This window comes from Trichosurus vulpecula, chromosome 1 (genome assembly GCF_011100635.1).
Source record: "Trichosurus vulpecula isolate mTriVul1 chromosome 1, mTriVul1.pri, whole genome shotgun sequence".
Classification (NCBI taxonomy): domain Eukaryota; kingdom Metazoa; phylum Chordata; class Mammalia; order Diprotodontia; family Phalangeridae; genus Trichosurus; species Trichosurus vulpecula.
Window position 1 is genome coordinate 326,687,274 of NC_050573.1, and position 72,089 is coordinate 326,759,362.

Below are 72,089 nucleotides of genomic sequence, written 5' to 3' on the forward strand. Positions count from 1 at the left end.
TGTTCAAAAAAACTTTATAGCAATTCATAATTATTCCATAGAAGCTAGGTTGTCCTTTTGACTGTAACAGATAGTTTTACATTATACATACGTATGTTATACGTATGTATATCTGCTGAAAATGATTTGGATTCTTCTAGCATTTCTGGGCAATAGACAGAAAAAGACAGGATATAAGTTTGTAGATGGAACCTTGGAGTTAGTTCATTCAATCTAACTCCTTCATTTCACACACACACAGAAAGGAAACATTGATTTGCATATGGTCAAATAGGTTGCAAATTAGAGTCAGGATTTGAATCCAGATCTTCTGACTACAAATATAGTGTTCTTCCCATTATATTAAGATGGCAAAGAGTTAAAAGGAACATGCTTAAATAATCATTGTACTATCTTTGCAATTTTTGGAAGAAAAACAGACATTAGCATCACCCTAGACAACAGTGTAAAATGCTTCATATTTTTCCTATGAGAAATTTGTCCTTTTGGAGCATTTATTAAAAACATTATTTTAAAAATAGTGATACTGTTCATTGCAATCAATGATGCAGTCATATAGTCGCTAAAACATTCCCACCCTAAAGAGTATTTTTATGTTAATCTAAATTAACTACATATGTATGTAATAGTTACATATAGTTATATAGATATCTATAAGCAAGAGTATAATTAACTGGTATATTCAATTGAAGAGCTGTCCTACTTCCATGGTCATGGCAAAATTTTAAAAGAGCTGAAGCAATACAGCTGTGTATGCGAAGACAGCAGTAGGAATTGATTAATTAGCAGCTGATTTCAGTTACGGATAATCTTAGAATTATCAGCTGATTCAGGTTACTCATCAGTTTAAAATGTGAAAGCAGAAAATTACAAGTCCTCCTTTTGCAAATGAGGAAACTGAGGCCCAGCTCTATGTCCAAGGTCAAAATAACTCTGACTAGTGGCTAAGGTTACTGGCAAAGCGTAAATCAGGACTCAGGTTACTTGAATTTCAGTTAAGTGACTTTGCCACTACATTAAAATAATCCTCAGATTGCAGATGTCTAAGACAAGCCCACTAGCTGTTAAGCTCAGGTGCTATCACTTTCTTAGCTTGGGTTCTTCACACTATGCAACAGGACTAATTTAACAATTCACATGAGAACTACTTGCTTGCATAAAGATTTTAGTTAAAGCAATATGAAATGAATGCTGAGGGGGGAAACCCACACAGACGCAGGTTATTTTTCGAGTAAAGGGTTAAATTACTTTTCACAACTAAATAATGTTTCAGAGGCACGCTGTGTGTTTTTGAGGGAGGGGATGACAAAAAGGGAATCCTCAATACCAATTGGCTAGACTCTATCAGCTGCAGTTGAGCTCAAGCTGCTGCTAAAGAGCAGTATTGATCTGAAGGGTAAATGTGTAGGGAGCCACAGAGAGGGATCCAGTCATTTCTGAGAAGAGAGGCAGCCTCTTCCAGTAAGAAAGTCGTTTCTACCTGGCTGCTTTGCCTCTGAGAGCCTTTTGTGAATGAAGAGGGAAACGCTACAGGGCAGTTTGTTGTCACAATGATTTAAAGAAAGAGAGAGAGGTATCACCTCAGTACAAGCTCCCGTTGCATCCTGCTGCTGCTTCTGCTGCTGCTGCTGTGACTGTTCCTGCTGCGCTGCTGCAATTTCTGCTGTCAGGTAAGGGCTTCGTTTTTTTGAATGCGATTTCATCTTGTGTGATTGCTTCAGGGTCCAAGAACAGAAATGCATTCGCGATTAATAAAAGGATGCGCAGTGTGCTCAGAAGCTGAATAAGCATCCACGCAAATGAGGCATCTGAATTAGAGGTTTGGGTTTTGTTTTGCTTTGGGAAACTTCAGTAAGTTCTAAATAAGTCGCCAGTCTTCGGAGGTAGATGTTAAAGAAAACGAGGAAAATGGAAGTAGGACTGGCAAGGTGCTGAAACCCCAGAGTTGTTTTGTTGTTTTTAATCAGAAGTCTTAAAGTATTCAGGCATAAATGAGTTCTTAGAGAAGAATCAATCACATATGCTCGATGTTGGAAGGTACGACTGGTCTTTGCTTTCTAATAGGTTTATTGACGCCTAATTTATCAACTTCCTTGAAATTAGAGTTTGTTTTTTTTTTTTTAAAGATCTTTCATAACAACTTTCGGAAACTCGTGCCATATATTTTTGCCCACTAAGAGTAAATAAAGCATGTTGATTATTTTTTTAAAAAAGAGCATTTTGATTTAAAAAAACCCCACTAACTTTAAAACAACTTATATATTTAGCTCTCTCATCATCAAATACACTGTCACCTCAATTTCTTAGCAAGGGATTAACTCAGCACTGGTATGAAATACCTCAGTATAGGCTCTGGTTTTGAAATTATCTAGTGTAAATGAAGCATGCATACCCAAAATAACATTGTGATTTAGGATGTTCTTTCAGATCACTGTTAAAGCATACCTTTAACGTATGAGGATAATCATTTTTTAAATGCTGTACTGTACTATGCAGATGAAACAATAGCCTTATAACTTCAGTTTTTCAGATTGCTCTGTGACTCATAGACCCATAAGATATGGACTCCAAGGAGATACAGTTGACAGACTTGGGGCTCATTTTTGTGATTATTTCTGGTCTTATTTTGGCTATTAGGTCCATTCATAAGCCATTGATACCAATCTTCTTTTCCTCTTTACCTCCTCCCCCCAAGAAGAAATGACTGTACTCTGGGTCTGGTTAGAAACTCAGAGCAATAGAAGGTTGTTTTGTTTTTGCTTTTTTTTGGGGGGGGGGGTGCAAGAGTTTCTAGCTTTAAACTCTCATGTAGATGACAAAAGCACTGCAGCTTAAGCATACTAAGCAGGTATTATGTCATTGTATATTGCATTACACACAGGCAGTTTTAAGATTTAAAAAAGAGAGAGTGAATCTCAGAAATTCAAGTTAGTCTATCATTCATAAACTGACCAGAGCCATTTGTGTTTTCTGTCTATTAACATTTCAGTTGGAATTGCAGTGAGCACATTTTAGTGGGAAAGGTTTCCAGGATTCTTACAGAATGTCTCCTCAGAACGTAAAGCCAGATGGTTACTCTACCAAAGTCATAAGCAGTTAATTGCCAAATTGATTTGGAGCACTCAGGAGCATATCAACACACAAAGTAGCAGCTTATATCTTAACTGATGTCAGGCTGTTCAGTAGCAACATCAAAGTGTTTCTTAAGGATCTAGTATGAGGAGCAGGTTCTAAGAAGGAAACACTGGATGTTAATTTGAAAATTGGAGTCTGGAACAGTTACTTCTCTTAATTTACATCTCTCACTGCAAAGGTATCTTTCTGCCCAAAGTTAATTTGCTGAAGAATGATCCTGCCATTTGCCTCTCCCGTCAAGACAAAACAACACTGCTTTTTGTTAGAACCCATCTTCCCCCTCCTCTATCCCCCCTCCCCCATTTTGTTACAACTGTAACAGCTAGGGAATTTCTGCTCTCCTACTGTTTGTATTCTGTTCACAAGCATTAGGAGTAACTTTGTCCGCCAAGAATGTGAGTTTCCTGCTGGACTATCACTCACTCAGTTGCATTCACCCAGAGATAGTTTTTTCTCAGCATGAGAGAGCTAGACTATAGCAGGTCATATGTTTCTATTAAGTGGGGTAAATAATAATCATGATTAGTTTCCTACCCTAACGGATGGGGGAAAAAAACCACACGTTGGAAACTGGTTCCTGGAGTATCAAATTAGGACACATATTGCTTATTTCTGTAGTTTCAGGTTCTTTATATGAATTTATGGACAAGCACATATTAAGTTTACTGTGAAACCTGTATCCCTTCATGACATCTATTCAAATAAAATAAACTTGAGTACACCTATTACACCATTTTAGCTTGCACCTGGGACTTTTCACATGCTTTGTACAGCATATTTCCTGACTCTAAATGGCAAATCTTTTCTGGTTTGTTTTTTTTTTTGATGGTAAGGAAAACACGGAGCAGTTATTTCCTCCTTGTGACAAACACTGACTAATCCCTGGTGATGAAATAGATTTATATAGAGTCTCATTAGATGGTTCTTTTATGATGATGATGGGGGAAGGGGTTGTCTTTGTACATCACATTATCAGTTAAACACATATCAAAAACTCCTTAACATCAGAAAGGTCTTTGAGGGCAAAAATGACTGTTTCTAAAGATGTTAACTAGGCTTACCTGGCAATGCCTTAATAAGTGTGTACACATACTTGGGAAATGGAACAACCTATGTGTCTTAAGAGTTTTTTAATGAAATAGTTCTCTCAGGGGAGAAAGCATAAACAAATATCTAGAGGGGCCCACCTTCTAAATTAAGATGCCACTACATGTTATTTCTTGATCAACTGATGTTTTTGTTGCTTTCTAAGTGACATGGGAAAATACAACATGAATTTAGCATGAAGACCATCTAGAAAATAATATTTTTCCTAAAATGTGAATATGAGACTTAGTTATTGTGGCATTCTTGGAGGGGGAACAAGTGATAAAGATTTATGAAACTCTCTCTGAATTAATAAAAGCACAATTTTATTTCTAGGACTGAAAAGAATTTCATTTAAAGAAAACTTACAAAGTTTGGTGCGTAAGCACAATGTGAATTTACTTTGTCATTTTTTTTGGTGGGAACTTTATTACTTTTCTGATCTAAGACAAATGTCCAATTTGCACTTCTGTGACTTTGAAAAGAATTACCACTCTTAGCTTTAAGATTACTTTATTTGATTTTTTTTCTCTTTAGAAAATACACATTATTTTCTGACTGCCTTGTTAACAGGGTCAAAACAGCTAAATTACTATTGTAATAGAATAGTTGTGTGTGTGTGTGTGTGTGTGTGTGTGTGTGTGTGTGAGTACGAGTTTGTATTGAGTGCTGACAGTGTAGAATACCAATACTGACTCAGTTAAAGCTCCATTTTGAACATTATCAATTACAGTTTGCTAATATGGGAAAAAATATACTTTTAGAAGAGGCACAAATAAAACAAATGAATAGGTGACTATCACTAACTGTAAAAGAACCTAGATCAATGGCATAATAACAGTGTGTGCCTGCATAAGTATATTTATGTTTTATTGAATTTTCAATTATATTGCATCTATTTAATGTATATAATAAACAATTGATAGACTGTCAGGAGTATACATTTTCTATTATTAGAAATGTAGTTTTATTCAGCATTTTAGCACTCCCTGTGGTTTCATTGCTCTTAGAACAAGGGCATAAATTAAAACTAGAGTATGCATCTATTCCATTTAATTTTCATATGAATTTTATTGTGTTGTCACTGTTTTGAGTTTGTAAGGTATTGCTTTGTGTGGAATTTACATTATCTTAAATATGAAAATTGTTTCAATTCCAGTTTATTTTTAAAGTGACTATAACACATCTCCATCTTCTATACACATGTGAATAGACATAGACTTAAATAGCATGTGGGTGTATATATATATGTATATACATATATTTCAAATATGTGTGAAACTCATTTTTAGAGATCTGTGATCTTTTTAAAACTAGTAATCTCTCAAACCCATAAAGGAAGAAAGCGATAAATATTGAGAACACAAAAATGGTAGATACTAATTCAAAGTGGGATGTTGAAAGGATAATGCTCCATTGAACCTTAAAAGATAGTGATGCCATAGTGTGTAACAGTATTCCTGTACCCTATATAAAACAACTCTGTTTCTCAACCTGCAAGAATGGTGTATGCTCACTGGTGCCCCCTAAAGATATCAAGCTCCACTCTCCATGTTATTTTTAAGAGGAAGATTACAAGGGATTTCCTTTCTCCCTTCCCAATATATGCCTTGCTTTCTTGTGAAAGTACATTGACTTATTAGGTTATTGAAAAGGAATTTACTATAAAACATTACAGTGGAACAATGGTGAAGACAAGGGATACAGTAACATGAAAAAGTTAACCATTCACTGTTTTACAATGGTTCTTTATCATTTATCCTGGTTCTTAACACCAGTTATATTTACTCCATTCCCCTAAGTACCCTCTCACCTAAAATTATTTTGCCCAGTCTTGGCTTTGGTATTCAGTTCTTATGACTTTGCTAAGGATTAGTGGACTAGAATTCTATCCTCACTTCTCTAGAATTTTGTTTCATCAGTACTAAATATGTGGGTAATCTATGGGCTGGGCTGGTACCTCCTTTTGCTGTTGTCCATATTGGATTACTTTACCTTCAAACCAAAGGTAGGGAAAACCAATTATGCTTCTCAATTTCTAGTGACCAAGAATTCTTTTTTTCCACCCTATTTGGGTCCCAAAGCTGCTGCTTCTCAACTGTCAAGCCCTAGTGTCTCCCATATCCAATCTTTTTTTTTCTTCCCCTGTTCCAGGGCCTTTAGAAACTGCTCTCCTTCTAGTCTTTCACTTTCTCTTTGTTTGAGCACACTCAACAAGCTAATTCAGCCCTTGATGGAAGTATTGCATTTTCTACCTATGCTATATGGGAGTTGTAGTATGAGGCCATCCTATGTCTTTATTCCATGGTTGCACTTTGTAGATTAATGAATGTCTAGGTGGGCCTGACCCAAGATCTATAGTAATGACTGAGCTAATGTGACAGATACACAGAAGAGATAATAGAAATTGAATATCTTTACCCTGAACACACATCTCTAACTTACGGTCACAAGTTTTTGGCCCTGCTTGAAGCCACTCCCCTGTGGTTTTTCCTGAAACTACATATCATTATACTAATTACAATAGAAATATTATATGAATACATATAGCCCTGGTTTCAAATACCAGCTCAGCTGCTAACTGTGAGATAATAGGCAATTCACCTTAGCTTTTTGAGTTAGTGCATCTGTTAGCTACTTGAGAAGCAGCTAGGTGGGGCAGTAGATATAATACCGGCTTTGCAGTCAGGAAGAGCTGAACAGATACTACCAGCTTATGACTCAACCTCTGCCTCAGTTTCCTCAACTGTAAAATGGTGATGATTATATCTACTTTGCAGAATTGTTGTGAGGATCATGTGAGGTAAAATTGTAAATCCTGCCATATAGTTTGCTATGAAATGAGAACGGCACTTCCCTGTGGTCCCTTTGCTATAAGAGCTATAATGGTATTATAAACATATTTTCAACATTATGATTGAACAGGGCCATTTCCCTATAGCGTATCATGTAACCACTGGCCTCATGATTGCACACTTCAAAGATCCTTGTTTCCACTTGTATTTCTTCTCTTTCCACCCATGGGAATCATTATCTGTGTCCCCTCTTAGAATTCTTATATTGAATGGATGGATAAATGAATGAAAAAAAATTTCTTAACCATTATATGCTAAGCACAGTGAATACAAATGCGAAAGGTTACCAATGTAAATGCAAATACCGTCCTTAACCTTAAAGAGTTTACATTATAACTGGGGGAGACACCATTTACTGGGTAGTCATTGCTACGTTGGGATACTTTGGTTCAGAAAGATGTAGGGATGGGGGGTGGAGCCAAAGGGGAGCAGACTGTCACACCCTTTCCAGTAACAATGGCCATATTGATTCAATTATGACTTCCGGATAGGATGTTAAGGAGAGGTAGGAGAATGGTGAGCTCATGGGAGTAAGTTGGCCAGCGAAATGGTCCAGGTGTAATACAAAGCTTACTGGCCCTTACTAGACATTATCTTCCAAGTGAGGCACTCAGTAATCAGGACTGCCCAGATGTCATTTCCATCTTGTAGTCTTCCCTGATTGTCTCTAGGGTCATTTGTGCTCTCTCTTTTTCTTGAAGTATCTTTTGTTTTTACTTATCTATGTTTGTGTTGTGTCCTCCTAGTAGAACTTAAGCCCTTAAACCTAGGAATTATTTGGTTTGTATCTTTGTTTCCCTAGATCTTAACAGCAAAGTACCTAATAATACTAATAATAATACTAATAAAGTATCTAATAATAATAATAATAATAAATAGTAAGTACCTAATAAATGAGTTAAACTGAATTGCTTTAGTAAGCCATCTTCATGAATTGCTGTAGAAGGAGGGAAAAAATATCATCTGATTTCTGACTCTCTAAGGATGATACCATCCTTCCTGAATTTAAGTAGTTATTTTTCCAGTAAAAGAAATACATCCATCACTAGATTCAGAGACTTTCTTGCTTCATAGGAGTTGCCAGAACTTGACTTGCATTGGCCTAACCCCTGTATGAGTTTGAATATGTTTGTATGTATACATGCACATATATGTTCTATTTTTTGTTCAGAACCTGTGATTTTGATGATATAGGAAATTCCCTGTTCTGGAACATCCCTCGAGCAATATGTAATTTAGTTATTTGTAATTAAGGGCCTGTAGTGAGTTGCCTGGGATACTCAGAGGTTAAGCAGCTCTCCTATGATCACATAGCTGATAGTTGTCAGAAGCAGTCCTTGAACTGAGCTCTTCATCATTACAAGGCCAGTATCCTATCCACTACCCTATGCTGCCTCTTCAGGTAGGTACATAAACACACGTGTATATAAGTACTTATATGAAGGGTATCATGTAATAATTGATGCTGTGAAATTGGAGAAAGGAAGAACTAAGGTTAAGTCTTGACACTATCTGTAAATGGCAAAATCACTTAATGAGCCTCAGTGAGACCGGCTATAAGACAATGGTCTCCTTACTTCATGGCTTCTACCAACACTCTTCGTTGGATAGTCTCTGTAATACAGTAGGGCAGTGATTGGTATCACCCCCATCCCCACACAGACACAAAGTGTTCAATGATTTTTTTTAATAAAGCAAACATAATTACTTTTATAGTACTCAGGTATTACTTTTATATTAGCAAAAAGGGCTTTGTACTTTTAAGAGAGAAAGTATTTCAAAAGATCATTTCTTCTTTCTCATTCCTTTAAATTTCTATTCTGTGTAAAGTTAATAACATGCATAATCATTAATATAGTAGCACATGTACACAATTCACAAGAAAGTAAATATATATATATATATATATATATATATAGGCTACATGCTTCAAGTCATTTTTGTTTGTTTTTATTGATAGGAGTTCCCAATAAAAAAAAATTAGACACTTACTTTAAGACTATAAACCGCTTGCATTCTGTATCAGTGGAAAGAGTTCCTACACTGGGAGTTTCTGCACTGATGATATCATAGTTGCCTAACCTACTGATGTGTGAGTAATTGAAAACAGCCCCAGGCACTTTCTAGCTGTGTGACCCTGGGCAAGTCACTTCACATCTGACTGCCTCTATTATTGCCTGGCCCATAACAGCTGCTTAATATGTATGTGTTATCATATGAACATACATTTAAACCTAGACTGGACCTTAGAGATTGTCTAGCCCAACTCCCTTATTTTATTGAAGAGGAAACAGACTGGGTGATATTAGGTGACTTACCCGAGGTTATACATATAATAGCAGAACCTCAAAACGATCCCAGGGCCACCAAAACTAAACTAGAATATTTGGTATTGCAACATGCTACCTACTTCTCCCACTGTGAAGTCTATGGACTCCTCCAAATAATGTTTTAAATTACATTAAAAAAAACTACATTGGATTGCAAAGGAAACCAACTATATTGGATCAGTTATTAAAATATTAAAAAAGTTCAAAAACATCTGGCTGAGAATCCTGATACTGAGAGCAGTATTTCTAAGGAATACTCTGATGATTTTTTTCTAATTTTAATTTTGCTTTAGAAGTATATAAATCTGTAGAATTGTTATGTTACCACAAATTCAAATGTGTATGTTTATATATATATATATATACACATATATATATACACACACACATACGTATAAACATGTATATGTGTCTTGTTCTACTTTGTTTCGACATGGAAATATAATTACAGCAAAATATTTTAAAGACAAGCTTCTCTATCAATCTTACCTTTATAATTGAATGGCCGATGAAATTCTATGCAAGTTAACTTAATTATCTAATGTAACTACTTCAAAAGAACATTGTTACTAAATGATGCCTTCATCAGTGAATATGACTTTACTGGCCTATTTGTAGTACTTGGACTCATTTTTCTACCATTGGATAATTCAAATAAGTTTAACAATGGTGAAATAACTGAGAGAAGGGGAGAAGTTAGGAAAGTTTTGTTTTGAGGGCTCCTTACATGTATCTTCTGTCACTATCTAGTTTTCAGACTTGTAACTCTTCAGATGCTTTCCAGTAACCACTCAATTGGCCACCTTCCTACAATTAACACATTTTGTCATGGGAAAAGGTTTATCTAATTTCCCAGCAGTGCCTATTCTGTCCACAGAGTAGGGCAAGATTTAGTAGAGCGCTACTCCCATGAAATACTCCTCTAGTAGCGTAAAAGGTAATTGGCTAGAGATTTATTCACAGATATTTGTTCATGGCAAAAACATTTGTTCATGCCATAGAGAGCCTTGCTCAACTTTCTTTTTTAAGGTTTAGATTTTTAACAATGCTTTTATCTACCAAGTTTTTATATGAGGGCTTTTACCAGTTGACAACTTTCTTAGAACACCTGATAAAGTCTATTTCAGAGAATTTATTTCCAATAGTGAAGCAGATACCTTAGTGACCTTGAGTGTTGGGGTTAAGTTCTCACCCAACATAGTCAATTTTGGGAATTTTATAGTTATTTTAAATTCTTCCCCCATCCACTTCCCTCCCCTACCACCACCCAAGATTTTTTAGGCTTTATGTTGATTTTTTTATACCTTTAAAATGGACTTTCCTGTGACTGCATAAGCCATTGCTTTCCACATGTAAATTTCTGTAAGCGTTTTTAGAAACAGGTAGGCAGCGTGATGTAGAAGGAAGCACAATGGATAAATCCAACCAATTCGCTTTAAAAAATGAGATAAATGAATCTTAAGAGTACTTATGAGACTGGGCAATGCTGTTCCACTAATATGTGTCACAGTTGACGTTAGAACCCAGTTCTCCTTGGTTCTAACCCAAGTAGTAGTTGGTAGTTATCTGCCAACACTCTGTAGTAAGTTGAGCAGCATTTTGAATGACCATTACCTCATAAATGTTGATTATCCTGATTCATTAGGTATTAATTGCAGCATGACTACAGAGATGAATGATTCCATCAAACCATCAACAAGCATTTATTAAATGTTACTGGGACTGTGCTCTCTGATGGAGATACAAGCACAACAACGAAACAGCCCCTGCCCTCAAGTAGTTGACCTTCAAACACCTTTTCGAGTTCCCTGCTTATAAACCCCCCATATTAAACCCTATCTTAAGAATATCAACTGACCAGTCAGAAATCTCAGAGGAGTTCAGTTAAACAGTCAATGAAATATTGGCACTCTTTAAGTATTATGATAACGTTTTGTTTGAAAATCCATCAGTCATGGCATTTTTTAAAAAGTTTCTATCACAGGAAAAAATGCTCCTTCATTATACCCACTGGGAAGAACAAGGAAAAAAATAGCCTCCAATTTTGTGCCAGATCCAAGTAAGATTTTAAACTTTAACTCAGAATAACTCAGGAGGGAACTAGCCTTTTCTAACTGAAGATTCAATACTATCTGTGTGTATATAATGTCCCCAATTCCCCATGGTGTCTACAATTAAAATAAAGCTCCCAGGTTGCACTGAAAGGAGGAAGAAAGCCTTGAAAGGTTTGTCTTAATTGGTTCTGAGGCTCAGTTTTGTTATCTGAAGTGAACAGTGAAGAATCAGTATTAACACCTGGAACTCATGTCTATGCAAAGTCCAGAGTTCCTAAAGTAGCAATTAAATGGCTTAATCTTAAAACCCTCCTAGGTTCAATTCAGGAGCTCTCTTCTGAAGGGCAACACTAATTCTTTATGAATGCAACTACTTCTAACAGCACTGCCCTAATTTGAACAGCTTTGGAAATTCTATTCTTTCTAACTAAGTTAATTGCATTGCAAAAGTCTCCTTAGAGGAGAAACTTACTTCTTCTCTCAGAGAAATGCTTTCCTGAGCCCATTCCCTCTCCACTGTGTGTGTGCCTGTGTGCGTGCATGTGTTTGTCCACGTCCATATAGAGACAGTTCACCATTCCAAACATCCAGTTATAGAAACTGGTCTGCAAACAAACTATAAACGCATTGGCCAGAAGTGCCTCTAATCTTACTTATGCTTGGGCTGTAGGTTCTAATAGAATAGAAGTCCTTGGAGCCTTAACAAATCTCTGAGCTTTTAAATAGACTGTGACCTATTCATTTAGAGGGCTGCTTCAATAAAGCAGTGGCTCACTTAGGTTAATGATGGATCATGGTGCGATTCGATTTGCAGAGTGCCGAGTTGCCTATTATCCTCCTAACGGTAGCTTGGGTCATGTTATCACATCCAAATGATGAGTCATGCCCCTTCCCTTGTTCCTGTAGATACACCAGTGATTACAGGAAAACTCAGTGTGCTCATCCACTAAGTCTGAAGAATTCAGCTGGCTGGGGATGAATTATTATTTTTGGCTAGATGTAAAAAAAATGGGCACAGGTCAGGCTTCTTAGGACTGTGACACCTGCCTCTTGTGGTTTCTGTTTCGGCATCTGGCCAAACAGAAGGGCTAGACATTGGATATCTCTTTGTGTCTCTTATCTTCCTGTGGTGAGGAAAGTTGAATGACCTGGCCTGTAGAACTAGAATATTTACAGTTAAAACTTCTCAGAATTGTTTTTGCTTTCACGTATTACTCAGACTGCCTTGCACAAAGGATTCTCACACAACCACCAGACAGAAGTGGCAGCAAAGCCTATGGGCAAAGAGAAAGTCACTGCTTTTCAAAGGCTCTCTGTTGATTATGAATGTCACATCTGAATGACTTAAACTGACAGAAACATCTAACGAACACAGGCATCTAGGAGAAGATTGAGGAGAATAGGATTTTTTGACTGTCATTTAGCTGCTGGGCCAATACGTTGATTTTCTTCCTTAACGTGGTTTCTCTGTCATTTAATCTGCTATACTACACACACACACACACACACACACACACACACACAGACACACACACACACACACACACACACATATCTCTTGAGTGTTCTTGGTAACAAGAATTAAAACATGAAATTTTGTTTGCTAGCAACAATTTTGACAACTTATTTTTCTTTCCTTTCTTCCAAAGCAATTTTGGAATGCCCCAAACTTTCTTCACAGTTCATAACTATCAAAATCTTTCAAAGCTATGGGATGAAACCTTGCTGAGTATTTCTACTATAAAGCCCATTTGTACCAATACCTCTCAAATAATTTTTCACAATAAAAAGAAAGCTCTGTATGTGGGACTGGAGGGTGGGAGACAGGATCAGGGAAAAACTACATTGTACTTAATTCCTAAACTACAAATCTTAGATAAGAAAGAAAATTAGGAGAAATTAGAGGGTATGAAGGAAGGTATTTACTAGTCATTCCTGAAAAATAAGAGAAAAAAATTATTATTGTGCCAATTGAATGTTTTATTTTCTTTAAAGATGGTGTGTTAGTTAAGGTCACTAAGCAGAACTGCTAACATGAATATGTTCTCAAATGAAGTGGAAATTTTATCTGGTATTATGAATTCACATACAACTCTCCTCAAACCATAATATTAAACTTTACCAGTCCCAGTTCAATGATAAGTGCAATGAAAAGTGAGCCAAGAAGTTTCCATTAAAAACTGCTCACAATGCCAATTTTTGTAAATACATTTGCTACCTAAATTTTTCAAAACTCCAAAATTGCAAAAACCTTGAAAATCAGCATTTTTCTAGCACTCTGTGAAGTAGAAACATAATTCCATGTTTAAAAAGGAAAAAAAATTGCCTTGCTGTGATGGGAGTAAGGGAGAACTTAGACAGTTACAACAAATAAATGAAGTCATTCCATTATGTTACAATATATTCATACGTCTGTCATTACATGATATTTTGGTCTGATCTAAATGTGATGGGCAAAGGGCTCTCTGGAAAGATAGCTGAGAACCTTACAAATAAAAACAAATTTCAAAATTAAATTAGATTTCCCAGCTGCTAAACACCATTGTTTGTAGTGAAGATGTAGAAAACTGCTTTGGAAATGTTTATCATGTTCAGATTTTTCAAAAAAATTGGCTTACTTTAATTTTGCTATCAGTTGTAGCAAAATCAATTCTCACAAATTCTTTAGGACTTTTTTGGATTGTTTTTAGCCTGCAAGGACATTAAGGAAATAGATGTCTTGATCTACACTTATTTATTCTTCTATGTTATCTACTCTAGCCAGGTGAACCCATTTCCATCTCCCTAATGTGGCTCCTCTGCCTTCATTTGCTCCCACCTGCAAGCCCTTAGCTGATCATGCCCCTCGTATTTATTGGCTTTAGCTGCAAAAATGGTTCCACTTACATGGTTTGTTTCCTTGTTATTGTTGACTGAAATGGGCACTTTTCTAGTTTCTGATCCCCTATTTCATTTTGACCTCTGATACCATTTTTTTTCTCTTGGTCCGTATGTGCCATAAAGTCTGCTGTCCTTGTGTTCCCTAATATCTGTCCACTTGTCGATCAACTTCATTTGACAAATAGTTTCCTAGCATGCATGCTGTTCACTAATATGTGTTCCTTTAGGGTCCTATATTCCCAGCCTTGATGCTGCTATCCCTATCCCTGTAGAACCTTCATAGGTTCCAGAATTCAAACCCTGTATTTCCCAAACACATTAACATACTCTATCTCAGATACTAAAATCTTTGTTAAATCTATAAATATTACCCTTTTAAAAATGGTTATATCATTTGTTCTTGTTAAAAACTATTTTATGACCTTTTGTTAGATAACACACGGGACGCACTGGAGGTTTGGACTCCAGACTCTAACAGGTTCACTCTTGATCTGGCAAGACAGGAAAGACAGCTTCAAGGGGGTTAATAATAAGCTTTATTCTAGTCTTCTCTAACTGTATTGCTGATGATGAAAGCACCGCAAACTCCTGCAGTATTCCATCATCACCCTCTTGCAGGGGCCTGCGAGAACTGGGAGCAACTACCCCTACGTCTTGATGGGGTTAATTTAGACAGGCACAACTTGTGCATTCAACCCTAGAGGGTTCCCCTAAAGCCCCTCAAGCCTCAATGAGGGCCTGTTGAGGCAAACACAGATTCCCCTCTCCCAAGCCTTGATGGAGACTGATCAAGGCATACACAGCATTCTAGCTTGTGCATTCAACCATAAAGGTTCCCCAACTCACTGACCACTGACCACCTATTTTATAGGGCATTAGACAAAGAAGGCATATTGCCAGCAACAGCCTCACAAGTTTACATCACCTCATCCCTATATCTCCTTGCACAGTCACAGTGGATATTTACAGTTTCAGCACACATGTTGCTATTTTTTATCATCATATAATGCTGAGCAAGTGTGGTGGATATGTTTTGAACCATGAGCCTGGGAACTCATATCTAATACCTGGGAGACAGAGATTGTTATGGCCATGGATCCTGGGAAATGGAACTCTAAGAAATAATAACAACAATCCACTTTATACACACTAAAATCCACTCTACTGACACCCTTGCTTATATGTACTTTCATCTTTATGTAGTGTGTACACACACACACACACACACACACACACACACCTCTTAGTAGGACTCTTCTAGAACATTTAACTTTTTTTAAAAAATGACTGTAAATGTTGAGATTTCAGGCACCATACCCATGAAATGGAGGTATGTTTTTGGCAAATCTGTCTTTCATAGTATTTTAATTGATAAATCATAAGTTGGGCTTAGTTTCATTAGCTGACGGATTTATGGTCTGGAAATCTCCAGCAATGTTATTCCCTCCTTTGAATGCCCCCATTCCCCAACACACACATGTGCACACACACACACACCCCTTTATTTGTAGATGTATTTGTTCTAGCTTGAATGGGAAATGATAGAGAAGTTTAATATGCTTTTATTAAAATCATTTGAGGGGAAAATGCATTGCTTTTAGATTTCATAAATTATGATTGGAGATTTTTTGATCATCTATTTATTGAGATGAGATTTCATTTCAATAGGGCATGATTTCTGATTTTTTCTTTCTTTATTAGGTATGGATCTCTCAATTAAAGTCCTACTCTGATTCCTTCTCATGGCATGGAGGTGACATTGGCAAGGGGTACTAAAATAGAAAGGCTTCCACTACAAATTGGCAACAGATTATGTGTCTGCCATCTGAGCTTCTGCCTAGACAGGCGTGGAGAAATTCGCTCTGATACAGGAGGAAAGTGAAAGGGTAGAAGTTTTATTAAGCATTTCCTCTGTGCAAGGCTTACTGTATCTCATTTGATTCTCACAATAACCCTGGGAGCTAAGTGCTTTTATTATCCCCATTTTACAATTTAGGAACTGAGGAAGGTAGAGGTTATGTGACTTGCTCACAGTCATACAGCTGGCAACTGCCTGAGGACAGATTTGAACACAGCTCTTCCTGATTGCAGACCCAGTGCTCTGTTCATTATACCATCTAGCTGCTGTAAGATTAGCCACTAAGTTACTAATGTGGACACAACTCCTGTAGTCCATCCATAGAGTACAAAGAACTTAGGATCTACTCAAATGGAATGAGAATCTGCATTGATCACAGATATTTGATGTAGAGAAGGAAGGAAGGAAGGAATTTCTCCAGCTCCTTTCTCTTAGTTTATGGTAGATCATTTGTAAGATGACTTGCTGGATTCCAAGACCCATGAATAGAACTAACTTTTGAACCAACAATTTTGAACTTACTGGTAATGTGCTGTTACAAACTGAAGTAGAACCGTGCCATGGGAATGAGCATGCTGGATTTGCAATCAGAAGATCTGGATTCCAATTGCAATTCATTTTTTGCTGCCTATGTGACACCAAGGGAATGATGGAACCACCCTTAAGTCTTACCTTCCTTATCTGTGAAATGAGGAGACTGGATTAGATGGCCTCTAGTCTTCTTTCTAATTGTCGGTGTGGTTGTAGGACCATACTTAAGATAACTGCTCACATACTTTAAAAAAATAAAACAATACAGGGATAGGAACTAGATCTGTTATGAATTAACATAGTGAATTTCAAGTGAGGAAACTCTCTCTGTAAGGGTGGGTCGGCCCTTTCTCTGTACACATAAACTTCAAGCTCCCTAACATACTGAGATTTTAAGTGACTTTACAAGGCCATATAGTCAATTATGTTTCAGAGGCAAGAACCGATCTTAAGTCTTGCTGGCTTCAAGGCTGGTTTTCTATATACTGCCTCTTTCATAAAAGCATTTATTAAGTGCCTACTATGTGCCAAGCACTGTGCCAAGCGATTTTTAGATATTTTCTCCTTTGTTCCTCACAACCGCCCTGTGAGTGTTAGGGGCGCTCTGGACCTGGGCCCCCCCCCCCCAGAGGGTAGTGAGACGCCAGGGAGTCTGGACCTGCTGACGCGGCGGTGCCCGTGTGGCTTCCACCACATCAGTACCGGGGCGGCTCTTACTGGAGGAGCTCCACCCTCGGGGAGGAACTGGGGAGGAGCCAACCGGAAACACCCCAGAGAGGGTCAGTGGGATTTGTGTGAGATTTCTGGTACGCCATGCAATAAAGCTGCTTGTTGACTCCAGCGTACTGCTTGGTGATTCTCCTCTCGCATCCCCCGAGAGGAGCCGGAGACGTCCGAAGACCCGAGGGCAGGGTGAGTGATAGGCGGTAGTCGGGGAGTACGGGGTGCCAAAGTGGGGCACATCCCGTCCGGCCGCCGACATGTGAGGTGGGTGCTGTTATTATCCCTACTGTACTTTTGAGGAAACTGAGGAAGACAAATTAAATTACTTGCCCGAGGTCACACAATTAATAAGTATCTAGCACCGGTTTGGAACTCGTAATGAATTTCTATTTTGAATTTTACCTAGAATTTGTGATTTCAATTGTGTATATACACCTTCCACCCCTCACCCATCAACGCAAACACTCCGGTGTTGGGGAACCTGCAGGCTGGAGACCACTTCTAGGTCCTTGCAGCCCTTTGAGTCCAAACTTCACAGAACAAACCCCCTTTAAAAAAGGATTTGTTCTGTAAAACTTGGACTTGGTCAAAAGGCCACACCCAAGGACCTAGAAGGCCGCAAGTTCCCCGCCCCTGCTCCAGCCACACTAACACTACATTGGAATTTGTTAATTTATTTATGTAGATATGAGCTCTAATCATGCAAATTACAACCCACTCAACTTTGTATACCCTGTCCAGTCCTCATGAATTCCCTCCCGTAGCTCATCATAGGGTGTCAAAGCAACATTTTGAGGATTTTCTTCACATTCTCTTTAGAAATATCTATGAAACAACGGAGCTATCCATCGGTTATCTCTCTGTCTCACTATGATGCTGCTCCTGCCCCAACACAGATTGCAAATCCACCATGCTTTAATATTTGAGGAGTTGCAGTAGTCAAAAAATTCATTACTCTTCAGACAGTCTGGTTACGAGTCCCTCTAAGTGTCCCTAGGCTGATCCTTGGACAACAATTGTACAGTCTATTATTGGGGAGCATAGTTGAAGTCTTTGTAAGATGTGACAGAGTTGGCACTGCTGGGTTCTCAAAGGTTATGACAATGAGTCACCTCCACTATAGGGAGGCACAAAGTTGGTCTTTTAGAAGAAGAAGATAGAAACAATCATTACAAAAATAACAAACCTGAGTACTAAGCTACAGCATAAATTCTGAGAAAAATAATCTGTGGTATACAGAATACTTTATTGTGCCATATAGTTTAGCTGGGAGAATGCCTTTTGTTGAAAGACTTCACTCATTCTGATTAAATATATGGGGGCTGGGAGTTTTTGAAACAGCTCTGGATAATTGTAGCTCATCGTCATTGGGAGACATCATTAGGTGGTTAGCATAGTTGCCATACTTTTTGATTGTCTGACAGGTGGCTATAAACCTTGATAAATGCCCTACCAAAGAAGTAACATTCAAGCTTCTGAAAAGAAGGAAAAAGAAATCTCCAGATTCTAATAATGTAGATTATTTGATGGATGCTTAGCTTGCAATTTAATTACAAGAATAAATGAGGAAGAGGAAATTTGTCACTTCCCCATTCATTATTCTGTAATTACTCTACAACTAATAAAAGCCTAGGATTGGGTAAAATAACTGTACATATAATTTATGATATTAGCCACTGCAAGATAAAGATGAAAACATGAATAATCTATGAAGGCCAAAATACCACAAAACAAACCAGAGCACAAGATGATCTTAGACTATAATGCCCACCATCTATCAGAAAAGTAATGTGTTGCAGCAAATGAAATGCTTTGCTTGTAGGGATGACAGAACTTTTTTTCAATATATAATATTTATGCATATGTTATCTCTGCTGGACTGGATCAATATGGCACCTGAGAGCCAAGTATTTATCTTGGTTTAAGATTATACTAAACACATTTAACATCTCTAAAATTAACATGAGGATGTACTGAATAGGCCAAATGGGTAATGATAAGCTGCCCCTGAGATCACTGTAGTTTAGGTACTCTGTCTTAAATACTGTTTTAAAAATCTAATCTAAAGTACTTAAAATGGGTCATATTTTGGTTTTCTCTTGTGGTCTGATATATAGTGATAGCTACCAAGCAGCAAATTTAAAACCATTTTCAACACTTTCATTTAGAATCTATCACTTTTTTTCTAGGTCCCTAGATAGGCTTTTCAGTTGGCTCTCCTCTCTTAAAATCCACATTTTATATTTGTTATTAGCCTAAGGAAAAACATTAACAATATATTGACAGTCTTTCAAATATTTAGCTGAAAAAACAAAGAAGACTTTTCCTCTCACATAAATGGGACAACTTAGGAGTTATAAATGAAAACCTTGTGATTTTATGTCCAATTAAGTTGGAATGATTAAAGGAATTAAAAATATTAAGTGCCTACCATGTCCCAGAAGCTATGCTAGGTTCTGGGGATATAAATCCAAGTATGTTTTAGTATTCTATAGGAGAAAGTAGTAAGGGTTGTCCCTCTATATTATTTAGACCAAGATTTCCTAATCTTCCTTGAGTCATAAACCCCTTTGTTAGTGTGATGAAGCCTATGAACCTTTCTAAAAATAATGTTTTAAAATGCATTAAAAATATGTAGAGTTCCAAAGGAAACCAATTATATTGCAACACAGTTAACAAAATATTTAATTATGACAAAAAAAGTTCACTGGTCCCAGCCTAAGAGTCTATGAATTTAAATAGAAGGTACTAAAATTGATCAGAAACTAGTTGCATAGTATGTTGTTTGTCCTTTCCTTCTTGAAGAGGACCATGATATCAGGAAGGTGATGTTATCACTTGCAAGTGAATTGAATTTGAGTGAGGGAGGGCTGTGCAAAGTCATCAGCCTCACTCTCTCCTCTAGAGCCATCTGGGTTTAGTGGCAAGATATAGACCAGGACAACTGGAGATGACCCCAGTTGCATAGTACAATCCTGTAGGGAAGTGGTGACAACCCCGGGGCTGCTCGGACCCTAGCGCTTGGCCTGTTTCCTGGGTAAAACCAGACAGGCTTAGGAGGAGTTGGAACGGTGAGGCGCCCAGAGGAAGGACTTCCGTCCCTAACAGCCCCCCTCCTGCTCTTGTAGCCATCCGCTCTCATGCAGGCAGAGTCCATTCACCAGGGACTCACAACCCCAGAAGGAGGAACCCAGCTGGCCACTACCTAATGCTCTTGAACCAGTGCCTAACACAACAATGCTTTGATACTTTACTTACTGGAACATCTTTGATACTTTACAACGGCATCCTGCCCCATGCCTCACATAGCTCATACAGCTCTGATATCAGCTGGCTACATGCCTGAGCCTTCCCATGCCTCCGTAGATACTGTAGGACAGCACCCCTCTTTGTTCCCATACTCCCATGGAAACTACCTTAATACAGCCCTAGTTTTTCCCATACGCTTGTAGGAATCATAGTTTACAACAATCCAGATTCTTCCCACCCGATATCGATCTTCCCATGCTGTCATCCCCTTACTCCTTGAACACCTGCTTCTGTTCATGTAGTGCAAAACCCTATAAGAGTGGATAATGTCTCCCAATAAATCAGAGTTGCATCTTCCCTGACTCCCACCTCATCATTGCGTACTGAGATAGAGATCCTTGCTGGTCAGGGACCCCTAACACAAGACTTGATAGGATAGACTGCTGATGATTTACTCTTTTGTTTGTGGTTAAGTCGTTAAGCTTTGGAAGTTTGACAGCCATCTGATTAAATAACATAGATCCTTGTTACTAACAAAATTTAGCTTTGGAGAGGTTATAAAGAAATTATGGTTTGGAAAAATTTTAGGATATGTTATAGGTCTTCAAAGTGAGGCCATAGTTTCACTGAGGGTAGGAAGGAGGCATTGCTTGACCTCAAGAAGAGTGTCCTGCTTAGCAATAGATAATCATAGGGCCTGTCTCCAACAAAACCTTATCCACCCTTATTCCTTAATACTCCTCTACCTCTACCTCACATATGTCTAAGTAGTTCCCAACTTTCCGAATTCTGAATCATGTTCTGGGGCCTCAGTGCAGTTATAAGGTAAACTAACTCCTACCCATAGGTGCTGCTACAGGGACCACTGTGATAATTTTGCACCTCCCCATCCAATCAACATGTCTTGGGGAAGGTAGAGCAAAGTGAAAGCCCTGTAAAGTGGGACAGAAACAAGCAAATAAGAGCCCTGTCTTACCCTTCTCATTTTGGGTCAGACTAAATGAATCATAGAGCAAGACTAGGCATAGAAGGAGTGTGATCTGGGTCATAGTTACCATTACATTATTCTTCTCAAAAAACACACCTGTCTTCCAAACTTCTTTCCTTTCTGTCCTCTTCTTTGATGGGTGTCTCTCTTCTACCTGTCCTAGCTCATTACCTCTCACCTGGATTTCTGAAATAACTTCCTAATTGCCCCTCCTTACCCCAAGTCTCTTCTTGTTCTAATTTATCTTCTGCACAAGAAACCAAAGTGATTTTCCTAAAGTACACATCTAACCATGTTATTATTCTACCTGGTAGCTCCCTATTAACTCTAGGATAAATATCATTCCATCTTTAAGTCACTCTTTTAATAATTTCTATTTTTTGTGCTTTATAATGACATAATTATGACTACAGCAGTATATCTCTGTAAGTAATGAGTATAATGAGTGTATTGGAGGTGCATAAATAATTTTTTTTGCATATGGGGTAGTTGAATGGTTAGAAATAATAATAATAGTTAATATTTGGTGCTGTATGGCTTATGCAGTGCTTTACAGATATTTAGAGATCACTGCAATGTATGATAGTACTCACAATTCTATAGGAATTAAATGTGTTAAGTCAGAGACAGAATCAGCTTTTGTTTTCTTCATTTGCTCCTATTTGACTTGTGTTGTACAAATAATGAAATATCTGGGAAAGTATATAAGAATTTGTCCGTCAATACATAACTAATTTCATGACTTCAAAGGAATAACTATCCCTGAATACCTAAGTACAATTTTGTGTCTATTCTTTTCCATCTGGCATATTGGCTAGTCTTAGTCCATGACAATCATTTCCCTTTTGTATAAATTGTAAACAAATAGAAAATTGTTTATTTGCAGTCTGTTGGGAATACAGATTCAGGGCCTGTGCTTGCTTTCAAGTACAGTCACTTTGGGGAATGTGCTTTCTAACAAATAGCACTGGGATAGGTGATATAGAGTGGGAGGAAAGGGAGTGAAAATGTGAAAGGTCAAAGGAAAAAGTGGGTTTTTGAAATAAGGGAAGACAAAATAGTTCATAAACTAAACTGATGGAAGATACTGAAACTGAACACCTGTAGAGCTTAGCACCGAAGGTGAGGAGAGTATAACTGAGAGAATGAGGAAGGTCATGGTCACCATAAACAATTCTTTACATTAGAATTGAATGTTTTCCTTGTCCTGTTTCTTATTTCCCAAGACATCCCCAACTGCTCAAGTAGTTCAGGCTATTAATAAAAGATTTCTTTTGAAGCATTTTGTGCTGGCCACTGTTACAGACAAGTAGCCAAATAAATATGTAGCTTTCTGAAAAACACTATCCAAAATTATAATGCAAAATACTTTTTATCTGCTTTCTGATGGCTTAGCAATTCCCCTTCTAGGGAGAGATATGCTGCTTTCAAATTTTCCCCCAGGTCTTTAAAAAAAATTGTGTTTTGTCCATAATCAGATCCTTAAGAAATTAACACTCACAAATTTTAGGTTTAAGTATTTTGCTCTTGGAAAGACAAAAAATAAGAAAGCTTCATTTGACAGAAATGGCCAGAAGTACTGAAATAGAGATATAATGTGGCATTTAGATTCAAGTCAAGCTTTTGCTATAAAGTAGTTGCTCATTTTAGAAGAATACTTACAAATACTTACTGGGAAAATCTTTTTATTTCAGGCTTTTTGCAGTATTTTGCTTTAAAAAATTTATTACAAAATGCCATGATACTTTATTTTATCCTGCTTAGGAACACGTGTAATGCTTTGTAGTTGGCAGAAGTGCTTGGCTGATATTATGCAGTAATTGCTTTGTTTCGGCAAAAATGTACAAAAACATACACTATATATCTTGTTCTAGGTAGCAGTGACTTGAAGTCTGGGTCATTTGCAATACCCTATACATGTGCCAGTGGCATCTGGTTTATAGTCTGGAAATAAAAACAGATGTGAGGGTTAGAGAAGAGGGTTTGAGGGAGGGTATTGCCGGGTCACTACATTTCTTTGTAACTATTTGGTTCACTAAAAGACTTACTCTTCTACTCTGCCTTTTTAAAGTTAGACAAGTAACATCTCATTAATTTAGGGCTATGTCGAAGTTTATTTTTTATACGATCTGGGAAGAGAGGATTTGCTAAGCAAATTAACAGTATAAACAAAATGGGTTAAGAAACAGGGGCGTGGATCAGTGGAATAGGATAGGTACACAAGTAGGAGAAATCAACAAGTTTAGCAATCTACTCTTTGATAAACCCAAAGAGGCCAGCTTCTGGGCTAATAATTCACTATTTCATAAAAACTGTTGGGATAATTGGAAAATGGTAGGGCAAAAACTGGGCATAGACCAATATCTTACACCATATAGCAAAATAAAGTCAAAATGGGTTCATGATTTAGGAGTAAAAGCTGACACTATAAGTAATTTGGGAAAGCAAGGAATAGTTTACTTATCAGATTTATGGAAAAGTAAAGAATTCATGACCCAACAAGAGATAAAGAGCATTACAAAATGCAAAATGGAGAATTTTGATTATGTCAAATTGAAATGTTTTGTACAAAAAAAGCCAATGCAACAAGAATTAGGAGGGAAGCAGAAAATTGGGAGAAAATCTTTGCAACTAGTATCTCTGATAAAGGTCTCATTTCTAAAATATACAGGGAACTGAGCCAAATATATAGGAATACAAGCCATTCCCCAATTGAGAAATGGTCAAAGGATATGAACAGGCAGTTTTCAGAGGAAGAAATTAAAGCTATCTACAGGCATATGAAAAAATGCTCTGGATCACTGCTGATTAGAGAAATGCAAATCAAAACAACTCTTAGATACCACATCTCTCCTGTCAGATTGGCTAAAATAACAAAACAGGAAAATGATAAATGCTGGAAAGGATGTGGGGAAATTGAAACATTGTTGCATTGCTGGTGGAGTTGTGAGCTGATCCAGCCATTTTGGAGAGCAGTTTGGAACTATGCCCAAAGGGCTATAGATATGTTCATACCCTTTGACCCAGCAATACCACTTCTAGGTTTGTATCCCAAAGAAATCACACAAGCAGAAAAAGGACCCATATGTACAAGAATATTTATAGCAGCTCTTTTTGTGGTAGTCAAGAATTGGAAATCAAAGGGATGCCCATCAATTGGGGAATGGCTGAACAAGCTGTGGTATATGAAGGTGATGGAATACTATTGTGCCATAAGAAATGAGGATGATGCAGACTTTGTAACAACCTGGAAAAACCTACACGACATAATGCTGAGTGAGTGGAGCAGAGCCAGGAGAACGTTGTGCACAGCCACAGATATATGGATTCCGTGAGGACCAACCCTGACATACTGCGCTTCTCTCAGCAACCTAAGGGGCAAGGACAACTCCAGGGGACTCACGATGGAGAATGCTATCTTCATCCAGAGAAAGAACTGTGAAGTTTGAATACAGATTGAGGCGCACTACATGCTCGCCTTTTTTGCTTCTCTTTTGTTTTTGTTTTTGGGTTGTTTTTTTTTTTTTGGTTCTGTTTCTTCTTTCTCATGATTCAGTCCATTGGTCAAAATTCTTCTCCACGACTTGACTAGTGCATAAATTAATTCAATGCGAAGTTATACGTGACAGTTATATGAGATTCCATGCCGTCTTGGGGAGGGAGGGGGGAGGGAGGGGAGAAAATCTGGAACTCAAAACTATGTAGAACCGTGTGTGGTAAACTAAAAATAAATAAAGAAATTTAAAAAACAAAACAAAACCAAAAAAAAATAAACAAAATGGGAGTAGGGATGTTTAAACCACTTGAACCTTTTAAGTAAGTTAGTGGTATTCAACTTTATTTAAGGAATATGCTAATTTAAAATAATAGAAACATTAAAGATATCCTTGTGAGATCTTTACTTTGATAACCCTTATTTAGCTGTTAATTCAAGTTAAGTGAATCAAATGAGTCTGTTGTAGGGTCATACTCCACAAGTCTTAAGAGACAGAGGGCTTAAATTCAAGTTGTTTCCTGCTTCTTAAAAGCTATGTGGCTTGGGGCAAGTGACCTTATATATCTGGACTGCATAATTGAAGGGGGTGAACTATTTGATATTAGCCATCAGGAATGATAATGTATTGCTTACATTTGGGGAGGCATAGCATTCAGGCTTAAGGTGAAGGCAGTTGGTCCCTCTCCAGACTGTTCATTTCTAGGTCATCTTCAGTCATCCTGATATGGCCTGATATGGCCAGTGGACCCAGGTGACTCCAGAGGAGAAAGTGAGGCTGGTGACTTTGCACTTAAATCCAGTTCACTTGTATGTCATGTCATTGCACCTCCCTGATGTCATGGTCCTCTTAGAGAACAAAGTACAAATAGCAACAGCAACAACCACAACATTTCTAGGCACAACTGTTTAGAAGGATATCCATAAAATGGAGAGTGTCCAGAAAAAAGGTAACCAAGAAGGGCCTTGAGTTCATATGATAGGAAGATCAGTTGATGGAACTGCCGAGGTTTAACCTGGATAAGAGAAGACTTAGTAGGAGCTTAATAGCTGTTTTCAAGTATCTAAAAAGCTATCATGCGGACAGGGGATGGACCTATTTCCACTTGGTCCCCTATTACCATCTATGATCAGAAGATCATATAATAACTCTTCTGTTTGTCATTTATAGTTCCTCAAACTTAACCTCTTCCTATCCTTCAGGTCTTCTGTCATTCCCCTCATTATGCTCCACCAGCCAGCCATATTGGCCCACTTACTGTTCTACACAAATGACACTCTGTCTCAGAGTATCTCTGCCTTTGCGAACAATGTTTCCCATGCTTGGAATGTTCCCTCTTTTCACCTCTACCTTCTACAGTACCTGCTTTGCTTCAAGACTTAGCTTAAGGACCACCTACAGTAGTAAGGAGTATTTTCTTTCTTGGTCCCATCAAAATCTAGTGCTTTTGCCTCCAATGTTAACTTGAATTTACATAGGCCTTGTAAATATATATTCTTTACTCATCATCTTCCCCATTAAATACAAAATTCTCAAGGGAAGGAACTGTTTTACTTCTGTCTTTATATCCCTAAGCTTAACACAATACCAGGCACATAGTAAGAACTTAAGTGCTTCATTTATTCATGTTTGCTTAAATTCCCTTCTAGTTTAAATCATAAGATTCCTAGTGGTTTGTCTATGTCAAATTAAATACATACTTGAAAGTAACAGAACTGTTCTCTTTAAAAATAATTCCATAATTCAGATAGACTTTCCCTATGTATATCATAAACTTGTGAACTTTTTAATGAATTAAGGGCAACTATGAGTAATACTACTATTGGCCGTGTGAGTATAAGAAAGTAATTTAACTTGATAATATCTTAATTCTTTCATGGTTAAACTGGATATGGTACCAATATTACTTATCCACCTACTACATTCACTGAGGTGAAAAGGAACACAATAAAAAAGAAGTATTTTACACATGTAATTGTACTAGCCAGGCTAAAAACAAACAAAAACCAGAAACAAACAAAAAATCTAAGCGTGTGTGAAGTACTCAGGGGTCAAGAATTATAAACCAGAGTATCAGAATGTAACACGGCCCAGCATGGTATCTTATGAGTAAACAGGGCACAGTTAATAGGAGTCAGCTCCCTTGCAGTTCTGGCAGGAAAATGAACAAGCTGATGGCACAACATGTCTTGGGGGTGGGAGTAGGCACAGAAAGGAAGATGCAGTAGAACTTGGTCTTGAAGGCTTACTTAGCTTCTTTGTCTAACTTTACACTGCCTTATTCACTTTGCTTTATGCTGATGGAAAAACTATAAATGGAAGAATCTAAGTTCTGGTAGATTTTCGGTAAGGTACAGCCGATGAAGGGAAAAATGGATAGAAATACAAGAAAAAATAAAGAAGCTAAAATTGGTGGAATCAAAACCATAATTAGATTTCTGAAAAAGTGCTAATAGGATATTATTGTGCAAAACTATACACTAATTCAGTTCAAATTGCTATTAAATCATTACATGTTATGACTCTTGCCTTATCATTATAGGAATGCTAAGCAAATATGTGGCTTCTGAAAGGAGCCAATTATTTCAACAGAGAGCTTTCCAAATATGTAAGCAGCTGAAATAAGAGAACCTGTAGTTTAGATGACTTCTCTATTTTCTAAAAAGTCTGTTTGTACTGCCAAAACTAGTTCTGTTTGATTTTGCCCAATTCTGGATGCTGAAGTGAGAAAACTACTAACCAAGTACCATGAAATTGATTGTGATATTCATCACGGTGTCTGTCTATGATGAATGCATCACAATACAATTAAATTCATACCCCCTTTGCAGCGGCATCATCCATGTGTGAGTATACTTCAGGGCTTTATCCTTCATATTTGGCTTGGTCCCTTGTCCTCTGTTTTTCTCTAGAGTTCAGTTTTCATAGATTCAACTTTAATCCCTTTGTTGATGGCTCCCAAATGAAATACCTAGCCTTCACCTCTCTCCTGAACTTCAGTTCCATGTCTCCTACTCCCTGCTGGATTTACCAGGATGTCCCATAGGCATCTTGAACTTGATATTACTAAAAAAAAAAAAAACAAATTATCTTTCCCCTTAAATTCACGATTCTCTTAAGCTCCCTATTTCTTTCAAGGATTCTACAATTCTTTTGCTCATTCCAGTTTGCAACCTAGGAGTCTTCCTCAACTTTCTAATCTTACATACAATCCCTATCCAATAAGTTGTCAAGTCCTGGCAGTTCTTCATCTGAAACATCTGTTGTACCCCTGTCCTCTACCTAGATAGCTATAAACCTCACTATCTCTTAGTTGGTTATTGCTATTGATTTCCCTATATCCAGCCTAAGTCTTCTTAATTCATCTTCTACAAAGCTTTCCAAATATATTCCTAAATTGAGATCTGAGAGCATAATTTCTTGAGAACTTTCAAAGCTTCTCAATTGCCTCTACAGTAGTTATAGTACTAGTACCAGTACTAATAGTACTGCCACATAGTACTAGTGGTGATGGCAATACCAGCTAGCAGTTAAATAGCACTTAAAGGTCTGCAAAGCACTTTGCATATTTAAATTCATTTGGCCAAAGTATGAACTTCTCTGTTTGACATTTAAAGCTCTTCATGACCAGACTTAGTCTATCTTTCTAGGTTGATTATAGGTTGTTTTTCTACATACAATCTATGTTATAGCTAAACTAGTCTTCATACAGATTATTTCTCATGCCTTAGTGCTTTTACTTCTTATCATCCTAGTTTCCATCAAAGCTCAGCTCCAATATCACTTCACATAAGAGGTCTTTTTTGAATTCCCCAGTTAGCTATCTCCAGCTACTTACTTCTTTATTTTTTTATATATTCATCTATATTTGACTAAGCTCTGTTTCGCCAGTAGAAGGTCATTTCCTTGAGGGCATAGACTGTCACTTTTGAAGGTTTTATCCCCAATTCTTAAGATAGGTGCATATTAAGTACTTAATAACTATTTGTTGACGGATCAATTGATCCATCATGCCATTTGCCAACTAGACGTTGTAAAGTCACAGCAAATCATCTGTAACATTATCTATTACCAGTAGAAACTTTCTACCATATTACTGAAGACAAACAGCTACTGAATTCAATTGTAGTCATATTAATATAACTTAGAATTATCCCCTCTCTATGCGACTATCCCACATTTTTTTCTCCACTTCTACTTCCTCATTCCTAGATTATGCCTTGAATCCTATCCTGAAATGAATTTGTTCCAGGTAATACTAATACTAATCAGAGTTGTTTTTTAGCAAAGGCAATGACATTTCTTGGAGGAAGGGAATGAACTATATTCCTGCTACCAAAGATGCTTATTAAATATGAAAGGCCATTCAAATATGACAAAATTAGCTTTTAAGTTCCCAGAGCAGAGAGAATCTGAAAACCAAAATGTGATTATGAACTGCCATTTCTTACTATCTACACACACACACCCCTCTGTGTACCTTTTATTCTAAAATATTTACATGTGTTTGGAGGCTTGATAAAAGCTTAAGACTCATACAGTGGGGGGCGGAGCAAAGATGGCAGCTGAAAAGCAGGGACTAGCGTGAGCTCCCTGCTGAGTCCCTCAAAAAACCTATAAAAAATGGCTCTGAACCAATTCTAGAACTGCAGAACACACAAAAGAGCAGAGGGAAGTAGGGATCCAGCCCAGGACAGCCTGGATGGTCTCTGGGTGAGGTCTACACCGCATGGAGCTGGGAGCTGAGCTGAGCAGAGCAGAGCCCAGCATGGGCTGCGTGGACTAACCAGACCAGGAGCCGGGCAGAGCGTGCCCTAGCTCCTGAATCAGTGAGCTGCAGCAATTACCAGACTTCTTAACCCTCAAACACCAAAGACAACAGAGAAGGTTAGTGGGAAAAGTTGCAGGAGTAGAAGGAGTTCACAGTTCAGCCACCGCCACAGGGGCAGCAGAAGTGGGGCAGCTACAGAACTACAGCTGCAGTTACTTCAGGCCCCAGGTCCACCTGGTGGGAGGAATTAAGTGGCGGGTCAAAGCAGGAGTGCAGAGCCTGCTGAAGATCTAAGTTCAGTCTGGGTTGTGGGTTCTTGGGGAAGGAGGAGTGCTGGTGTGGCAGAGCTGGCGCATCCCCCCAGGCGTGGAACATAGTTCTCTGAACTCTACAAGCAGTCATACCCCGCTGAAAAACTCAAGGGTCAAGTTAGTTGGCTGGGAACATGGCCACGCAGCGAAAATGCACCCAGATTCAGTCTCAGACTTTGGATTCTTTCTTTGGTGATAAAGAAGACCAAAACATACAGCCAGAAGAAGTCAACAAAGTCAAAGAGCCTACAACAAAAGCCTCCAAGAAAAACATGAACTGGTCTCAGGCCATGGAAGAGCTCAAAAAGGATTTGGAAAAGCAAGTTAGAGAAGTAGAGGAAAAATTGGGAAGAGACATGAGAAGGATGCGAGAAAACCATGAAAAACAAGTCAATGACCCAAGGAGACCCAAAAAATGCTGAAAAATACACTGAAGAAAACAACACCTTAAAAAATAGACTAACTCAAATGGCAAAAGAGCTCCGAAAAGCCAATGAGGAGAAGAATGCCTTGAAAAGCAGAATTAGCCAAATGGAAAAGGAGGTCCAAGAGACCACTGAAGAAAATACTACTTTAAAAATTAGATTGGAGCAAGTGGAAGCTAGTGACTTGATGAGAAATCAAGATATTATAAAACAGAACCAAAGGAATGAAAAAATGGAAGACAATGTAAAATATCTCCTTGGAAAAACCACTGACCTGGAAAATAGATCCAGGAGAGATAATTTAAATATTATTGGACTACCTGAAAGCCATGATCAAAAAAGAGCCTAGATATCATCTTTCAAGAAATTATCAAGGAGAACTGCCCTGATATTCTAGAGCCACAGGGCAAAATAGAAATTGAAAGAATCCACAGATCGCCTCCTCAAATAGATCCCAAAAAGAAATCTCCTAGGAATATTGTCGCCAAATTCCAGAGCTCCCAGATCAAGGAGAAAATACTGCAAGCAGCCAGAAAGAAACAATTAGATTATTGTGGATACACAATCAGAATAACCCAAGATCTAGCAGCTTCTACATTAAGAGATCAAAGGGCTTGGAATACGATATTCCAGAGGACAACAGAGCTAGGTTTAAAACCAAGAATCACCTACCCAGCAAAACTGCGTATCATGCTCCAAGGCAAAATATGGATTTTCAATAAAATAGAGGACTTTCAAGCTTTCTCAGTGAAAAGACCAGAGCTGAATAGAAAATTTGACTTTCAAACACAAGAATCAAGAGAAGTATGAAAAGGTAATCAAGAAAAAGAAATTGCAAAGGACTTACTAAAGTTGAACTATTTTGTTTACATTCCTACATGGAAAGATGATGTGTAAGATTCATGAGACCTCAGTATTAGGGTAGTTGAAGGGAATATTCATATATATATATATGTATATGTATATATATGTATATATGCATATATATGTGTATATATATGTTTATGTGTATATATGTGTATGTGAGTGTATGTAGGTATATATATATATATGTGTGTGTATATATATATAGAGAGAGAGAGAAAGAGAGAGAGTGAGAGAGAGAGAGAGAGAGCGGGCACAGGGTGAGTTGAAGATGAAGGGAAGATATCTAAAAGAAATAAAATCAAATTAAGGGATGAGAGAGGAATATATTGAGAGAGGGAGATAGGGAGAGATAGAATGGGGTAAATTATCTCGCATAAAAATGGCAAGAAAAAGCAATTCTGTAGGAAGGGAAGAGAACTCAGGTGAGGGGGAATGAGTGAATCTTGCTCTTATCAGATTTGACCTGAGGAGGGAATACCATACGTACTCAATTGGGTAACTTACCCCACAGGAAAAAAGGAGGAAGAAGAAGATAAAAAAGGGGGGATGATAGAAGGGAGGGCAGATGGGGGTGGAGGTAATCAAAAACAAACACTTTGGAAAGGGGACAGGGTCAAGGGAGAAAATTCAATAAAGGGGGACAGGTTAGGAAGGAGCTTTCACAACATGAGTATTGTGGAAGGGTTATTCATAATGATACGTATGTGGCCTATGTTGAATTGTGTGACTTCTTAGGGAGGGTGGGTGGGAAGGGAAGAGGGGAGAGAATTTGGAACTCAAAGTTTTAAAAACAGATGTTCAAAAACAAACAAAAAAAAGTTTTTGCATGCATCTAGAAAATAAGATACACAGGCAATGGGGCGTAGAAATTTATCTTGCCCTACAAGAAAGAAAGGGAAAAGGGGATGAGAGGGGAGTGGGGTGACAGAAGGCAGGGCTGACTGGGGAACAGGGCAACCAGAATATATGCCATCTTGGAGTGGGGGGGAGGGTAGAAATGGGGAGAAAATTTGTAATTCAAACTGTTGTGAAAATCAATGCTGAAAACTAAATATATTAAATTAAAAAATGTAAAAAAAAGACTCATACAGTAATGAAAAGAGAAAGTAGTTTTCTTTTTAACATCACTTATGAATGAACATTAGCCATATTTTATAATATGCACAATTGAGGAAAATCAGAATAGCAGCCAAAATTAGTTGCATGAGTTGAGTGATACTCATGTTGTTGAGACGACATAACTATAATATGGGAATAAAAATTGAAATAGAGCTTTTCCAATTTAAGTTTTTTTGGTTGTTGTTTTGGTCATTTTTTTAGCTGGTCATTTTGTTAACAAAAATCTAGCGTTGAGATTAGTAAATTCTAGCTTTTAGCTTTTAGTTCATTTTTCATATTAATAATCTTAACTGGACATTGTAAGTTGGTTGAAAAGACTACAAGTGAACTGTGGGGATAAGAAATAATAACAATAGCCATTATTTATATTACACTTTCAACTTTGAAAAATGCTTTACATGCTATGTCATTTGATCTTTAGAACAACCTCATAAGGCAGGTACTATTATTATCCCTATTTTACAGATGAAGAAACTGAGACTGAGCTTGTGACCTGCCCAGAGTCACAAAGCTAGTAAGTGTCAAAGGTAGGATTTGAATACAAAGCATCCTGAAACTGCACTCAATATTTGTGAAGTCTCTACAAGAACTCTAAGTTGTATCCAAAAGAATCTATTGAAGCAATTTGTGAAAGTAATCCCCTTTTTCTGAATATCATATGGTCTGAAGGTTTAACAGGCAAGTATGACCCTTCAGGCTATGTAGTTTTGCCATTGTTTCTTATTCCCTCTTCTTGGCCAAAGAGAAGATGGAGTAAACACTGGGTGGAATTTGTGCTGGATTGTAAAAGGGTTTGCAGCATGCAAAAGCAAGAGCTCAAAAGCAAAATAAGAGAGATGGAGAGAGAGCAGCTAAGAATCGGTTGTATTAGAGGAGTGTTCAGAACACATCAAGACCTGAAATATCTGCCACAAACAGCAGCAGCTGCAACAGCAGTAGCAGAACAGGAAGAGACTACCGCTAAGCATGGTGAAACTCCATACAGGAAGGGTAGATTTCACTCCTTTTCCCAATTTCTCTTCCCTTTTCCCCCACCAAATCAGTTCAAAGAAAGCTCAAAACAAAACAGAAAAACAAACTTTAGAAAAAAAATTTCTATTCCCTATTGTCTACTTGGGAACAAATAAAATTTGTTGTATAGATTTACGGGTTGAAATTTTCTCTCTATTACTTACAAATGCAGTCAATGGAAAATGTAAATTTTTGTGAGTTTACCAGGTCTTAACATGGAAGCAAATGTAAATGAGGGATAATAATTTATTCTTACAGTAAAACATTAGTTAAATTTGGTGTTACATCAGCAAGAATGTAATGAATAAAATCATTGTATGTTCATTACTATTATCAATAAAAATGTATTATTATAATAATAAGTATTATTATTACGTTTGGACCATACTCATCAGATATAGGTTTAGGAAGGAAAACATTTTGAGTGGCTAATTTCTTAAAAATTAAATGAGAAAGCTAATACAATAAGTGTCAGTGTTTTCAAATATTAATGGAAAGTTGGATCTTGGCTATGTCTTATGGATAGACATTTTATGGGAAACATACATATTATTTAATACAATAGAAATGTTTGCTTCATTAAACTAATAGATGTTGGAGGTCTTAGTTTCTGTATCTCTCCTTCCCAGACATGTTGAGTGTTGTTAAATATATGAAAAGGGACAATTCATACCATGCTGTGCAATAATTTGACTTTTATAGTCTATTTTTGAACATAGCCTACATCCTATGTAATCCCTGCACTTTCAGTTCCTCAACTATTTTCAATTTGCATGGTCTAAGAATCTTTTTTGGGGGTATAAAGAACATGGGAAATACCATCTATTTAAAACTTTAAATGAACGATCATGCAGCTATAAGGTGAAAAGAAAAAGCTATGAAATCATATTTTAAACTTCCTTTTGTAGGGTCTTCATAACAAATTTAGATGATTACTTTTTGGACTTAAAAAAAATGATTTTTACTGGATCAGTGCATGGGGGAAAAATGATAAGGAAAGTGGTTGAGGAATGTTATTGCTATTATCCCTTCACTAATTTCAACTAATATCAGGTGGGGGGGGCGCGTTCCTCACTGCCTTTGTCATTAGGTCGGGGGTGGGGGCGTGTGTGTGCGCGTGCGTGCGAGCCCGTGCCTCTCACTGCCTTTGCTGTAAACTCCCTCCACCAATACACATCTCTTTTGTAGATCAGTAACTTAAAATTGGTTACCTGGAGACAAATTAAAGACTGATCCATGGTTACACAATACTTGTCAGAGGCAGCACTGGAACCCAGCTCTTTAGCATTTTAGGGCACATCCTAATTCATTCAACAAAGCTGCATCTGATGTCTACCCTTAGGCGAAAAAAAATCCTTTATAAATACCGGGTGTCCCAAAATTAAAGGTTCAAAATGCACCAAGAATTTTGGGATACCCTGTAGTTTGTTTTTGAAATAGCGTTAAGTCATTGATATAACCACTATTATATTTTGATATTATACGTTGTCTAGTTTTATTTAATGTTTTGTTTTTCCCACTTACACATAAAAACAATTTTGACATTTTTTTTTAAATTTGAGTTTCAAATTCTTTCTTTCCTTCCTTTCTCCCTCTTTGAGAAGGCAAGCAGTTTGATATGGGTTACATGTGTGCAGGCATGTAAAACATTTCCCTATTATGTTGTGCAAGGGGAAAAAAACATAGACCAAAACAATACAAAACAACCCATAAAAAGTAAAAAAACATGATTCAGTCTCCAGACTGTTTTTTCTCTTGAGATTAATATAATTTTTCATCATAATTCCTTCAGAATTGTCTTGGATCATCGTAGTGCTGAGAATAGCTAAGTCATTCACAGTGGATCATTGTACAGTATTGCAGCTACCATGTACAGTTTCTGCTCATTTCACTTTTCACTAGTTTATGTAAGCCTTTCCAGGTTTTTCTGAGAGCATCCTGCTCATCGTTTCTTATAGTGCAATAGTATTCCATCACAACTATATACCACAACTTTTTTAGCCATTCCCCAATTGATGGGCATCCTCTCAATTTCCAGTTCTTTACCATCACAAAAAGAACTACTTTTTCTTTTTGTTTTTAGTCTCTTTGAGATACAGACTAGTAATACATTGCTGGGTCAAACAGGAGGTGCAGTTTTATAACACTTTGGGCATAGTTCCAAATGATTCTCCCGAATGGTTGAATCAGTTCACAACTCCACCAACAATGTATTAGTGTCTCAGCTTTCCCACATCCCCTCCAACATTCGTCATTTTCATTTTCTGTCATATTAGCCAGTCTAATAGGTGTGGTAAATTTTATATTATATTGTATATTATACCAAATTTTCAATGTAATTATGAGTCTTAAGAATACATTCACATTTCATCATGATTACATTTTAAAAGAAAAGCACATCGTTCTACTTCTAGTGAACACCAAATGGCGGATGACGCCAGTGCTGCAGGAGGTGCGGGAGGCCCCGGGGGCCCCGGAGGCCCCGGAGTCGGAGGTCGGGGTGGCTTCCGCGGTGGCTTTGGCAGTGGGGGCCGAGGCCGGGGCGGGGCTGGGGCCGCGGAGCCCGGGGAGGAAAGGCCGAAGACAAGGAGTGGGTTCCTGTCACTAAGCTGGGCTGCCTAGTCAAGGGCATGAAGATCAAGTCTTTGGAAGAGATCTATCTTTTCTCGCTCCCTATCAAGGAGTCTGAGATCATAGATTTCTTCCTGGGATCTTCATTGAAGGATGAGGTTCTGAAGATCATGCCTGTTCAGAAACAAACTAGAGCTGGACAACGTACTAGGTTCAAGGCTTTTGTGGCCATCGGTGACTACAATGGCCATGTTGGTCTGGGTGTCAAGTGCTCCAAGGAAGTGGCCGCAGCTATTCCTGGTACTCTCATTCTGGCCAAGCTGTCCATTGTTCCTGTGAGACGTGGCTACTGGGGGAACAAGATTGGCAAGCCTCACACAGTGCCCTGAAAGGTCACTGGGCGATGTGGATCGGTTTTGGTGAGCCTGATCCCCGCTCCTAGAGGTACTGGCATTGTCTCAGCTCCTGTGCGTAAGAAACTCCTGATGATGGCTGGAATTGATGACTGCTATACTTCTGCAAGAGGCTGTACTGCCACTCTGGGCAACTTTGCTAAAGCTACCTTTGATGCCATCTCCAAAACATACAGCTATCTAACCCCAGACCTGTGGAAGGAGACTGTGTTCACCAAGTCTCCCTATCAGGAATTCACCGACCATCTTGTGAAGACTCACACTGGAGTGTCTGTCCAGAGGACCCAGGCAGCTGCTGTGGCAACCAAATAGATGTTTTTTATAAACAAATAAATTGAACTATGCCTGCTAAGAAAAAGCATATCATAACAAATAAGTGCATCACAATTCTAATTTATATAACATTTTTCTCATTTTCTCATTAAAGTAGCACAAGTATCATATCTATTTTAGAAATAAGGAAACAGTTTCAGTGTTTTGGCCTAATCGCACAAATTGTAAATTCTTTGAGACAGGAGACGAAATGCTTTTCACTAAGTTATTTACTATATTTTAATAGAGTTTGGTGTTTCAAATTGCTGAAAAGTTTATATGGACATTAAATTTCAAGAAGTTTAGATTTTAAAGAGGGTAAAGGAAAGTAAAGCATTCATAACCTGAGGGTGCTCTACTGTTGCTGAAGAAGGTCATGGATTAATGGAATCACTTTATTATTCCTTAATGCTACTGTGGGTGGTACCATAGAGTAGTGTAAAGTTCTGTAATAGCCCTCGAGACTCGGGTTCTTATAGACTGTAAGACTTTTCAGGGCAGAGATTATGCAGTTTTATCACAAGTGCCTAGCAGAGTGCCTTGAACACAGCAGGGAATTACTAAGCATTTGCTGCATTGACTACTTGATATCCAGTCCTTTTCATGTCTAAAATTTTAAATCTATCATTATTACTTCACTGGTGATTCTTCCACTTCCTCTTATCTCCTTATTAGATGTAGTCTTTTTTTTTCTTTTTCCTATATCTAAGTATGATACATTATTAGGGCCTGCACTGTGTGGAAGTAGAGAGACTGGAGGAGAGCAGACAACTACGAGAGAAGTCGTAAAGCAAGAATTGTCAGCACGTAACTGACTGAGAACAATGTTTGAGCTAGTTATGAGTCTAGAGAGTCAGGACAAAAAAAAGAGTTTATGAGACGGATGGGATCATCTTTGGACATTGATAGATAGACAGACAAAACATTTATTAAGCACCTGCTATCCGCCAGGCACTGGGCTAAGTCTTAGGGCTACAAACACCATTAAACAAAACAGGCCCTACTGTTAACAAACTTACGTCCCAGTGAGACAAGGCAACACATAGCGGAGCTCAAACGCAGGGTGTGGGAGAATGGGTGGAAGTGGTTGACAGGGAGCAAGAGAAGTCTGGAGTAAAGTGAATTCAGCCTGGGGCCCTCCTGAAATGGTGATACAGTTGAGGAAATCATCAATTCGCAGAGCAGAGTCTCAGGATGAAGGTTTCTTGATGGTGAAATGGTTGACGCTATGGAAGAGGAAATGTAGGGAGACGTGAATCAAGTAGAGTGTGCAGAGAACATATCTGGAACTCTTTTTGAAACTACATTGTTGAATTTGAAATAGAAATCTCCATTAAACTATTGAAAATCTATTTCTGGAGCTAAGGTGAGTGCTTAAGGGTAAAACTGAGAATCATCAGCACAGAGCTTATAGTTAATGCCAAGAAAATAAAAGCATATGTAGCAGTAAGGAGCTGAGGGATGAGTATTTGGTTAATAGAGTTAATGGGGTAAAAGAAAACAGTATATAGTGCATGAGAAAAAGAATATTCAAAGAAGGAGAGAGGTAAACAAGGATATTGTCACAAAAGGCAAAAAAGATATGAAAAGTTTTGTAGAAATAAAGGCTGGTCAGGTGTGTCAAATTATGCAAAAATAACAAGGACTGAAAAAATACTACAACTGATATGGTGAATTTGGTAAATCTGTCTATGATCTTTGATAGAACAGTATCAATTGTATAAGAGGTCAGGAAATACACATTGCAAAGATTTTGAAATGAGGAGGTTGATCCAACAGAGGTAATTCTCATCTGACAAATTTGGCAGTAAAAGAAGAGATAGTCAAGCAAATATTTTTCAAAGAAAAATTGGCAGCTATAGTTAACTCATAAGATTTGTTTGGCTCATAGTATGTGTAATGCTAAGCCTTTTTTTCCCCTAGTGCTTTTGTTAATTTATCTTTTTACTGAATGCAATCCAGGACCACAGTCATTTGAAGTTCCTATATTAGTCTTCCTATAACTTTGGATCATGTATATAGACAGATTCAACACACACACACACACACACACACACACAAAATAACAAACTAACCTTGGACACCTGCAAGGAAGTATGTAGTAATATCTTAATCCTACTGGAAGTGGAAAACAAATCTGTGTCTACCACTAAATGGTGAATTTTTTATGATAATATCTGCAGAGAACCATTTTCACGATGGTTCCTGTTAGGTATGACTGAAAGATTATGTTTGAAAAAAAGTGATGATTTGGTAAAAATATCCGTGTGTTAAAGGAAAAAAGTAATTTGTAAAACATAGGATTTTGTAACTGAGGAAGGGCATTGGTAGAAAGCTAGAATGGAGCGTGCAACTCAGATTAAGAAATCCGTATGAGGACTCAAATGAAGAGATATGAGAGGACACACCCAAACCATGTCTTTGTGGAGTGGGAGGTCCATACATGTAGTGATCTATTTTTTTGGGAGGGGGAAAGGCAGGGCAATTGGGGTTGAGTGACTTGCCCAAGGTCATATAGCTAATAAGTGTGTCAAGTGTCTGAAGCTGGATTTGGACTCAAGTCCTCCTGACTCCAGGGCCTGTGCCCTATTCACTGTGCCACCTAGCTGCCCCTGATGTATTTTTTAAATGTTGATTAGTTGTGCTGATTTTTTTCCTTTCTAAAAATACTTTCGTTATATGGGATGGCTGTCTGGAAGAGATAACTATGATGATGTAAGAAACAAAACATCCACAAAATTCCATATTTAAAAAAACACCAACAACCACTAAATGATGTTTATGATCAATATTGGGAAAACAATATGAAAGACAAAGGAAAATAATGAACAATGTCAAGCATTTAGGAGTATGCTGAAGGAAAGCAAGTAGGTAAACTCATTTCAATTATATATGATTGTATAATTAAAAGAAGGCAGCAATAATCAATTATTTTCTTCCATTTTCTCAATCAAGGAGAATGTTTGTTGGATTAGTATGAATAGGGCAAAAATGGTTAAGGAGGAATTGAAAGGGAAAGTAAGTGAGAACTGTTAGGAGAGCACTTTGCTATGAACAGTTACAGTCACTAGACCTAAATAAAATATATCCCAGGATATAGAAAATTTGGCAGATGAGATCATTGAGGCCTAATTGAAAGAGTGTACAGTTATATTTATGTTAAGGCTGGCTGAATAAGCAATTGTATGTACAGTGAGCTTCCTTATATCACCCCAAAAGATCAATAAATGTGTGAAATTAAAATCAAAGAACAAGAAGAATGGATTAATCCTCAGAGGAACGTTCTTGAAGAAATAGTAGTAGAGAAAGCCCCAAGAAGTAAATAAACAAAAATGAGGCATGGATAAAATGTAAAAGTAGAAGAATTTGAGGAGAAATCTTCAAAAGACTAGAACAATACAAGTATAAACCTAGAGCCCAGAAGAAAGAATTGAACAATTTAAGGAAACTTCATTGCTCTTTAGAAGTTTAATAAACTAAAAAAAAAACCCTGACATCTATAAGTGCTGGAAAACTCTTTTTATTTACCCACACATACTCACACACTTCTCGAGAGAACCAAGACTAAACAAATTGAGAAATTAATTCTGTAAGAGAGAAACAAGTTAACTATTTAGAGGAGGAAATGGGAGGAATAAGGACAGAAGTAAGGGTGATAGAGTGGCACTTCATTTAAAAAAAGAAACATTTGGGATGGAGACTCCTAAAATACTATCTTATCTGGAGTGGTAGGGGTAGCATCCAGGCATACATAGATCTAGACAAGGAAAGTGGGAGGGAGAGGTCTTCTATATAAAGGAAGAATTAGGATTATGTTATTTTTCAAAAAGTGAACTATATCCTGGTATATCCCTCTCCCATATCCTAGCTAGCAAGCAATTTCTTATAATAATGAATGGAAAAGAAAAAAAAAGTTGTTGAGCAAAACTAGACAACATATCAACAAATTGAAAGAGTAATATGCAGTGTTCAAAATCCAGTCCTCATCCTATGAAAAGAAGGGAGGAGGAAGGTGCAGGCTCATACTTCTTATCTGAGCCAAAATTAGATATTATAATTGTATGTTGTTTAAATTTGTTCTTTTTCTTTATATTGTTGTAGTTACGACATCTATGGTTTTCCTTATTTTTGAAGTGTTACTTCACTCTGCATCATTACATACATATCTTTCCAAGTTTGCTTGAATTTCTCACATTCATCGTTTCAGTAGTAATATTCTATTTTATTCAGATATCAAGGCTTGTTTAACATTTCCTGATGAATGGGCAGCTGCTTTGTTTCCAGGTCTTTGCTACTACAAAAAAGTGCTGCCATAGACACAGTATCTTTATGGGACTTTTCTTCTTATTTTTGAACTACTTGCAATTGATTTATCCTTAGAGGATTCCTAGGTTAAGGGGCTATAAAAACACATTAAACAATTAGGATACTTACAGATGTGATGTGAGAAAGCATTATATAATGCATTCAGCTTTAGCTGAGTCAAAGAAAAAAAGGAATGGTAATCATGATTTTAGTCAAGGCAAGAGTAATAATATTTATCACAGATAATGATTTTTTTGTCCAAAGCTTATGATTTCATTAGGGCAAGGAAATCTTAGTGATAGAATACCCTCCTCCCCCAGTGAGGACAGATTTATGACTGTTAGGTAACTTTAGTTTTAGATAGTTGCACTTAGTTGTGACTTGTCCAAAGTCATACAAAAAATAAATCAGAAGTGAGACTTGAACCCAGCTATTTCTGCCTCTTGATGGAATGATACCAGTCATGTGTATATACAAACGCACACATTCATACCAAGATCTCTCCACATATACACACACATGTTTACGCATTCTGAATCAGAAAACAACTAAGTACTTAGTAAAGGGAAAAGCAAACTGAAATGCACAAAGACAAAATTTTAAATATAAGGGATTCTAATGTTCTTCCTGTATTTGACAAAGGTAGTAGAAAGGAACAAGAAATAATAAATTTGAATACAATAGTGGGAGAGTAGAGCCGTAGATCTAATAGACTGATGGTATTTATAGGAAAAAAAGAACAACGTTGTTTTGAATCAATACAACAACTTTACAAAATTTGTCTCATGCTATGATATTAGAAACTCATGAATAAACAGAAAAATATATAAAAAGGCAGACATGTTAAAAAGGGATACTATATTAAACCTGGGAGGGATCTTAAAAGCCATTAAATCCAAAACCCAATTTTTATAGATGAGGAAAGTGAGGAATAAATTTTAATCAACTAGATGAGAGTCATATAGCTAATGTGTCTGAAATAAGATTTGAAATTAAGTATTTCTGACTCCAAATCTATCCTAGCTATCCTACATCTATCCTTACAGACCATACACAATACAAATTATAATTATCAAAGGGAATTTGAATAAAAGATGCAAACCTGACATTAAATTAAAATATCCTAAATAATGAGCCAAAGAACAAATGAAGCAACAAATTATACTTAAGAAACCGAGAGTAAAACATCATACCAAAATTTATGTTACCAGCTGACATCCTTGAAGAATTTTTTGCCTATCTGAAGATTTATATCAACAAATAAGGAAAAAAGAAAACTGTGTTGATGATTCTTTTTTTTAACCAATCAAAAACCAATGATTGATAATGCCAAAATGAGGTAAAAAGAGGAATGTATGAAAATGGAAAGAGAAATTTTTAAAAAGGAAAATAATGATTAAACTGATAAAAGCATTTTTAAAAGATGAAACATTGATAAACCAATAGTTCACTAGAAAAAAGTAGAAGGACCTAAGTTACCAAAGTCAGAAATAGAGGAATTTGTAACATGCGGATGAACTAAAAACAATCAGAATTGATTATGCACCCTTAACTGAAAATTTAATTGAAATGCATTAATATCTGCAAGGATGCAAAATACCCACGTAAGACCCAGTAAATTTAGAATTTAATCTCAAATAGAAAGAGAACAAACTATAAATTAATTCCCAAGTTGTGGTTGGAAGGAGAGGACTCTGTGACCAGATGTGTTTAAAAGTTAATTACATTACATTTTTAAAGAATGAGTAGTTCTTGAGGTACACACATTCTCAAAAGTAGAAAAAGACACTCTGTTAAAGGCTTTCTGAGGCAAATATGGTCCTTATCAATGTCACTAATGAATATTGATGAAAATGTTTAAATGCAATAGTAGCTAAGAAACTGTGTCAATATTTCAGGACAGTTTATTGAAAATGTCCAAGATTGATGCAAGAATGCTTTGACATTCAGAAATCAATGTAAATAATTAAACAAAATATAATTATAACAATGTGAGTAGGTGCTAAACTTGTGATTTCATTTAGTAAAGAGAACTCCCATATAAGTAAACCCTGTCTACCAATGTAAGTTGGAACCTTTCTTCAATTTATAGTGTAAGCGCTGCCTATAGAACCCAACTTGTCCTTAGCTACATATCTTGTATGTATCAGGGGAAGGACACAAGCCTTAGTCTTCTTGGCTTTGATGGAAGCTATTTTCCATTACTCCACACTACATCTCTGATTATAACAACAGATATAGGGCAGAAAACCTTCCCCCAAATACATTGTTAAAATAGTAAAAACACACAATCATACCTTTCTTGAAAATGACCAAAGGTATTTATCTAAATTGAAGAGTTTACATAATTTGAAACAGAATAACACTGTAAGCTTTTCCATAAGGAACATGGGTGAAACAAGGATGTTCACTCTTGCTGTGATTATTTGATATAATCCTAAAAATGCTATAGTAATATTTCAAAAGAACTGTGATCTCTTTAATGTGTATATTCTTTCCTACAATGTATATCACAATTCATCTGTGCCTCATCCTGAGCATCATCTCACTGCTTTCTTCCTCCCCTCTAGACTCCCCCCCCCAATAAGTTTACCACAGGCAGTTCACTGTTATATTGATGGTCTTCCTTTTATTCTCCAGCTATGTAATTGAAAAGTAAGAGATTATAAAGTTCATGTTCTTACACTTGTAAATAGGGATGAAAATTATTTTTAAAATCTCTACAGATAAAGATTATTACAAAAGAAAAAATGTACAATTTGAATTTTCTAATACTTAAAAGCTCTTTGCACAGACAAAATCAATTTGGCTAGGATCAGAAATAATGAATGATTTGGGAAAAATTGTAGCCTTAAACATTTCTGTGAATGTCTGACTCTTTGCTCTCAAGAATTTTACAGTCTAGTGGAGGAGACAACATGAAAACAGATAAATACAATGCAAGCTAAATACAGGATAAATTAGAAAATAATTAACAGAAAGAAAGCACTATAATTAATAGGGATTGTAAAATGTTTTGGTAAAAGATGAGAGATGTTGCAAAGGTGAAATTGACAGGTCTTAGCCATAGTTAATGGGGGGGAGGGGTGAAAGTGAGGGGTCCAGGATGACACACAGATGGCAAACCTGAAGGACTGGTATGATGCTGCTGCCCTGTACAGTAATAGGGAAGATGAGGTGGAGGCAGGGGAAGTGTTAAGGGGGAAAGATTATGAGTTTTATTTTGGACATATTGAGTTTAAGATAGCTACTGCACATCTAGTTCAAGATATCTGAAAGGCAATTGGAGAGGTGCAATTGGGGTCAGCAGAGAGCTTGGGGCAGTATTGGTAAATTTGGAAATCATCAGCATAAAGATGAGAAAAGACCATTGGATTTAGCAAATAAGAGATTAATACCCATCAAATTAGCAAAGATTGTAAATGATTGGAAAAAATACTGTAGAGATAAAGAAAAACAGGAATCTTAATTCATTGTTGTTATATCTATTAATTTTCACAATTTAGTATTGGAAGTCATATTAGAATTTTAATGATTATTATATGGTTATACTCGTTGACCCAGAAATCACACTATTGGCTTTATGTACTGAACAGATCATTGTCAGTAAGAAAAGAAAGACCCATTGCAACCAAAATATTCATAGCAAGAAGTACACACTATAGTAGCAAAAAAAAAACAGAAAATCAAATTTTGTGTCTTATAATTGAGAAATTGCTGAACAAATTGCATTTAGGAATGTTACAGAGTATGATTGTTCTATGAGAAATGACAAATACAAGGATTTCAAAGAAATATTATAAGACTGTGGGAGATGGTGCGGTAGAGTGTCTCTGAAGGAAGAGCACCTGGACCCAAATTCTATTTCTATCATTATCTGTGTCATTGACACGTGAATTAATCTCCTTGGGCCTTGGTTTCCTTTTTCATGAAATGTGGAGGGTTAGACTTAATGGCCTCTGATGTCCTTCCATTTTTAGATCTATGATTTGGTAACTTGGTATTATTTGGTATGAACAGAAATAGATTAAATAACATAACAATTAATGCAATAATCTAAATGAATACAATATTAAACAGTAACAAAACTGAGAAAAAATAAAATGTTTGTACAAAAGATATTAAAAGTAAAATATGCAGCTTTCTTTTTCTCTTAACAAATGAAAAACTCCAAATTAGGAAGTAACATATCTTGTCAGTCACGTTCATTGTTTTAAGCTGTTCTGCATATTTGTTCGGTGCAAATTATTTTCAGGAATTTTTATGTATTTGCTGGGATGAGTATCTCATTTAAAAACGTAGCAGTAACAAATTTAGGAAGGTAAAATAGTGAAGAATAGGAAAGGTCTCCTGCGTAGGAGACAGGAGAAGGTTGTACCAATATTCCAAGGAAGAAAAGGATAGATTCAAATGATAGGTTAGTTAGCTTTGCTTCAATCCCTGATAAAATTCTAGAGTCTGTTATTAAGGGAAAGGTTTTTGTACATATAAAAGGGAATTGAAGATCACAAAACTGCCAGCATGGTTTCAATCAAGAACAGGTCATTTCAGACTAACCTAATTTTCTTTTTTTGACAGGGTTATGAGACAGGTGGATTAGAAATGTAATAGATAGAGTTTACCTAGATGTCAGGAAAATCTACCCAATACCGAGAAGGGACAGGGCCCAAAAGGCACAGAAGGGAATTTCAATGAGAATATATCAAATGCAGTAAAGAAGCATAATACGTCATTTGACTGAGACCTGTATATCTGCAAGGGAAAAATTATCTCAAGGACAGTTAGGGAGGAAGTGAACATAGTTGAGGTCTAACAAATACAAGATTCTTGGGAGCAAAACGATGAAGTGAAGTTATTGAAGACCACCGTGAAAGTGCACAGAAAAGGCTGAAGAGCCTTCAAGCTTATAGAATTTTTTTAAAGCTTTATTGATCTGTTTTGTTTTAGCATTACAAACATTTATGGATTACTCTGACTTGAGGAGTGGTCCCTTATAACAATGTAAAACTGTTAAGTAAAACTAAAAATAAAATGTCATCACTTGAAAGTACCTGTAATATTTCATAGTTGTAGCACCTCTTACTCCTTTTAAAATAATTATCAAAAATCTGTTTTCTCTCCCTCTTGCTCATAAAGGTTCTGGGATGTAAAACCAGAAGACAAATACCTGTAAAAATTGGTGATTTTGTAGACACACAAACAGAGTGGGATAAGTTTTATCATAGGGGAAACAAGATGCGAATAAGCACCTACTGTGTACTGGCCACCATGCTAAACATCTTAAAAATATTGTCTCATTTGATCCTCACAATAACCCTGAAAGGCAGGTGCTCTTATAATCTCCATTTTATTGTTGAGGAAATTGAAGCAAACAGAGATTAAACAACTTAATCAGGGTCATATAGGTAGTAAGAGTGTGATTTTCACACACACACACACACACACACACACACACACACCCGCCTCTGAAGGAGAGTAGACTATGAATTCAGAAAAGGAGGAGATTGGTTTTAGGTGATAGAAGGAGGTTTGGCAGATATATAGCCTGCAGAGGCCCAGAACGCTCCCAAGTAAATCCTAAAATTTAATTGTGAAATATTTAACAAATTAAATAAAAATACAATAAAACATAGATAATATATTTTAAAACTCAGTATACTTCATGCAGGGTTCTCTGTTTCTATTTATGTTTGTCCCCAATGGTTTAAAGCATCTGGCAAATATCAGCAGAGTTGAACTGTACTAAAGCATTTTTCAGGAGAATAAGCTCATTGAGTCTGCACACCAAGGGGCAGATACATACTTGAACTGTAAAGTATCCAAGTTCTGTTGTTTTCAGGGGTGATGGTGAGAGGGCTTGGGAGAGTATGACTATTCAGAAGTAAACCAGTGATAACAGATTTGACATTATGTTTAATTACATTATTGTGGACAAGGTGAAGATGTTTAGACTAAATGCTTAGGTAGGTACATGTAGATCTGGTTAAATTATTGGACCTAAAGAATCATGCTTAATGAAGACACCAATGCCTTATGAAGGTCCTTTAGTGCAGTGGCCCAAATATTTTATATGGACTTACTAGAATTATGTGTTTTAGCAGTGCCTTGAATGAAGTCAAATTTTCAGATGGCATGCATCCAGGAGTTAAAACTTTGTATTACAAAATCTGAATCTATAGCTCTCATCAATCTGGAATGACAGACTAAATTTAAGAACATGACAATGAGGATAAATTTCTATGGTTGGATTCAGATATTCAACTGTACAAATATAAAATGGGTAGTCAATACCTAGAAAAGAGTTTGAATTTAAGTTTCTCTCCCTCTCCTTCTCCCTCCCTCTGTATTTGATATTAAGCTCATTTTAAGTTAGCAGTGTGATGTGGCCATCAGAAGATCTAATGCAATTTTAGGCTGTATTAATTAAAATATCTAACCTAATTAGACTATATTATAAATATTGTGTTTGGTTCTGGACACCATGTTTTAGGCCAGATGTCAACAAGTTTTCTAAAATCTTATAACAATGTCTTATAATGGTATGAAGGAAAACCCTGAGTTTTCTAAGGCTGCATCAACAGTGTTCCAAGTTTTCCCAGAATCTACCCAAATTGGAAAAGCTTTGTGTATGGGTTATGATAGAGTCTTACAATTTTAAAATTTCTGAGTTTCATTTCCCAGGTGGTCACTGGCCAATGGACATTTTAGTAATAGCAACTCTCAAAAACCATCTATTAATTTATGGAAGGATTACAATCTTTATTGAAAGAAATACCTTTCCTGATAAAAATTGTAGATCATTGATATGTTGTCCGAAGGGCAACCAGGATTGCTGGTTAGAAAATCAGTTGAAGGAACTGTGAATGATTAGCTCAGAGAACTAAAAATTTAGGGAATACATAGAAGTGGTGATCAGGTAGATGGAATATGTGATTAGGTGTCAAAAGATCAGAATTTAAAAAAATCTCCTCTCTGCTATTAACCGCCTATGTATATCCATGGTGAAGCCCATTATTTTCTTTGAGCCCTAGTTGAATCATCTGTAACATGATGAAACCCAAATTCATTGTCTTTCCCTCTAAAATTCCTACCTCTTACCTTCCTTGTTAATATAGAGACTGACACCATCTTCCCAAGGTTTACAATCTATCTATATGTCATTCTGGACTTGCTATCTCTCTCCCCGCTCCCCAACCCCCATAAACAATCTGTGGCCAAGGCCTGTTCATGTCACCTTTGCAACATCCTTTGATATACCTCCTTCTGTCCTCTGACACTGCCATCACTCCGGTGCAGGCCCTCATCACCTCATGCCCAGATTATTGTAATAGCCTACCTGCCACAAGTCTTTCCCCAATTCAATTCATCCCCATTCAGCTGCCACAGTGATTTTCCTAAAATGCGGGTCTGACTGTGTCACTTCTCCACTTAAGCTCCAGTGGCTACCTTTTCCTTCGAAGATCAAATACAAAATACCCTGGCATTCAAAACCCTTTATGACCTGACCTCCTCCTACCTTTCCAGCTTTCCTAAACATTACTCCTCAATAGGTACTCTTCCATTCACTGTACTCAATTATCCTTGTTCCAGGAACAAGACACTCCATCTCTAGTCTATCAGCAGCTTCCTCTGTCTGTCCCTCATCCCTGGAATGCTCTCTTTCCTCATTTCTACCTACTAACTTCCCTGGTATCTTTAAAGGTCCAATCAAAATCCTACCTACAGAATCCTCCCAAAATCCTATCTGCAGAAAGCCTTTTCCAACTCCTAATTCAAATCACTTTCATCTCTAAATTATTTCCTATTTATTCTGTAGATAGTTTGTTCATATTTGTTTACTTCTTGTTTCCCCTGCTAGATTGTGAGCCCCTTGAGGCCAGGGGTTGCTTTTTGCCTCATTTTGTTTTCCCAGTGCTTAGCACAGTTCCAGGGGCCTAGTAGGCATTTCAGGAATGTTTATTGACTGATTCACTGGTTAAATGATCTCTAAACTCCTTTTTAGTTCTAAATTCTATTATGCTTAGTATTAGAAGGGCTGTGATGTAGAATGGTTAGGAGGTTAGATTTGTTCTGCTTGGTTCCAGAGGACAGAATTAATAGCAATGGATTGAGATCACAAAGAAACAGATTTAGGTTTATTTGTTATAAGGACAAAAATACCTCATTCAGTAGTGGATTCGCCATCATCGGAATCTGCATGACTCACCTGTCAGTGTTGTTGGTCAGGGAAGAGTTGGACTAAATGACCTTTCTTATTCCCTGACTCTGGAAGATGTTAAAAAAAATCCATACTTTTTGTGTTTTGTTTTGTTTTGGCGCTGCCTTTTATGAATCCCTTGGTATAGGGAACTCCCTATTCTCTTCAGCATTGTTGATAGGAAATTGATCTGAAACTTCCAGTTTAAGAACCTGAAGCCCTGAAAAGTTAACTTAACATACCCAAGGTCCCAAAGCCTTGCGTGAGGCTCGTGTTTCAGAGGACAGTCTTTTAACACAGGTTTTTTAGACTTGAAGGCCAGCCCTGTGCTCATGTCATGCTTCTCTTTCTCCTCGAACCTTTTCTTCATTATTAATTTAAAGTTTCTCAGGCTTCTCTTTATTTCCTTTCTTTAACTTCTATGAAAAACAAAACCTTAAAGTAGAAAAATTCAACTTTGTATCTTCACTCATTCTATCTGTATATTAATTCTTTTATTATGTTATTCTGACTATCCAAATAGTAAAAGAGGTGGAACAAAAGTAAGAGGTAGAGATAATCTGTGACTCAAAATTTATTGAACACTTGAGGAAATAAAACATATCTACGCTCAAAACAAAACAAAAAAACTAACGCATGCCACATAGCTTTAGAAAATCAACATTTGATAAAGGGATTTGTAAGAGTATGTCAATTTCAAACCTAAAAGGCTTAGGTTAGTTCAGTTGCAATGATAATGAAGAAGAAAGGAAAGATGGGTAAATGGAAAATTATTAATTGGCAATCTATGCCTATTAGAAAACAAAATCAATGTAGGGAAATCTTAGATAATTGCCCAAACTACTGAATTTAAATGTTATACCATTGGTATTTTTTTAATCATTTAAAATTAAAAATAGACATATTGAAGGATTAATGCAGGATAATTTCACTTTTCAAGAAGAATGATATTTTAAAAGTGGTATTTTTTACTTCTATTTTAGTGTGTGCTATAATCAATTTTCTGTAGGTGGACAGTTGTGAAATGAAATTGGCTACCATTTCCTTGTTTACCAGATTCACTGATCTGACCAGAGGCATCTCAATAATCACTCAGATACAACGTCTCACCATGATTATATTTTGCTCCAAGTGGGGAATTTTAAATTTATATGCCATATTTTTTTTCTCTAGTTGTGATCGGAAAGTAAATCAATGCTTTGATTCTTTTTTTTAGTTAACCATTCGTAAGTTGTTGTGATAAGATAAATTTCTGTAGGTTTGATTAAAAAAATATTTAAACTTCTGTAGGTCAGCTTATTTAAAAAATAGACTATTAAAGTAACAATAGCAAACAATACTAGTAAAAATATAAGAATGTAAAAGTGACCAAAACTGAAAATTCAGGAGACAATGACTTTTTATACTGTGCAATAAAGAGTAATCCAGTAGGGTAAAAACATCAATGTCTACAGAAAATCCTGCAACTATATTCTTCATAGTCTTGCTCATTGTTTGAGCCATTCAATTTTCAAGAAAGCAAAATGATTCTTATAAGACTAGTACACAATACAATAGAGTTGCCTGCTTTTATATATAAAATCTGGCCTATAGAAAAAATAAAATATATGAACTTTGAATGTTATCAATTCCATGGGCATTTTATTTAGCCTGTAAATGTGTTGGGCACATTCATATTTGCTAACTTGTAGGGTGTGTTGGTAAATACTGAACATCTGTCTCTTAATATATATGTGTGTGTGTATGTGTATACACATACATTCTTAGAATATACATTTAAATTGAATCTGTAATGATGAACCAAATAAATTTTTAAAAATTAATAGGTTTTTTAAAAATTAACTTTAATCTGCATTATTAACACTTTCTCCATAACTTTAAGTCTAGAGACAGTCAACCAAACAGCAAGAGGCCCTGATTTGCCAATTTTCCGATTTTTATTGCTTACACTGAAAATTTAACAGTATGCTCCTTGAGCCAATTCTAGCTGGCTCCAGCACACCCTTCTAATTTGCATATTTGTAAGATTCTAGGCAATTGATGGTTTCTTTAATTGCATATTTTTTGAAGGACTATGATAGCTAACCTTTATACTCTGAGAAGTTCAGCCAAAAAAAAATCAAATAGTTCCTTGTATCATAAAAACAAAGTAACAACTGGGTATATGAAACTTTTCCTGTTTAATCAGGTTCTTGTGGACACAATCGAAAATCACACGGCACCTTCTTTGTCTATTATCTATTGCATACAAATGTTCTCATAAATTGGTGAACCACCAAATAAAGTTTATCTTCTGAACAGAAGAGAAATCTAGTAATAACTCAATTTAATGAATCTTCTGGGGCCAAAGCTCTCTATTATTGAAATCTACTACGTTGTTTTCAGTTGGCCATTGAACAATTTTTTTTGGAGAACTCCAGACAAACCTCATATGCAGCCTTATTTAAAGTATACATCCTCCTTTTCCTCACATCTCATTTTATTCATAGGAATAGAGTTCAGAGGAATAGGACCTGTGATTATTGTTACAGAGAAATCCCAGATGACAAAACTCCCTCAACTAATGCAGGATATCATGTTCCATGCAGCCCATGATCTTAGAAAGTTGTTTGGGAAACTAGAGTTTAAATTACTTGCCCAGGATCAGTCTCACAGCAGGTATCTGTCAGAGATAGGACTTGAACCCCAGTCTTCTAGCTCTAAGGCCAGATAACTGTCCAGTACACCATGCTGCCCCTTTGGTTCATTATTGCTGTTATTTTCCAAGTCAGACTAATTGAAAATCTGGCAGTCAACTTTTACTGACTCTTCTCCCTCACCTTCTACATCTAATCAGTCACCAATTCTTTCCTGAAACCTTTTTTTTGTATATATAATTTTTTTAAAAAATTCCCCATACCAACATCATAGCATAGATTTAGTAAATCACAGATTTACCAAAAGAACCTCCTAATCTTCATACTGCAGTTCTATTCCTTTCCATTCACCTTGAACGTTTTCAGAGCTGTTCTTTCATAGATATGAGGAACTCCTAGTGGTCTGGCAGAATTGCAAGGGGATAGTGAGAGGTTAAGTGACTTGCCCATGGTCCTACAGCCAAGTGTATATGTCACAGACAGCATTTCAGTTCCAGGTCTTCCTATCTCTAAGGATGGCCTCTTTCCACTAGAACACACATATTAATTTTCCTAATGTACCACTTAAGTACTACCCTAGTCACAAAACCTATAGGGTCTCTCAGTTACCTACAGAATGAAGTTAGATTCCTTAGCCAAGTTATCTAGGACTCTCAAAATCTAGCTCACACTTTTTTTTTCATTTTTCTCTTCTTTTTCTTTTCATCTATTCCTTTACCTTTTTGGGGGGGGTGGGGTAGGGAGTTCTTATAGATGAATTTATTGAGGGCTTGCTTACTAATCAAGCACTGTGGCCAGAACCCCACCCCAGTCTCTCTCTCTCTCTCTCTCTCTCTCTCTCTCTCTCTCTCTCTCTCTCACACACACACACACACACACACACACACACACAGACACGTTAGAAGTACAGAAAATGAGCTAAATCTAAAAAGGTTATATAATCGAAACAACTTTGAAGTGGAACAGCATGTTTTGCAAGGCCAAATGGAAAATAGCCAATTCTCTGCATTGTGAGCTCCATCTAGGTCTAAATATCCTCCACTCATTCTTCATATTGCTCTTTATCTTTCTATTGAATTTCCCTCTCAAGACTCGAGTCTTGGTACCTCCTATTTTTTTCATTATTGAGAAGCATTAACATTTCTATAAAGAAAGAACAGAAAGAGGATTGTAAATGAAAGTACAAATCACTATTGCATACAGCATGGTTTTTTAAGTGTATGAAATTTCTACGTGTTAATTCCAAAGTTATCCTGCCTATCTATTACTTCCTCTGAATGACTTTCTCTTCCCTTCTTTGCATTTAAATAAAGGGAATGAAAATGTTTTATCAGTATTCTTTCCTTTCTTTGGGCATTATTATTACTAGTTACCTATTTCTCTCTAAATGTCTCCCTTTTCCTCTCCCACCACAAAAATGCCCAAAAAATCTCCTTTGCATTAAAAAAAGTACAGCTGAACAAAACAAATTCTCATCTTAATTGGCCGTGTCGGAAAACGTATGTCTCATTCTGCACCTCTAATTTGTTACCTTTCTATTGAGAAGTGGTAGCCATGCATCACCATCAATTTTCTGGAGTTGTCATTGATTGGTTCTTGCATTGATTAGAAATTTTAAGCACTAAAGATTCTAAAGCCACAAAGAGAGAGCAGAGCCCTCATGGGGGCAACACTCAGAAGCATTTTGTGTTAATCTCGCAAACCTCTGATCTTCTGAATATAGCATTTCTTGATATAGGTTACCCATGCTCTAGATATGTCCTCTTTCTGCTTGGCAACTGTTGACATGTAACTTTTCTGGAACCCTCAATATCTGTCTAGAAATGTCTTCCTAATTCACATCTTCCTCCTTGATATTAGACATCAGAGGTGCCTGAGTTGAGACTCTGGCTAGGTATGTTCAGATAAATGTTTAACAACTAATTCTGAAAAAAAAATCATGCAACACATTTTAAAGTTGAAGTTGCATTGTTGACATTTTCCCATCACTTTAGTAAGCCTAGACAATCAACAAAACAACAACTCAAGTTCTTATTTGTAGGATTTGCGGATTTCCAAGATGGAAATGCTCCCACTGAAAATTTAACACTTGACTCTAGTGCAGGATGACACGAGCTGGCTCAAGAACAGCTAGACTTCTTTTAAACCCCCCAGATAAATAGCCCCTTTATATGGGATCCCAGGTGATCCTATGTTAAGTGTAAAAGTCTTGGTATCCTATGAACACCAGATTGGTGAGGTTGTCTCTCAATACTTTATTGATTGCCTTACTCCTCTGGCCATGGCTTAAAAATCATTTCCACTCGCTAAGACAGGAGAGGCATTCTGATCCTCTATTGATCCTTTTATCCTGATAGTTCTTGGTAGAGTAAATACATTATGATCCAGATATATCTTTGCTTCCTCTTTCCTTGCTCCCCTCATTAAGGGTAACTAAAGTTAAATGTTTTCCCTTGTGATCATGTTAAAAAAATATTGCTTTTAAGATCTGCAAGTGTACATATTGAAAACTAAGTTGTGTATCTGAACCAAGATGGCAGAGGAGAAACCAGTATAGCTCATTTTTCCCCATAGCTATTGCAAAAATAATCTAAGAGGAACACCAGACTGAGAAGGTCGTTAGGAAATGCAAAATGAAACTAAACCTCAAGGCACCAATTGTTAAGTGACTTTAGTAGGTATTTCAATGAATGAATGAAGTTGATAGTATAAATTAAGATGATGATGATAGTATCACTAAAAGCTATGTTGATGTATTCTACATCTCAGGCATATTTGAGAAACAAACAATTTTCATTCACACATTTTCTTTGCACAAGCCTATTTATGGTAAATAGAGCTAATTTTGGGGGAAATCGTGAATTAGGCATTTTTTCTGCTACTCCAGACTCTTTTTTTCCACTGTACTTTGCCACCTCATTGTGAGGTTTTTAGGCATTGAGGTTCTCTTATTCTCAACACTATTTTTTCCCCAAGCAAAACAGGAATGAGTCTTTTGTCAGTCCTACCAACATACACATATATATTTGACAAATATTCATGCCAAAGTGTGATCAGTATAAAATGTTACCAGGACCAGACACTTATATTTTAAGCCAATGTCTATCAAAGGGAAAAATACCATGCATTTCCCATTTAGTGTTATCAAGAAGGCAGGGATAAATATGTATAAATCCATTTTTGCGACAAGGGCAAGGAGATGAGAGGGAAGACCGAATCATGTTATATATAAGGCCATCTCTTTCTTCAGGTAAAACCACTTTTGTTCATTCAGAGGAGGATTTCTAACCTGGGGTTGACAGACCCCCTCCTGAAAGAGTTTATGGATAGATTCTGTTGAATACCTTAACTTGGATGGAGGAAAATATTTTTTATATTATGTATTTTATTTTATGCATTTAAAAACATCTTGAAAAGAAGCCCATTCAATTTTAACAGTCTGCAAAATGGGCCTATGACACACAAAAGAAAATTGGAAACCCATGAGTCGTGGTAACTTGAGAGGAGAGTCAAAAGATAGTGCTTGATACTGTCTCTCCCACTGGAGAACATTGGCAGAACAAGGCAGCATGAAGCTATTAAGCTTTAATAGCTTAAAACTGCCCTAAGGCATTTGGAACAGCCTATATTCCTTCTTTCATCCTGTTTTTTCTTAGATTTATTGTGTACTCCATAAAAAAAAAAACTGTCTACAAGCTTTATCTTTTTCCTTCTTAATGATACTATTGAAATACAGGATAATTTCTAGCATTCAAATAGTACTTTCATATTTCAAATACATCATGTAATTTGTCAGGTAGGTATGTTATGTGTTGTTCATTACGTAGAACAGGGCTGTCCAAAGTGTGGCCTGCAGGCCCCATGCAGCCCCTAGTGTGATTTATGTGGCCCTCCTACAAGCATAGACATTTACATAAATGCTTTAGTAAAGGAAGCCAAGCTACCACAGAGCTTTCACTAAAATGGCAAATCAAAATATATTGTTTATTGTTTCAATAAAAACCTAAGGTTGGACAGCTGTGATGTAGAACAATACCTCTCAGTTACTATACAGGACCATCTGATTTGAGATTGGAAGAGACCTTAGAATATAATGCAACCCTCCTCAGATAAGAAAACTGAGGGCCAGTGAAGTAAAGTGTCTTGTCTAATTTCATATAAGTAGTAAATAGAGCAGGAATTTGAACCCAACTTTCATTCCAGATCAATTATCCTTTTCACTCAGTGCCTCGAATTTTGAGATGAGAATTAAAAATGTTTTCTTAAATTTCATGCCCATTAGAATCTAAAATTTTGAAGAATTCTTCTGTGTTGTGATGGGGATATTTGGCAGCTGCTATTCTTTATGTTCTCAAAATGTAAATAAATTGTGTAGGCAATAGTAGAAATGTTTGCATCTCACCCCATATACTGATGACGATAAACTTTGCAAAACTGGAGTTGAGTTTATGTAAATCCAAGCTGTCTATGTATCCTCATCACTTTTTCTTGTCTAGCATCCACAAAGTTACCTTACTGTTGGTGTATGTAGTAATAATTATATATATGCATATATATATGCATATATATATGTATGGAGAGAGAAAGAGATTTTAAAAAGAAATCATATTTAGAAGTACAAAAATATTCAAGAAAGGATCTTATAAATGTCGAGATGGAGTATTCCGCAAAGCATTTAAGCTCACATTTAATAACTAGTAAATATTTGGCTATTTGTCTTGTTTATATGCTAGAGGTTATGAAATTATTCAGATTCAAGTTCCATTTCCTTCATGGAGTGGATTAAACATTTCAGAAGAGGTCAGAGCATATGTTTCTTATTTTACTCCTCCCAAGATGACTGATGGGACAATCTCTGCATACACTTCCATATGGCAACCTAGATGAGCTCAGCATATATAGGAACTGATGTTCTGAGAAAATGGTCACAGTTGCTAGGCACTCATTTTATTTTTACTAAATAAATCACAATACGTTGGAACCTTGCAGTGTCTCTGCAAACATTATATAAAACCCCACCATAAAGGGAGTTGTCATTACTCAATCATTCAGTTGTGTCTGACTCTTCACAACCCTGTGGACCATAGCATGCCAATAATATCCATGGCAAAGATACAAGAGTGGTCTGCCATTTCCTTCTTCAATGGATTAAGGTAAGCAAAGATTAGGTGATTTGGTGATCATGCATTATTTTAGCATGTAGATCCCTTTGTTGAGTGTGATACTGGGTAATAAGTCACAGGAACGTTTAAAAGATAATCTGACTTGTATGAGAGGAAGAGAAGGTAATGAAAGGTTTGGACTATGGAACAATACACTCAGATTAGAAAAATAACCATAATCAGAGGCAGCTAGGTGGCTCAGTGGGTAGAACACTTGGCCTGGAGTCAGGAAGACCTGAATTCAAAATAATCATCATCATAATAATTAGCATTTATATATTCTGTATGGATTTATAAGTGTTTTCCTATTAATATCTTCTTATTTGATTCTTACAAAAAACTCATGTGTCTGACTTTTCTTGACCCCATTTGAGGTTTTCTTGGCAGAGATAATGGAGTGGTTTGCCATTTCCTTCTCCAGAACATTTTACAGATGAGGAAACTGAGGCAAACAGGGTTAAGTGACTTGTCTAGGGTCACACAGCTAGTAAATGACTGAAGCCAAATTGGAGCTAAGGAAAACAAGTCTTCCTTCTCTAGACTCCAGCACTCTTTTTATTGTGCCACCTCACTGCCCCAAGTTTCAGGAATTAGAATTCCTTATTTACAGATGAGGAAACTGAGACTGAAAGAGGGTTAAGTGATTTCCAACCAGGTATCACATAGCTAATTTGTGTCTGAGGCAGACATTGAAATTTTTAATGACTTGAACTACATTGAGGCCTCTCCTCTCCCGTTCTGATATACTGCAGTAAGGACACCCATGCACAAGAAGAAATGTTTCCTAGATCAGATTGAGTGCTCACATTCCAGTCAAGATTGGGCAGTGAATAAAGTTCTGAAGATACTTCCCTAGATCTTATCTGGATTCCCCCTTTTCTCTTGTTTACTGTTGCCAAGTGATTGGGGATTCCCACTGACTGTTGCAGAGCCATCATACTGGCTTAGGGTTGGACAAGTAAGAAACTCGGAAAGATGTCTCACACCCATGTTTCATCAAAGTTATATTAAAAAGTGATAGATATAATGAGAAAACAAATTTAAAAAAATAAGTGCATATTATGTGTTAGGCATGGTGGTAAAATTAGCTGAGCATACAAATACAAAAATCAAGAAATTCTCTATCCTCAAGGACCTTACATTCTCAATACTATGTATGTGTACGTGCATCTGTTCTTATAAAACATATAGTATAAATATATACATGTATATATAATATATATATATGAATGTGTGTGTATATATAAAATCTCACAACAAAAATGCCAAATAAATTTATCAGCATACACAGCAATAACTTGCATTTCCAGAATGTTTTCATTTCTTCACCTCAAAAGCACTCTTTACAGAGAGGGCTGGTTGAGTTGCAGTTATGACCTCAGAGAGCCTGGGGCCTGTCCAAGGTGAAACAGCTTTCTCTTCCAGTCTACCAGCCTGCCCTTCTAAGTATCACCTTAAGACAAAAATAGCAAAATATAGAGCAATAGAAAGGAAAAAAAATGAGCTTAAATATAAGGACTTTGCTGTTATTTTGTTTTATTTTATTTTTTCCTCTCTTGAAAGATGATAAATTTACTTTAACCTCTTCTTCCCTCATTGGATTCCCAGGTGGTTTTCAGTCTGTGTCCCACTGCTAATTTCAATTTAAAAATGTGTTTCTACTCACTTCTCTGTTAAAAGTCAGGATGGCAGGAATATTCTTTAGTTTTCAAAGAGGTAGCTTCTTGTTCCTATAACCTTCAGAATCAGCCTTTCCCTTGCAACCAAACCTCTCTTCTGTGACCCACTCTTCAAAAATATCCCGCCCCCACCTCCCCACCCCTTGCTAAGATTCCCTCTGGAACTAGTCTTCCCTGTCCTTTGGAGCTGCTGAGTTGGAACAATTCTACTCTGAGCTGCCCTTTTTATACCAGGAACATCTAATGAGGCCACTCTGCCTCAGCTAATTTCAATTACACACCTCAAACTGGAGCTGGATGAATGACTTAGTAAGTATTTTTTAAGGGCCAGCCATACTTAGATATGAAACCAACATATGTTCTTTGCAAAGCTAACAACTTTAAGCAAACAGATTTCTTCACAAAGGGTGCCAAGGACAGACTTTGTCTGCTTCACATTTTCACCCAGGGCCTCCCTGTTCACAGATTCAGAATATATGTGTGGCAAGATTCATTGCAAGTATGCTGAAAACATGTCTATGTTCAGCAGAAACCAAAGCATCATTTTTGGGGGTGCCACATATCACTGCCTCTTCAGTTGCAGTATAGAGTGTTATGATACTTTTAACATAAAACAATTTACTGCCCCAAATGGCAAATGATACCGAGCTGACAGGTCTCACTGAATTAAAGATAGAACTATAAAACTTCCATGTAGGTTGGAAAGTATGTTCAGGCTGAATGAAAATAATCTTCTTTAATCCAAGATACATTTAATAAGCATCTACTATGTGCACGGCACTGTGCCTTGTACTAACGGTGTACCAACCATTGAAAGACAAAATGAAAGACAGGCCCTTAAGAATATAGGAGTGGGGGGCAGGGAATGACACTATATATAAACAGATTAGTATATACATTATAGAAAGCAGAGAGCACTTGCAGCCTGAGATAGAGGACTATGAGCTGAGCTGTGATGGAAGCCAAAGTTTTCTAAAGAAGAGGAGGGAAGGAGGAAGCACATTCCAAATGTGGGGATCAGAGTTAAAATGGAGAGTTCAGAAAACAGCAAGCAGGAAAGTGTGGCTAGAAGATAGTGGGAAAGAAAGTGACGTTAACTTAAGCATAGCTTTCCTTCCCTGGAGAGTGACCTGATGACGTATAGATTATTAATCTAGGGAGTTTTCTTCTATCTATAGGGGACTTGGGGAGCCTTACTCAGTGTCATGGAGCAGGCTTCCTGATCTCTGGTACCATGTATCCTAATAGCACGCCATGTTTGAAAAACCAATAAAAAACATTCCATTAATTGTGGGCTCAACATGAAGTGGACTGTGTTAAGGAGCGTTTGAGAATAAATTTATATAACTCACCGTAGCCATTACAAATTCGTAAACTGCAGATTGCTTCTTGAATCCTTAGTTAAATAAAAGGGAATAATACTGAAATAATAATAGTAACTACAACAACAAAAAGGTGGTAAAACAAGTTATTTGTTTTTAAAGTGAAACAGGTCCATGAAAGCTCCATTTAGTTAAACCTTTTAGTGTTCAGCAAAGTGAGCCATTTATAACCTCCGAAAACAAGGGTTATGGAGAGATAGGTCACCTTTGTTATTCATCAAGAATGATTTAAATCTGTCATGGTATTCTGTAATGTAGCCCTATAAAGCAGGCAATTTGCTTTCTAAAATATCATTTACCTGTGCTTTAAATGACTTCATCATATCTATTTAGACTACCCAATATTGATTCCATTCTGTATTTGCCTGAAATAGGGAAAGCATGAAGTAAATTGAATAAAAGTGATTAATTCTAATGACTTCAACATTGATTTTTTCACACAGAAAATGTACCTTATTCTGCATAATTACACATGATCTTTAATTCAGTGCCCTTTGAACCTTCTCACTAGATGTCAGCTCTTTTTTTTTTAATACAAGCAAAAATACTGTTTTTATCTAGGTTCAACTAATGAGTAAGTTTGCAGATGCTAGCTTTTTGTTCGATCATCAACACTTGTGATTTTGAAAACTAGAGAATTTATTAAAATGAGTACCCCTTTTTTGATAGTATGACTTTCCATATAGATGGTGAGGGGAATCTATGCTGATAGAGCATACGTTCCAGCTAGTCCTACCAACCTGGAGAGACGTTCAGAGTAGTAGATTCAGTTGTATGTATGCTTCGTTCAAAGACCTGCCTAACCTAACATGGAGAAACTTATTACCAAGTTGTCCATAGTGCGTTGTCGTTGTTTTTCCTCAGTCATAGCAAGTCTTGAAAGCACTGTATTGAGGCATATGGGGCAGAGGAATTAAGTTCAGTTATTTTCCAAATGGACTGTATATGCTTTTGATATGTGCATACATATTTCACTAATCTTGGTTAAAACTCTGATCCACCTGTTCTAATATTGGTTCTGATGATTATTTCTAACCAGAAAAAAGTGGAAGTGGCAGAGAGGTTGGATCAGACAGGGACTGGAGTAGAGGGGACAAGCCATACTGGTATGTAGACAGATGAGCAAGTGCCAAAGATTAATGTGAAATTAAAATAGAGATGAAAGAAATAGAAAATAAGAGAGTAAATTAATATGGAAACAATGTTGTAGACAAAGTGGTAGGAAATGTGAGTATATACACAGATGGTGCAACAGAGGGAAAATTGTACTTGTATTTATGAATGATAAGGGTTATTATGATTATTGTTGTTGATAATACAATAATAATATCTAATGTGTATATAGCCCTTTAAATACAAAATACTTTATAAATATTATCTTATATTCTCATTATATTTATACAGCAACCTCAGGATATTAATCAACTAATCAATAAACATTTATTAAGTGCCCACTATGTGCTAGGTACTGTGCTAAACACTGTTATTATCTCTATTTGCGGATGAGGAAATGGAGGTGTAGAGAAAATAAGTAACTGTCCAGGGTCACACAACTAGTGTCTCAAGGCCAAATCTGAATACTGGTCTTCCTGAGTCCAAATACAACGCTCTATCCAGTCTGCCACCTCTAATACTTAATGTAATACTTGATCTCAAGTTCAGTTGAACCATACGTAAAACAAAGATGATGACTGCAATGCTTACCTCGAAGGTTTCTTTTGAGGCTTGTGTGGGACAACAGACCACCAGCTCAAATAAAAAAAACAGAGATGTCTCGGTTTTCTCAAGGTAGAAACAAAACAGAAGCTTTATTTGATCAAGTCTCACGAGAATGGGGCATCTCCCACTACCAGGGCGGAGATGGTAGTGAAGAGAGGCAAGGGGGAAGAGGGCAGGCAAGGGGATATATAACCTTGTACAAACAATTCTCAGAAATCCCACCCCCAGAGGCTGGACCCCTGTCCCTATTTGCTGGGACAGGTGGTCTCACAATCTAACCCAGAATATGTTTACCCAATACTAGCACAGAAACTACAGAATTACCTTATAGGGAAATTTTAATGTTAAGATGACGGTATGTGAGTAGGCTAGGGAAGGGGGAGAGGGGGAGACCACTTGATTTCCCCGAAATCATATGATTTACAGGAAAACGAAACTTAGGCCTAGTGAGGTCTACATCCTAACTAAATTTGTACTATTTGAGTATTACCTTGTCTGATTTATTCATAGGGAAGCTTTCACAATCTTATATCCCACACAGGCTCAAATAAAATAATGTGTATAAAGTGATGTAAACTTAAACACTATTATTATAGATCATCTTGATGAAGATATTATTTTAACAGAAAGAAAAAGGGGGAGAATGCTATGAAATTCTGAGGGATGGAAGAGGGAAGCTGAGTAGGCTTCTATCAGGTGACTTAATTCCAACAGGAAGGAGTCTAAATTCATGTCCTATCAACAACTGTTTATAGAATACCTATAGTGTTCCAGGCATTCTGCTAGGTACTGAAGATACAAAGACAGCAATAAAATGATCCTTGTCCTCCGGTGGTTTCCTAAAAGTATAGACACCATATACGTACATAAGCATATGAAAAACATACATGAAACAAATAAAAGCCATTTTGACGAGGGAGGGCAATAGAGACTGGAGCAGTCGAGTAGAATGGTGATGTTTGTTTGAAATGAGTAAACTAAAGTAAACTAATAATTGGAGATGAGAAAGGACTACACTCCAGGTATAAGGGAGAGCCTGTGTACAAATGCACAGAGAATGGAGAGGGAGTGTTGAGTGGGATGACCAGCAGGATAGTTTTCCTGGACCACAGAGTGCAAGAGGAGGAGCTGTAAGTATATAATTTTTTAAAAGTAATTTGGGGCCAGGTTGTGCAAGGTCAAGCAGAGGAGTTTATGTTTTTTTTCTCCTAGAGGCAGTATAATATGAAGCTGGTGTAGAGGTATAATGTAGTCAGTTTTCACTTTAGGGACATTACTTTGGCAATGAGATTTAATGAAAAGGGAGTGACACAAATCCAAGAGACCAATTAAGAGGGTATTTATTACAATAGTCCAGGTGAAAGGTGACAAGAGCCTCAACTAATATATTGGCCATCTTGGTGGTTAGTACGAAGAAGAGGTTGGATGTGAGAGAAGTTATACAGGTAGAAATAACAAAATTTCGAAACTGATTAAGTATATTGGATAGAGAAAAGTGAGTAATTATGGATAATGCCAAGATTGTTATCCTGGGATAGTGGAATAATGGTGACAGCATCAACAGAAATAGGAAAGTTCAGAAGAGAGGCAGTTTTGGGGACATAATCTATTGAGTTGAACTTCAGTGATGTAGACTGCATGTGTGGGTCCTTTTCCCTTTTTATGATCTCCTAGGTATTGCTGGATCATTTGCATAGTTTTATAGCCCCTTGGGCATAGTTCTAAAGTGCTTTCCAGGATCGTTGGATCAGTTCACAACTCCACCAGCAATACATTAGTGTTCCAGTTTTCCCACATCTTCTCCAACATTTATCATTTTCCTTTTCTGTTATATTAGTGTGATATGGTACCTCCAAGTTGTTTTAATTTGCATTTCTCTAATAGTGATTTAGGGCATTTCTTTCCTAAGACTATAGATACATAATTTCTTTTGCTGAAAACGGCCTCTTCATATCCTTTGACCATTTCTCAATTGGGGAATGACTTCTATTCTTATAAATTTGACTCAGTTCTCTATATATTTGAGAAATGAGGCCTTTATTAGAGACACTTGTAAAGATTGTTTCCCAGCTTTCTACTTTTCTTCCAATCTTGGTTGTGTTGGTTTTGTTTGTGCAAAAACTTTTAAACTTAATGTAAACAAAATTGTGCATTTTGCATTTCATAATGTTCTCTCTCTCTTGTTTGATCATAAATTCTTCCCTTTTCCATAGATCTGACAGGTAAACTATTACTTGCTTTCCTGATTTGCTTATGGTATCACCCTTTATTGTCTAAATCATATACCCATTTCGACCTTGTCTTGGTATAGCCCCTGTCCTTAAGGAGCTTTTCTTCTATTAAAATGCTTGCTAGAAAGAAACAGCAAATTATGATTCTTGTCTGCTTGGTGAACATAGCTACAAAATATGTATGTATGTATTATACATACATTATATATGTAGATATATATATATGTTAGAAATAATCATCAATGTATATATACATACATACATTAATGTAAACTTAAAATAACTAGAATGAGGAAGAAGATGGCAAAAATACGTTAGACTGAATTAAGAGAAGCAGTCTCAAAACTATGGAGATGATTGTGCTGTTGCTGTACTCAGAAGACAATAGAGTACTATTTCTTTTGGGATGTCACACTTTATTGGAAAGTACACTTGAAAGAGGAGAGGAGCGTTACGAGGCTAGTAAGGGGTTTTAGTATCATGACAAATAATGATTTCAAGATGTTTAGTCTGGAAAAATTGGAGACTTAAGGAGAAGGAGATGTATCTCTTTAAGTAAATACTTGGATGATTGCCACGGGGAAAGGGGGTTAGATTTGTTCTGCCTGACCCCAGGAAGCAATACTAGGCGCACTTGTGGGTGGGTGAAAGTTGTAAATAGACAAATTTAGGCTCAATATGAAGAAAACTTTCTAATGTTTAGAGCTATCTGAAAGTAGAAAAGGCTGCATCAGGAAGTGGTGAAATCCCTATCCCTGGAGATCTTCCACCTGAAAGACTTTTTTTGTTGGAAAGACTGAAGAGAAGATTCTTATCCCAGTACAAGTTTGAAGAGATGGTCTCTAAGGTTCTTTCTGGGTTCAAAATTCCTTGATCCTAACCTTTCTGGAAAGGCATTCCAGAATCAGAGTTAAGGAAACAGTAGATTCCAGGCAAGAATGTCAGCATTTATGAAGATGTACAGATAGGAGAAAAAAAGTGTATCAGGTTTGTGTAACATTTAGGAATCAAGTCTGAGTGGAATATAAAGTACAGTGAAATGAGGCTAGAATGATAGGTGAGGCTGAATTATGGAAAGTCTTAAATGACAGACTGAAGTGTGTGTATGTATGTATGTATGTTGTGTATGTGTATATATCCCCTAAAGGCAGCAGTGAGCCACTGTAGGTTTTGTAGTAGGGAAGTGACATCTGTGTTTTAGGAATAATAATTTGGTAGCTATTTGAGTTGGACTGGAAATGGGAAACACTGAAGGCAAGCCAAAAACATTTTAAAGTACATTGCTGCAGTATGTTTAAGTGAGCAGCATTGAAGGTCTGAACCAGGATAGTGGGTCTTTTTCCATATATGTAGAGAGGGATATATGTAAGAGATAGGATAGGTAGGATCGTCCAGGATTGGCAGATGTTGAGAATCTGAAGGTAGAGAACAGAGAAGAACCAACGATGATTTTACGTTTCTAGGAAACAGGAAAAGTGATTCCTTCAATTTTGTTCTCCACAGAAAGATGAAAGATGGGAGGGTCTGTGGGAATATATTTAGATGTAAGTATATGTCCTAGGATATTAAATTTGTGTGTGTGTGTGTGTGTATAGTTAGTGTAATATAGTAGATAAAATGCTGGCCTTGGAGCCACATAGGCCTGGGTTCAAGTCCTGGTCTCTAATGTATACTGGCTGTGTGACTCACGACAAGTCTCTTGACCTCTCAGTTTAGGAAAATCTTGGCAAAACTGGTGCTAACCTGCATTGGTAGAGGAATTTTTTTCTCATTTAGGAGTTCCTTAAATCACTAACATCACACATACAGGGCCAGTTCCTGTAACTGTATAGTTTCCTATGATCTCTACAGCCTAGAACGTTCTACTTCCCGGTATAGAAAGCACTTTCTATCTTTTTTTTTTCCTGACCTTTTTTGATCTTATATTCATGGAACACACCTCAAATTCTTCAAAGGGCATTTTTGTTCTGCATCATCTCATTTCATTCTGACAACATGATGATGAAGAAATCAAATGCCCTTTGAAGGATTTGTGGTATGTTCCATGAATTTGAGTTCAAAAAATGTTGAAAAAAATCAGAAATGGTTTTCCATATGGGAAAGCATGTAGGATCATAGGGTGTAGAGCTGAAGAGGATTTTTAAAGGTTATTTAGTTGAACTCCTTTGTTGTGGCTGTTGTTCAGTCATTTCTGTTGTGTCCACTTCTTCATGACCTCATTTTGGGTTTTCTTGGTAGAGATACGGGAGTGGTTTGCAATTGTCTAATCCAGTTTGTTTTACAAATGAGGAACTGAGGCAAACAGGGTTAAATGGCTTGCCCAAGATCACATATCTAGGAATTATCTGAGGGCAGATTTGCACTTCCAAAGATGAGTTTCCTGACTCCAGGCCTGGCACTCTAACCACCATGCCATGTAGCTACCCACCCTTACTTTACAGATGAGCAAACTAAGGCCAGGAGGTGATATGAATTTTCCAGAATAATAAAACAGCATGGCTAGGATTCATACCCAGATTCTCCAACTCCAAAGCTAGCATTCTCTACTTCCCCTCCTTAGCACATTACCTTGGGGGTAATTCATGCATGGTATAGGCTTCCATGTATTAAACATAAATTTTTGTTAAGCCACTAAGCTGAAACATATTAGTGTTATTATGATTGCCATAAAGCAAGGGTCCTTAATCAGAGATCCATGGACCCTATAATTATACATATTTAATGCATTCGAATGCATCATTCTAAGGCATCTATGGGCTCCGCCAGACCGCCAAAGGGGGCCATGATACAAAAATAAGAACCTCTGACCTAGAGGATTGATTAAATTAATTTGGTTAGCTATTCCTTCACTGATGATGTTTTCATTACATTCACATTTTAGTAGATCATCTTTATGATATGCTTTGATGGAAATATTTACCACCTATAGCATTTTATATTAATGTAATAAAATATTGACAGGTGGCTCAGTGGCTAGATAGACACTGAAGTCAGAAAGACATACGTTCAAATATGGCCTCAAACACTTAGTAGCTGTGTGACCCTGGGCAGGTCACTTCACCTCTATTTATCTCAGTTTTCTCATCTATAAAAGTAGTTACCTACCTCCCAGGGTTGTTTTGAGGATCAGTTGAGATAACTGTAAAGAGCTTTCTATTCCTGGCATGTAGTATACACTATATAAATGTTGACTGTAAAGATGATGGTGTTTGCCAGATTTCTAACAATGAGCCTCTCTAAATTTGAGGAAGAGGGATGGTGGTTCTTTGATGGGCCCATATATTTGTTTGCAGGTTGTCTCCCCAGTTAGATCATAAGCTCCTTGAGATTAAGAATTGTCTTTTGCCCCTTTTTTGTCTCTGTAGTCCTTAGCACAGTGCCTGGTACATAGTAGACACTTAATAAATGTTCATTGATTGTGAGGGTTATTTTTTTTATTCTTATTTAGTAAGACTTAATGGAGATTGTGCTTCATTGGCATAGGCACCATGATAAGGAAAATATTAATTCAATATTTTTATGATTAATAATAATACACTTTCTACTTCACTTCACAAAGGCAAACAGTATGAATAAACAGTATGACATAGCAGCATAATAAAGCTAATGCTAACCTAGACTGCTTTATGAAAGACATAGTCTATGGGACAAGGGAGGGCATATGGGGTTGTGAAGGGCTCAAGTTCATGGAATATTAAAATTTGAAGCAACTTAGACTGGAGAATAGAAGACTCATTGGGCAGATTGATAGAGTTTTAGGATTGTTCTGCTTAGCCCCAAATGGCAGGACTTGTAATTGTGGAATGGAAATCACAGTTGTTCAGATTGAGGCTTGATGGAAAAAAAACACTTCCTAATAATTACAGCTATCCAAAGAAGGATAGACTGCCTTAAGAGCCAGTGGGTTGGTCATCAGTAATCTTCAGGCAAAGGCTGGATGACCTGTCGTCAGATATGTCTTAAAGAGTATTTTTATTCAGATAGTTAGTGACTTGACTAGATGGTACCTCCTGACTCTTAGAGTTTGTGATTCTGTGAAACTGAGCAAAGATCACAACTATTCTTAGACATAAATGTTATCCTATATTATGTTTCCCCTCCCCCCTCAAAAACCTAAAAATAGAAATTTTTTGAGGGACTGTTTTTTTTTTAAACTACTCCCTACTACAGCATTTTAGAATGTCATTTGTAGTCATCACTTGGAATAATTATAATATTCTAATTCTTTTAAATATCTTCAACTCATTTCATTGGGGAGAGTATTGTGGCAAAGAACTAAATTAAATTAAAAAGAAGAGAAATTAAAAATGGATTTTTCCTCCTAAGGTATTCATCACAATAGCACACGGTCACTGATTATGAATAAATGTGTAAGAGCTTTGTTGTCTCTCCCTCCTTACCCTACTTTCATGTAAAAGCTTCCAATCCATTAACTCTACTAAGTTAATAAAAAAATATATTTATATAAAACTATCAAAAGTGCTGTATATATTATGGAGATATAAATTAGGAGTAATTTACAATGCATTTAAACCACTACAGGGCACTTTCATCATCAACCACTGAATGTGCGCATATTCACTTTAGGGGAGCTCATATTTCATTATAAGACAGTTTGTAATGGCCCTGTAACATTTATGTTTTCATGGTGTGTATTCTAAATGCTTTATCAAATACTAATAACTGTCCTCATTACAAATTAATTTTCCTCACAGAGAGAAGAAATGTTTTATATCATTGGCTGAGTGACTTCAGTGTATATATAAGCAGTGCATTTTAGTCAATTTCTCCAAAAGTTTTAGCATGGTAATAAGGGGAAAACATTTAGAAAGCACATGGAGAAATGTATAAGCATTTTAAAAGCCACTTATAATATCATTCAAAAGCAAAATATAGGACACTAACCTTTCATTTAAGTATAATCCTTTGGAAGGAAACATTTTAATATTTTATTGGATTTTATATACACGTGTGTGAGTGTGTTTGTGTGTGTGTGTGTGTGTAATAGTAAAGGTTCTGCACCATTACTTATGGGAAATACTAGCTAGCACGATCCTTTACATTAAGAACCATTTTTCATGCCCAATTCTATTCCTGTTTTAACTTACCTTAAAATAAACTTCTACCTTCTATCCCAGACAGGAAACTATTTTCTTTCTCTATTTCCGTATTTGCCACACTCCATTTGATAGCATCTATTGGGTAGACAAGATCCTTTTTTAAGTTTTCATATCAGATGATGGTCATTTCTCTCTTAACTGCAGAAACCACTGTACAGAGTTTCTTATGGTGTCCTTATGGACAAAATAAGAGATGCAGATTGGACACTCACACTCTCTCTCTCTCTCTCTCTCTCTCTCTCTCTCTCTCTCTCTCTCTCTCTCTATCTATATATCCATATATATATAGATAGATAGATAGATAGATATAGAGGCCAGGGGGCCTACTTAGCAAAAGGGTGTGGGAAAGATCTTTAATCACTAGCACCATGTTATATATATTGTTTCCAATCTCTTTTGATTCAAACAAAGGCAAGACTCAAAGGCATATTTAATTTCCTTACTGCTGAGAAGCACTCTACAACAAAAAAGTCATTACAGGGATACAGGGAGTGATAAATTGAGAAACATAAGTGATGTCAGAACAAAATATATCAATATTTTCAAAAAAGTTAAATGAAATAAAAACAACACACAGAAGACATAAATAAGATAAAGTAACAGGATGAATAAAAGAGTATGGCAAGGTTCTGTAAACAATATTTCAATTTGGTTGATGCTGATACTGGCAAGAGACACAAATGCTTACAAAAAGGTTAAAATTATATTGGTGGAATGAGGAGGCTCACATTTCTGTGGGACAGATATGATGATGATAACTGACAAAAGAAAGGCTGCAAAACTAATTTTATTTTACTTTTCTTTGTTAAGGATGACCTTTGCACTAGAAAGAGAAAAAATATCTAAGAGGAAATTGATACCCAAGATGAGATAGGAGATAAGAGAATGTCTAGGTGCACTTGATGGATTCATTTCACTTGGTCCAGATAAATGAAATCTTCAGGCATGTATTGGAAGAATTGATACATGTGATTGTTGTTGTTATTGTTATTTTCAATCATGTCTGACAATGCATTTAAACCACTATAGGCCACCTTCATCACCAGCCATTGAATGTGCATATTCACTTTAGGGTTTTCTTGGCAGAGAGGCAGGAATGATTTTCCATTTCCTTTTTCAGATCATTTTACAAATGGGGAAACTGAGGCAAAGAAGCTTCAGTCAATTTCCCAGGGTCACATAGCTAGTAAATGTCTGAGGTCAAATCTGAATTCAGGAAGATGAGTCTTCCTGATTTAGGGCCCAGCACTATATCCACTGTGCCACCTAGCTGCCCTCACAGGTATGGTTGCTAATTTACTAACTTTTTAAACATCATGAAAAAATGAGGGGAGTACCAAGGGACTTGAGAAGGGCAAACCATATCCACATATTTAAAAAAAGGAAGGGAATAGACTTTGCCAAATATGGGATAGAAAGAAATGGCTATTGATCATCTGAAAAAGGAAATTGATTATGTAGAAGCTTCATCAAGAACTGGTCATTCCAGAGTAACCTTAAAACTTTTAGTTTTACTTTTGGCAATTACTTAATTGATCAATTGAGGAATGCTATAAAAACAGTTTACCTAGATTTTAGCAAAGCATGTGATAAACCATGTTCTATTATTCTTATGGCAAAGATAGATGGCTCTGTAGTAGACAGTACTATAGTTAGAGGATTTTAGAATTGCATTAAATTACTAAATTCATAATCATTAATAGTTAAGAGGCTAATTGTGTAAAACTTGGCCAGTGGTCTCCAAGGGAGTGCTCCAGGTATCTATGCTTGTCTTTATGATATTTAATGTTTTATCAATGACTTGAATAAAAAGTATGAATGAAATGCCTATCACATTGAACATGAGACAAAGATAGGGTTAAGTAACATTCTGTGTGAATCAGGAGCCAAAAGAGCTGGACAGGCTAGATTATACTTATATGATGAAATTAAATAGGGAGAAATTTGAAGTCATACATTTGGATTCAAAAAGTCAACTTCAGAAGCTCAAGATAGAGCAATAGCTAGCAATTTGGCTTCTTGGTGGATTATGAAATTAATATGAGCCAGTGTGCTGTGATAACCAGAAAAGTTTATAGACACCACAGTTTAAGAAATGCATTGATATAGCCAAGACTTTCAAGAGGAGGATAAACCACAATGGTAAGGAGACTTGAATTTGTGCCATACGAGTATTGATTGAAGAAACTGGAGATATTTAGCCTGGATACGAGAAGATGTAGGAGAGGCATGATAACTGTGTTCAAGTAATTGAAGGGCTGTCATGTGGAAGAAGGATTACACTTTTTAAAGGGGAGGAGGAGGCAGAAGAAAAGCTAGGAGCATTGAATGGAAGTTGCACAGGCAAATTCAGGCTTGCTGACAGGAAACAACTTCCCAGTGAGTTGAGCTGTCCAAAAGTGGGCATAGCAGATGGTAAGTTCCTTTTTACTGGGGGTCCTCAAGCAGGGCTGTTTGAACACTTGCTGATTATTATATGCTGGATGTTCTTTTCAGGTATCACAGAGTACAGATATATAAAATGCTTTGCTTGGACTTCGAAGCCCTTCATAACTTAGCCTAGTCTTCCCTTGCCAGTCTTCTCACACCTTACTCCCAGACGCATACCCTTCCATCTAGTGACACTGGCTATTCCCTGAGCAAGATACTCAGCTTCTCAGCTCAGGGCATTCTCT

General features: G+C 36.8%; 1 pseudogene; it reads left to right on the plus strand.

Moving 5' to 3' along the window:
• Positions 1-36,118: 36,118 nt before the first annotated feature.
• LOC118837871 lies at positions 36,119-36,983 on the plus strand (annotated as a pseudogene).
• Positions 36,984-72,089: the final 35,106 nt, after the last annotated feature.